General features: G+C 43.2%; 2 long non-coding RNA genes across 2 annotated transcripts in view; both read left to right on the top strand.

Annotated features, from left to right (window-relative positions):
• Positions 1–1,563, top strand: part of LOC138667319 (uncharacterized) — a 5,226-nt gene extending 3,663 nt beyond the window's left edge. Inside the window, exons 3-4 of the long non-coding RNA XR_011318710.1 lie at positions 1–517; positions 933–1,563. The exon at positions 1–517 is cut by the window's left edge and continues 136 nt beyond it. This is a non-coding gene — a long non-coding RNA (uncharacterized lncRNA). The remainder of the gene's footprint in view (positions 518–932) is intronic.
• Positions 1,564–33,807: 32,244 nt separating this feature from the next.
• Positions 33,808–70,189, top strand: LOC138662758 (uncharacterized). The gene is made up of 3 exons (XR_011318066.1): positions 33,808–33,922; positions 62,589–62,665; positions 70,055–70,189. It is a non-coding gene; the product is annotated as an uncharacterized lncRNA (long non-coding RNA).
• The last annotated feature ends 559 nt before the right edge of the window (positions 70,190–70,748 follow it).

Raw genomic sequence — 70,748 nt, 5'->3', positions numbered from 1 at the left:
CAGCAAAAGAACCATCAAAAGAGGCTATCGGAGAGCTGAAAAAATAACGAGAGATCAACTTCTGTATCGTACCCCTATGACCACAAAAAGGGACAACAGCAATCAAGTACGCTTCATGTCGACATTCAACAAAGAATGGAGAGGTTTAAAGGATATTGTTCATAAACACTGGGAAGTATTACTAGTGGACCCCGTCCTACATTGTGTATTACCAACACAACCATCATTCGTAGCCAGAAGATCTGCCAATCTAAAAGATTTATTGGTCCATAGTCATTATGAATTCATTAGAACTGTAACCAGCCATGCTATTCAGAGTGGATTGCCAGGTTTCTTTCCCTGTGGCCTATGTAAAGGGTGTTATAACCACACTAAGACTACTACCTTTACGAATTGGAATGGATCTCGTTGTTATAACATTCGAAAACATCTCACATGTGCGTCAGTCGGAGTGATCTACCATGCCACCTGTCCCTGTGGAAAAGTCTACATTGGCCTGACCACAAGGGAATTAAAGGTAAGAACTCGCAAACACATTAGGGATATCGAAAAAGCTAAATCCAGTGAAGAGGATTCTTCTTTAAAAAGTTTCCCCAGGCATTTTAAATATTATCATGAATGCAATGCGAGGGGACTAATCATAAAAGCCATTGACCAAGTTACACTTGGACCTCCTGGTGGGGACCTATCTAAGGTTTTAGCCCAAGTAAAAAGTAAATGGATTTACCGGTTGGGTACTATGAGCCCGGGTGGTCTGAATGAGAGCTTGGGTTTTGCAACATTTTTATAGTTATGCTGGTCCTTACAGTATTAATCTGAGACATATTTTTTAGGGATGGGTTTTTGGTTTTTATTGGTTTTAGCTGATAAACTCTAAATTTCATATGTGTATATATGTGTTCTAATTTTCATCTCTTTGCTTTATTTTTAAGATTACTTACCTCCTGTGATCTTGCGGTCCTAGAATGGGTGGCTCCATCGGTTTTCTTGAAGAGGCTCCTGCTCATATGTGAACCCCCTTTTTTTTTTTTTAAAGAGCTCTAAGGATCTGTACTATTTAATATATGGACTATTTGGGTGCTTATAATCATAGCCTCAGATGGGTTGGCAGGATTGTTTGTGTTTTGGGTATGTATTGGGGTCCGGGATTACACCCATCTTCTAAGCACTCTAGCATTCCATAAGATTAGCAATATATGTTATGTCATATTCATATTTATGCTTGACACATTGTCATTTTAATAATGTTGAACTGTATTTATTATATTTAATACATGTTTTTATTATGCGGATTGCGTATTGCTCACCTTCATTGTTTAATTATTGTCTTTTTAGATAATAGATATACTAGGATGCACTCCCCTCTTTGGGTCATCACGTACTTCACTTTGCCCATGCACTATAGGGGATTAGCATATCCCATTAATAATATCGTAATTTTATTAAGTGGCACACTCTTTTCTTTTTCATCATTATTTAATAAATTATTTTATTTTCATCAGAGCACTTTTTCTTGTTTTGCACGTTCTCATCCGTTCGCACCTAATATTTTGCACTTTTACTGCAAACATCTTCCACAATAGTTAAGATTTTCTGCATTTCACTTCTCGGCATTCCAGTATCTTCTTTCCAGCACTCGTCTCAGGCACCCGAGAAATAGAGCGCATGCGCAGATTATCTGGTCACCATGCATTTCCTAAGGTGCTCCATACTGGGCCTGCGCACAATATTGTGCATGGTCCGGGGAGCGCTGGCTTGGAAATGCTTTTCAATGGATGATGACGATGACCGCATGCGCCGTAGATTCTGCTCGTGGCATGCCGAGGTAGACAAGCCCTTCATGCACAGTTTAAGCACAGTGGGTGTAGAAAGCGTGCGCTTCAGTTGCTGGTCACTGATGTCATCTCCCCCCACTGGCAGCTAGGGCACAGCACATCCAATAGGAAACAATCTACGGTACAGGCCTTTCTTGTCCTCACATATTCATTGGTTGCCACTCATTTAAAAGACCGCACCTTTCATCCCCTGGGCACGCCTCCGGAAGAAGCCAAGGGTGAAACGCGCGTCGGGGCGACAGGGGAGCACGGAATCACCCGATACCTTGTGATTTACTGCCCTAACAAATCTACGTGTCACAGTTGTGAGGTAATATACGTTTTAGGATCTGTGCCTTCATATGAGTATGATCTACGATGTATGCCCGGTCAGGGCACTGTTGAATGACTAATTTTTACCTCATGCATTTGGTCGATCTGGTAGTGCTTTAGTGGTTAATAGCACTTGCTAACCCTAATAAGCATTCCCCTCTTGTGCTGTGCTTTGTGGCATATAATTATGTAATATGATTAAGGGTGTTATTCTGGTCCCCTGGGTATTTTTTGTATTCCATGTACCATACCTGTTCTTTTTTAATCTTTGGTAATAAAGTAAGATATTTTATTGGTATTCTTTGGTTCTCTTCTTTGGGCTCAGGGTTAATTCGCACTGAGTTTCCCATATGTTGATTAACCTGTTTTGAAGTGCCAAATAGTATTTTGGGACATTTTGTTGAATAATCTCTGATAAACAATGCCTGGGTCGGGGGTCGACTCTCAGGGGTTCCTCACCCGGTGGCAGTCCATCTCCACAAACCAATGGGTTCTCTGTACCATACAGGATGGATTGAAACTAGAATTCAAGAGTCTCCCCCCCCCCCAAATGCCTGAGAGTTACCTCTGCAGTCTCCATACCTTCAGAAGTCCTTGCTATTACATCTCCAGGGTCTACTTAAATTAGAGGTGATCTCTCGGGTACCACAACAGGAGGTGGGCAAAGGCCACTATTCTCGCCTGTTTCTGATAAAGAAACCCTCAGGGAAACAGTTATCATAAATCTGAAGCCTCTGAACCTAGTAATCAAGTACAGACGATTCAAGATGGAGTCGACCAAATCAGCAATCCCGCTCATCGGACAGAATTGAGTGATGGCTACAATAGATCTGAAGGATTGTTATTATTATTATTTATTGTTATAGCGCCATTTATTCCATGGCGCTTTACATGTAAGGAGGAGTATACATAATAAAAACAAGTACAATAATCTTAAACAATACAAGTCATAACTGGTACAGGAGGAGAGAGGACCCTGCCCGCGAAGGCTCACAATCTACAAGGGATGGGTGAGAATACAGTAGGTGAGGATAGAGCTGGTCATGCAGCGGTTTGGTCGATCGGTGGTTACTGCAGGTTGTAGGCTTGTCGGAAGAGGTGGGTCTTGAGGCTCTTTTTGAAGGTTTCGATGGTAGGTGAAAGTCTGATATGTTGTGGTAGAGGTTTCCTGAGTAGGGGTGATGCGCGAGAGAAATCTTGTATGCGATTGTGGGAAGAGGAGATAAGAGGGGAATAGAGAAGGAGATCTTGTGAGGATCGGTGGTTGCGTGCAGGAAAGTACCGGGATGCCTATTATCATGTGCAAGTGCCTCCAGACCACAGGAAGTTCCTCAGATTTGCAGTTTCACATGGTCACCAGGTCAGCCATTAACAGTTCAGTGTCCTACCGTTCGGCATATCACCAGCGCCGCGGGTATTTACCAAGATTATGGCAGAAGCAGTAATCTTCATCTGACGTCAGGGGGTTTGCATCATCCCATACCTAGACGATTTTCTCATTATTGCTCAGTCCATCTATCTTCTGAATCTAGATGTGGCGAGAACCCTGGAAATCCTGGAATCCCTGGGCTGGATTCCGAATTTGGAGAAATCGGATCTTCACCCTTAAGGAAGAAATTCCTGGGAATTCTGTTGGATTCAGTGCAGAGAACATCATCCTTGCCCAAGGATCGTCAGCTCAATCTGGTTCAGAGCATCTCCTGGTTCAGAAACCAGAGGGCTCTTATCCCGAGGGACTCAGTGTCTTTCCTGGGATCACTGACGTCATGCATCCAGGCAGACTCCTGGGTTCAAGCCCATACACGAGTCCTTCAGTCCCATGTTCTGTTGTCCACGAGAAAGCACCAAAAAGCGCTGACCAAAAGTTTTATGCCCTTAAATCAGAGTGCTATGTCATACGAAATAGTCAATAAATAACAGTTCCCACATGTCTACTTTACATCAGCACAATTTTGGAGACAAAATTTTTTTGTTAGGAAGTTATAAGAGTTAAAACTTGACCAGTGATTTCTAATTTTTACAGCAAAATTTACAAAACCATTTTTTTTTAAGGACCACATCACATATGAAGTCACTTTGAGGGGTGTACATGACAGAAAATACCCAAAAGTGACACCATTCTAAAAACGACACACCTCAAGGTACTCAAAACCACATTCAAGAAAGTAATTAACCCTTTACGTGCTTCACAGGAACTGAAGCAATGTGGAAGGAAAAAAATGAACATTTAACTTTTTTTCACAAACATTTTACTTCAGAATTTTTTTTTTATTTTCACAAATGTAAAAAGAGAAATTAACCACAAAATTTCTTGCGCAATTTCTCCTGAATATGCCGATACACCACTGTTTGGGAGCATGGCAGTGCTCGGAAGGGAAGGAGCACAGTTTGAATTTTCAATGCAGAATTGGCTACTATTGAGATCGGACGCCATGTCGCATATGGAGAGCCCCTGATGTGCCTAAACAGTGGAATCCCCCCACACGTGACCCCATTTTGGAAACTAGACCACCCAAGGAATTTATCTAGATGTTTGGTGAGCACTTTGAACCCCCAAGTTTTTCACTAAAGTTTATAATGTAGAGCCTTGAAAATAAAACGTTTTTTATTCGGACTCCCATGACAGCACACGAGAGAGGGGATCCGCCCTTAAGGAACAGGAAACCTACAGATACAAAAGGGCGGCACCTCTCCCCATGCATCAGTTGGTTTCCTGTTCCTGAAGGGACTGGATGCCTATAGAATCTACAGGAGTCCAGGCCGGCCGGACCGATTCTGGTGGCGAGGGGGTCTCCCACTTCGGCCGGTGCGGGTACCTGATGTAGTCACGGTGGCCCTGGCAGGGCGGCACGGCGGTGACTAGGCAGCGAGGAGCGGTCGCCAGGGGGTGTCCGGTCTCCGGGGCCAGCGTCTGGTAAGTCGCCCTTCCCGTGGGCTGTGGGTCTCTCTGGACAGGGGGGGGCGCGGCGGCATCTAGGGGGCGCCGATCGGATCGTAGCTGGCCGGCCTCGGCGTTCCACAAGGGCTGCAGCGCTGACAGGAAGCGCTGAAAGCTGTGGTGACGTCAGGGGGCGGAGCCGGCGACGTCTTCCGGATCGGTGAGCTCCTGCGCATGCGCGGGGGCTCCAAGATGGCGGCGCCCACCGGAGATCATGCCGCAATCCCTCCGGAGTAACGATTGATTCCCCACAGCTGCGGGAGGGCGGGAAAATTAAACAAGCAAGCTGGGCAGGATGCGCTGACCGAAGGAGGGGCTTTATAAGGCGGCTCCAGCAGCATGTTCCCGGGTTCTGGCTCCAATTTACTGAAAATGGATTCAGATCAGGATCAGCAGGTTGTGCTGCTGGAACAAGCATCCCAGAAACCCAAGGAGAAGGAACATGAAAAGAGGAGCGATGGTTCGGGCCGCAGAAGCTCCTCCAGACAGGGGTCTGGAGGGTCAGCCAAAAAGGATCCCCCTCGTGCTTCGGTATTTCTGGGTGTGAGCAGCCACTGGTAAGTGATCTTCGAGAAAGTTCACTTAGTGACTAGTCTCCCCTCATGTGTTTTTATGTAGGGAAGGAAAAACGTCAGTAAGGCGAAGCATAGGGAATGTGCCATCTGCGGGGTTCCCTTGCCTGACTCACACCCTAAAAAACTATGTGACCCCTGTATCCAGCAGACGGTGAGGTTCTGGAAGGAGGGGAGGGGGTATAGCATGTAGATCTTACACTCTAGTCTACCTTACTTATCCCCGTAGGTAGCCGAAGAATCCTCCTCTATTACGGCCAGTCTCAAGGAGATGATTAGAATGGAGGTTAAAGAGTCCTTTAAAAACCTTTCACAGTCAGGAGGTTCTAGGCAGAGAACTGAATCTGATTCGTCTATGGAAAAGGACAAGTCCGAAGAATCAGACAATTCAGCAGCATCATCCTCCTCTTCGGAAGAAGACGCTGCTCGGTTTTGCCTACCCCTAGAAAGGATAGACAAATTGGTAAAGGCGGTCAGAGGCACAATGGGAATATCGGAACCCAAGCCTCAACTATCCAAAGAACAAATGATGTTCAGTGGATTGGAGCAAAAGAGGCGCAGAGTGTTTCCTTTAAATGAGAAAATACAAGATCTTATTAATAGGGAGTGGAGAAAACCGGAGAGAAAAGGCTCCTTACCACCTGCGCAAAAACGTCGATACCCTTTTGATGACCCAGCAGTAGGTAACTGGGAGAAAGCACCAAAGCTGGATGCAGCAATTGCCAAGGTAGCTAAACGATCTTCTCTCCCATTTGAAGATATGGGAACACTTAAAGACCCCCTGGATAGGAAAGTGGATACCTTCCTGAAGGGAACCTGGGAGATGGCAGCTGGCTCCTTAAGACCTGCGGTAGCTTCAACCTGCACGGCAAGGTCAATGATGGTCTGGCTGGACCAGTTGGAGACCCAATTAAAACAAGGGGCCTCTAGAGATTCCATTCTCTCAGCATTACCTGTAATCCAGGAGGGGGCGGCTTTTTTATCAGACGCCTCTATTGACTCCGTAAAGTTGGCAGCTAGAGCAGCAGGACTTTCTAATGCTGCAAGGAGAGCCCTATGGCTGAAATGCTGGCCGGGGGATATGCAGGCAAAAGCGAAGCTCTGCGCTATCCCTTGTAAAGGCGAGTATTTATTTGGGCCTACCCTGGATGAACTCCTGGAGAAAGCAGGAGATGATAAGAAAAAGTTTCCCAACCTGTTCAATCCATACCGTCGTCCCTTCAACAAAAGAAGGTTCAACCGGGGAGGAAAGCGAGCCTTTTCACCAGGGAGAGATCGTCCCAGATGGGAGGATAGGCGAAAGCGAGGTACAGGTCTCATGTTTCGCCGTAACCAGACGGAAAATAAAAAACAAGACCAATGACTGGCAATTCCAGTGGGAGGGAGACTATTGCGTTTCTCGGCAGAGTGGTCGAAAATCACAAACAGCGTTTGGATAAAAGACACTGTTTCCCATGGTCTCAAGCTGGAATTTGTTCATATTCCACAGGACAAATTTAGTTTAACACCCTGGCGCTCATCTCCCACTGAACAATTCGCCCTAGAAGAGGAAGTGAGGACTCTTTGTTCCAAAAATGTTTTGGTAGAAGTGCCGTATTCTCAGGCAGGGAAAGGGTTTTACTCTCCCCTGTTCCTAATCCAGAAGCCTGATAAATCTTACAGGACCATTATAAATCTTAAGGGTCTCAATAAGTTTTTGGTGAAACACACTTTCAAAATGGAGTCCATCAATTCGGCAATAAAGATGCTTTTCAACAACTGTTTCATGGTAGTAGTGGATTTGAAAGATGCCTACTATCATGTACCCATTCATGCTGATTTCCAACGGTACCTGAGGGTAGCGATACTAATGGGGGGTAGGATTCAACATTTTCAATTCAGAGCACTCCCCTTTGGGATCACCTCGGCACCTAGGGTGTTTACTAAAATAATTGCGGAAGTCATGGCGCATTTAAGAGAGTCAAATATCCTTATAGTCCCCTACTTAGACGATTTCCTCATTGTAGGTAACTTGGTAGATCATTGTCTGTCACAATGGGAGATTGCTAAAACCAAACTAGAACGGTTGGGTTGGATCATAAACTTTGAAAAATCAAAATTACAGCCCCTAAATGTTCAAAAATTCCTGGGGTTAATGTTGAATTCAGTGACACAGCAGTGTCTCCTCCCTATGGAGAAAATGGACCAAATTCAGAGTTTTGTATTAAGAGCAATCAATACACCTTCCATGACACTTAGACAAGCAATGTCTCTACTTGGGTCACTCACATCTTGCATCCCAGCAGTTAAGTGGGCTCAGTTCCACACCAGGTCCCTACAAAAAGAAGTCCTGTTCCATGACAGAGCCTTAGGAGGCGCATTGAATGGGAAATTGACATTGAGGCCGATAACATTGAATTCCCTTAGATGGTGGCTAGATAAACAAAATTTATCAGCAGGGGTTCCCTGGATGGTAGATGTCACCCACGTGATAACCACGGATGCCAGCTCTTCAGGGTGGGGAGCCTATATGGGGGACATGGTGGTCCAGGGACAGTGGGAACCCTTCACAACATTTTCATCAAATCAAAGAGAGTTGTTGGCGGTTGAACTGGCTGTTAAAAAATTCCTCGTATATCTGCAGGGCCAGCACGTCAGAATTCTGTCGGACAACAGAGTGGCGGTCGCTTACATAAACCGGCAAGGGGGAACTCGTTCCGAAACTTTAATGCAGATCACGGATCGGTTGTTCCAGGTGGCAGAGCTCAATTTTCTATCTTTGACAGCTCTTCACATCAAGGGAAAAGAAAATGTGGCAGCAGATTTCCTCAGCCGAAATGTGTTAAAACGGAGAGTGGTCTCTCAACGAGGACATTTTCAATCTCGTCGTCCGCAGATGGGGTCAACCAGTGGTGGATCTATTCGCCACCAGAAACAACAGAAAAGTAAAACTTTTTTGCTCCCTAAATCCCAGGGAGAATCCCCTGGCGGTAGACGCGTTTCTCATAAAATGGGATTTTCCACTGGCCTATGCTTTCCCACCACTGAACCTGATACCTCTAGTGGTGAGGAAAATCAGGGAGGATCGAGCGAAAGTCATCCTTATCGCCCCCTTTTGGCCCAGAAGAACCTGGTTTGCCTGGCTCAAGACAATGTCTGTAGCGGTCCCCTGGGTACTGCCAGAGATCCCGGACTTGCTTTCTCAGGGACCGATCTCCCATCCACAAGTGGCGGGGCTCCATTTGACGGCATGGAGTTTGAACGGTCACTATTAGTGGGGAAAGGCTTCTCTTCAAACTTGGTGGAGACGCTCCTAAAGAGTAGAAAGCAAATAACTACGAGAATCTAGTCTAGGACTTGGAGAAAGTTCTTGTCTTGTTCAAAGTTTAATGTCCAAGACGGGGTGCCAGTACAACAAATCCTAGAGTTCCTACAGAAGGGGTTCGAGTTAAAACTCTCTCCTAGTACCCTTAGGGTACAGGTCTCAGCTTTAGGTGCCCTATTTTCCTGTAATATAGCGAATAACTACTGGATAGCGAGGTTTATGAAGGCAGTTAGTAGATCTACACCACTGCATAAAGACAGAACAGTTCCATGGGATTTAAATTTAGTTCTGTCCTCTCTAACTAAACCCCCCTTTGAACCTCTGCAGGAGGCCTCGATCAAAATGTTGACACTTAAGACAGCCTTCCTGATCGCCATAACCTCAGCTCGCAGGATAGGGGATATACAGGCACTTTCCAGAGCTCCTCCATACACTGAAATCTTGTCAGACAGAGTAGTCCTTAGACCAGACCCAGCATATCTGCCAAAGGTGGCGACACGGTTCCATAGATCACAGGAGATAGTTTTGCCGTCCTTTATTCCTAATCCCTCTAATCCTAAAGAGCAGGAGCTTCATACGTTAGACGTCAGGAGATCTCTTCTTCAGTATATTTCAGCTACTGATAATTGGAAGAAAGATGGAGCACTGCTTCTTTCCTTCCAAGGTCCAAGGAAAGGGTTTAGAGTATCGAAATATTTACTGGCTAAATGGATTAGGGAAACTATCTCTCTAGCTTATACAGCAGGTGGGGGGCCAGCTCCGCAGAACCTAAAGGCACATTCCACCCGGGCCATGGCGTCGTCCTGGGCAGAAAGATCTGGAGTGTCAGTGGAGCAGATATGTAAGGCGGCCACATGGTCATCCCCTTCCACTTTCTTTAAACACTATCGGTTGGATTTGGGGTCCTCCTCTGATCTTTCCTTTGGGTTAAGGGTGCTACAATCTATAGTCCCTCCCTAAGGTAGCTTACATCTCTGTAAATCTCTCGTGTGCTGTCATGGGAGTCCGAATAAAGCATTAAGCTACTTACTGGTAGCGGCATTTTTCGGAGGCCCATGACAGCACCCTTAGTTCCCTCCCTATTCACGTGGGGGTAGCACTTCCTGATATGTATATAGCGTAATATGTAAATCTCACGTATGGTGTCTTATTACAATAATGGGTTATTTTGTTTCAAATGTATATAATGTATATAATGTATATTTGTGTACCACTAACCGCGGCAGTCCTCTCAGGCTCTGAAATACAACTGATGCATGGGGAGAGGTGCCGCCCTTTTGTATCTGTAGGTTTCCTGTTCCTTAAGGGCGGATCCCCTCTCTCGTGTGCTGTCATGGGCCTCCGAAAAATGCCGCTACCAGTAAGTAGCTTAATGCTTTCCACAAAAATCATCTTTTAGCCCCCAATTTTTTATTTTCCCAAGGGTATCTGGAGAAATTAGACCCCAAAAGTTATTGTGCAACTTGTCCTCAGCACGCTTTCACCGATTTCAGGGGGGGAACCACTGTTTTGGCGCATGGCAGGGCTCGGAAGGGAAGGAGCGCCATTTCGGAATGCAGACTTTGATGGAATAGTCTGTGGGCATCATGTTGCATTTGCAGAGCCCCTGATGTGCCTAAACAGTAGAAGCCCACCACAAGTGACCCCATTTTGCAAACTAGACCCCTCCAAGGAACCTTTCTAGATGTGTTGTGGGAACTTTGAAAACCCAAGTGTTTCACTAAAGTTTATTACGCAGAACCACAAAAAATTTTCCACAAAAAATGATTTTTTTTAGCCTCCAATTTTTTATTTTCACAAGGGTAACAGGACAAATTGCACAACAACTTTTGGTGTCCAATTTCTCCTGAGTATGCTGATATCCCATATATGGGGGTAAACCACTGCTTTGGACGCATGGCAGAGCTCGGAAGGGAAGGAGGACCGTTTGACTTTTTCAATGCAGAATTGGCTGGAATTGAGATTATATGCCATGTCACGTTTGGAGAGCCCCTGATGTGCCCAAACAGTGGAAACCCCCCAATTCTAACTCAAAATAAACCCCAACACACCCCTAACCCTAGTCCCAACCCTAACCACAAACCTAACCCTAAAACACCCTAATCCCAACCGTAATCCTAACCCCAACTCTAGCCCCAATCCGAACGTTAGCCCACCTCTAACCCTAATGGGAAAATGGAAATACATTTTTTTAATTTTATTATTTTTCCCTAACTAAGGGAGTGATTAAAGGGGGGTCTGTGATAGACCCTATCACAGTGATCAAAATGAGCCAATAGGAAAAATCTATTGTTGCCAGGTGCCGGCCAGTATATCTCTACGGGAGCACTGCACATGTGTCCGCCATTTTCTTACCGGAAGAAGATGATGGCTGCTGTGGGGGCAAGCAGGAGGATCCAGGGACACCGGGGGATTTGGGAACTCTATTTCTCTCTCCTCTGATGTGCGATCACATCAGAGGAGAGAGAAATTTACTTGGGAAATCTGACTTTTTTTTTTTTTGCGGTCGCCGTTATACCATTAACAGCATTCGCAACCCTGAAATCAGTAAAAACTGACCCGGCAGCTGAGACCCCAGAGAAAATCCGACTCTGGGGGTGTTATAACCTTAAACATCAGCGCTGTTAAAAAGCAGCACTGTGGTTTAACTACCTTTAAATGCCACTTTGAAAAGGCATATTGGCGGTCGTTAAGGGGTAAAAAAGCCAAAATAGCTAACCGGTCTAGTACAGTTATTCTGAATAGGTCCACAGATGCCACCATGGGGGTGACCAGCCACCGTTCCCATATATTTTTAAACTTTTTTGAGTTCCTTTTAATGTAAGTACCTCTCTCCAGGCATATGGTATTATTCATTTTGGCTTTCAATTCCTCCAATGTTGGGGGATTATGGTCTAACCAGTGCAATGTTAACAATTTCCTGGTCAGAAACAGGATTCTCAAAATGGCGGTATTCACAGGGGACCTTAAATCTACCCCCACCCCCAGAAGGCCTAGTATGCACACCCTAGGATCAAGTTGTATGTGTATGCCGAATACTTGTTTTATCAGAGAGGTCATTCCCACCCAGTAGTGGCCTATAACAACACATTCCCATAGCATATGCATCAGATGGGCCCCATTCGTACCGCATCTCGGACATGAGTCTTCAGTCCAAGCCTGTTGTGAATTCTGCTTTTGGGTTCCCTCCAGTGGTTGTAGGTGGTAATGCAGTTATCCCTGAGTGGCAGTCATGGTCAGGTGTATCTGCTGATTGCAGTTCTGACTGGGGTATTTAGGTGTGCAGAATTCATTAGTCCTTGCCAGTTGTCCATGGTTCAGGGAGGTTTTGGATCTTTGTCTGGTTCCTCCTGCCTTGCTGCCAATTCAGCAAAGATAAGTGTTTGTTTGTTTTTTTCTGTGGCACACTTGCTGTGTGATTAATAATTTTGTGCTATTCATTTGTTTTCTCTTGTCCAGCTTAGATTGTGTCAGTGTTTTTCTCAGTCTTGTTGGATTCTCAGGAGTTGCAGATATACACTCCACATCTTTAGTTAGATGGTGGAATTTTTTGTATCATCTGCTGTGGATATTTTTTGGAAGGGTTTTAATACTGACCGCTTAGTGTTCTGTCCTATCCTTTCCTATTTAGCTAGAAGTGGCCTCTTTTGCTAAATCCTGTTTCCTGCCTGCATGTGTCTTTCTTCTACTACTCACAGTCAATATTTGTGGGGGGCTTCCTATTCTTTGTGGTTCTGCTCTGAGGCAAGGTAGAATTCCTACTTCCATCTATAGGGGTATTTAGTCCTCCGGCTGTGTCGAGGTGTCTAGGATTTGTTAGGCACACCCCACAGCTACTTCTAGTTGCGGTGTTAAGTTCAGGATTTGCGGTCAGTACAGTTTCCACCAACTCCAGAGAAAGTTCCATGTGGTTCCAAGGCCACCAGATCATAACAGTAAAACTGGCCCATAATGAGTTAAATGCATCTCAGAAGGGAAGAATGGTGTTGAGCCATTTTTTTTCTGCACTCTGCTTTGTCTTCTCTTCCCCCTTTTTCTCTGGGTGGCTGAAGAGTCTTGTGCAAGCATGGATGTTCAGGAATTAGCTTCTCGTGTGGACCAGCTTGCTGCTAGGGTACAGGGTATTTCTGATTATATTGTTCAGACTCCTGTTTTAGAGCCGAAGATTCCTACTCCTGATTTGTTTTTTGGTGACGGGTCCAATTTTTTGAGTTTTAAAAACAACCATAAACTGTTTTTTGCTCTGAGACCTAGATCCTCCGGTGATTCCATTCAGCAGGTTAAAATCGTCATCTCCCTGCTGTGTGGCGATCCACAGGATTGGGCATTTTCCCTGAAATCTGGGAATCCGGCTTTGCTTAATGTAGACTCCTTTTTTCAGGATTTAGGATTATTATATGATGAACCTAATTCTGTGGATCAAGCGGAGAAGACCTTGTTGGCCCTGTCTCAGGGTCAAGGGGCGGCAGAATTGAATTGTCAGAAATTTAGAAAATGGTCTGTGTTGACTAAATGGAATGATGATGCTTTGGCGGCAATTTTCAGAAAGGGTCTTTCTGAATCCGTTAAAGATGTTATGGTGGGGTTTCCCACGCCTTTCGGTCTGAGTGATTCTATGTCTCTGGCTATTCAGATTGACCGGTGCTTGCGGGAGCGCAGAACTGTGCGCGCTGTGGCGTTGTCCTCAGAGCAAATTCCTGAGTCAATGCAGTGTGATAGGATTCTGTCTAGAACGGAACGACAAGGTTTCAGACGTCAGAATAGGTTGTGTTATTATTGTGGCGACGCTTCTCATGTCATTTCTGTCTGCCCTAAGCGGACAAAGAGGATCGCCAGTTCATTTACCATCAGTACTGTACAACCTAAATTTCTGTTATCTGTGTCCTTGATCTGCTCATTGTCATCATTTTCTGTCATGGTGTTTGTGGATTCAGGCGCCGCCTTGAACTTAATGGACTTTGAGTTTGCCAGGCGTTGTGGTTTTCCCTTGCAGCCTTTGCAGAACCCTATTCCTTTAAGGGGCATTGATGCTACACCTTTGGCTAAAAATAAGCCCCAGTTTTGGACACAGGTGACCATGCGCATGGCGCCAGCCCATCAGGAAGATTGTCGATTTCTGGGGTTGCATAATTTGCATGATGCTATCGTGCTGGGTTTTCCGTGGTTGCAGGTACATAATCCTGTGTTGGACTGGAAGTCTATGTCTGTGACTAGTTGGGGTTGTCAGGGGATTCATAATTATGTTCCTTTGATGTCAATCTCCCCTTCTGAAATTCCTAAGTTTTTGTCTGATTTTCAGGATGTATTCGATGAGCCCAAGTCCAGTTCCCTTCCACCGCACAGGGACTGTGATTGTGCTATTGACTTGATTCCAGGCTGTAAGTTTCCTAAGGGCTGACTTTTCAACCTGTCTGTGCCTGAACATACCGCCATGCGGAATTATATTAAGGAGTCTTTGGTGAAAGGGCATATTCGGCCATCTTCTTCACCACTGGGAGCGGGATTTTTTTTTGTTGCTAAGAAGGATGGCTCCTTGAGACCCTGTATTGATTATCGCCTCTTGAATAAGATCACGGTCAAGTTTCAATACCCTTTACCTTTGCTTTCTGATTTGTTTACTAGGATTAAGGGGGCTAGTTGGTTTACTAAGATTGACCTTCGGGGGGCATATAATCTTGTTCGTATTAAGCAGGGTGATGAATGGAAAACTGCGTTTAATACGCCCGAAGGTCATTTTGAATATCTTGTGATGCCATTCGGGCTCACTAATGCTCCATCTGTTTTTCAGTCCTTCATGCATGATATCTTCCGGACTTATCTTGATAAATTCTTGATTGTATATTTGGACGATATTTTGATTTTTTCCAATGATTGGGAGTCTCATGTGGAACAGATCAGGATGGTATTTCAGATCCTTCGTGACAATGCTTTGTTTGTGAAGGGGTCTAAGTGTCTCTTTGGGCTGCAGAAGGTTTCTTTTTTGGGCTTCATTTTTTCTCCCTCATCTATAGAGATGAATCCGGTTAAGGTTCAGGCCATTCATGATTGGATTCAACCCACATCTGTGAAGAGCCTTCAGAAATTTTTGGGTTTTGCAAATTTTTATCGCCGTTTCATTGCTAACTTCTCTAGCGTGGTTAAACCCTTGACCGATTTGACGAAGAAAGGCGCTGATGTGGCGAATTGGTCCTCTGCGGCTGTCTCTGCCTTTCAGGAGCTTAAATGCCGATTTACTTCTGCTCCGGTGTTGCGCCAACCGGATGTTTCTCTTCCGTTTCAGGTTGAGATTGACGCTTCTGAGATTGGGGCAGGGGCTGTTTTGTCTCAGAGGGATTCTATTGGTTCCTTGATGAAACCGTGTGCCTTCTTTTCCCGTAAGTTTTCGCCTGCTGAACGCAATTATGATGTCGGCAATCGGGAGTTATTGGCTATGAAGTGGGCGTTTGAGGAGTGGCGACATTGGCTTGAGGGAGCTAAGCACCGTATTGTGGTCTTGACCGATCTTAAGAATCTGATTTACCTTGAGTCTGCCAAACGGCTGAATCCTAGACAGGCTCGATGGTCCTTGTTTTTTTCCTGTTTTGATTTCGTGGTTTCATACCTTCCGGGTTCTAAGAATATTAAGGTTGATGCCCTCTCTAGGAGTTTTTTGCCTGATTCTCCTGAGGTCCTGGAACCGGTCGGCATTCTGAAAGAAGGGGTGGTCCTTTCTGCCATTTCCCCTGATTTACGACAGGTTCTTCAGGAATTTCAGGCTGACAGACCTGACCACTGTCCAGTGGGGAAACTGTTTGTTCCTGACAGATGGACTAGTAGAGTGATTTCTGAGGTTCACTGTTCTGTGTTGGCTGGTCATCCTGGTATTTTTGGTACCAGAGATTTGGTTGGTAGGTCCTTTTGGTGGCCTTCTTTGTCACGTGATGTGCGTTCTTTTGTGTAGTCCTGTGGGACTTGTGCGTGGGCCAAGCCTTGTTGTTCCCGTGCTAGTGGGTTGCTTTTGCCATTGCCAGTCCCTGAGAGGCCCTGGACGCATATTTCTATGGATTTTATTTCTGATCTTACGGTTTCCCAGAAGATGTCTGTTATCTGGGTTGTTTGTGACCGGTTCTCTAAGATGGTTCATTTGGTGCCTTTGCCTAAATTGCCTTCCTCTTCAGATTTGGTTCCGTTGTTGTTTCAGCATGTGGTTCGTTTGCATGGTATTCCGGAGAATATTGTGTCCGACAGAGGTTCCCAGTTTGTTTCTAGGTTTTGGCGGGCCTTTTGTGCTAGGCTGGGCATTGATTTGTCTTTTTCTTCTGCATTTCATCCTCAGACAAATGGCCAGACCAAGCGAACTAATCAGACTTTGGAGACTTATTTGAGATGCTTTGTGTCTGCTGATCAGGATGATTGGGTGGCCTTCTTGCCATTGGCCGAGTTTGCCCTTAATAATCGGGCTAGTTCGGCTACTTTGGTTTCGCCTTTCTTTTGTAATTTTGGTTTTCATCCTCGTTTTTCTTCTGGGCAGGTTGAGCCTTCTGACTGTCCTGGTGTGGATTCTGTGGTTGACAGGTTGCAGCAGATTTGGGCTCGTGTGGTGGACAATTTGGTGTTGTCTCAGGAGGAGGCTCAACGTTTTGCTAACCATCGTCGGTGTGTTGGTTCCCGTCTTCGGGTTGGGGATCTGGTCTGGTTGTCTTCCCGTCATGTTCCTATGAAGGTTTCTTCCCCTAAGTTTAAGCCTCGGTTTATTGGTCCTTATAGGATTTCTGAGATTATTAATCCGGTGTCTTTTCGATTGGCGCTTCCGGCCTCTTTTGCTATCCATAATGTCTTCCATAGATCTTTATTGCGGAAATATGTGGTGCCCGTTGTTCCCTCTGTTGATCCTCCGGCCCCTGTGTTAGTTGATGGAGAGTTGGAGTATGTGGTTGAGAAAATTTGGGATTCTCGTTTTTCAAGGCGGAGGCGTCAGTACCTTGTCAAATGGAAGGGTTATGGCCCGGAGGATAATTCTTGGGTTTTTGCCTCTGATGTCCATGCTGCTGATTTGGTCCGTGCCTTTCATCTGGCTCGTCCTGATCGTCCTGGAGGCTCTGGTGAGGGTTCAGTGACCCCTCCTCAAGGGGGGGGTACTGTTGTGAATTCTGCTTTTGGGTTCCCTCCGGTGGTTGTAGGTGGTAATGCAGTTGTCCCTGGGTTGCAGTCCTGGTCAGGTGTATCTGCTGATTGCAGTTCTGGGGTATTTAGGTGTGCAGGATTCATTAGTCCTTGCCAGTTGTCCATGGTTCTGGGAGGTTTTGGATCTCTGTCTGGTTCCTCCTGCCTTGCTGCCAAATCAGCAAAGATAAGTGTTTGTTTTTTGTTTCTGTGGCACACATGCTGTGTGCTTAATAATTCTGTGCTATTCATTTGTTTTCTCTTGTCCAGCTTAGATTGTGTCAGTGTTTTCTCAGCCTTGTTGGATTCTCAGGAGTTGCAGATATACGCTCCATGTCTTTAGTTAGATGGTGGAATTTTTTGTATTATCTGCTGTGCATATTTTTTGGAAGGGTTTTAATACTGACCGCTTAGTATTCTGTCCTATCCTTTCCTTTTTAGCTAGAGTGGCCTCTTTTGCTAAATCCTGTTTCCTGCCTGCGTGTGTCTTTCCTCTACTACTCACAGTCAATATTTGTGGGGGGCTGCCTATCCTTTGGGGTTCTGCTCTGAGGCAAGGTAGCATTCCTATTTCCATCTATAGGGGTATTTAGTCCTCCGGCTGTGTCGAGGTGTCTAGGATTTGTTAGGCACACCCCACGGCTACTTCTAGTTGCAGTGTTAAGTTCAGGATTTGCGGTCAGTACAGTTTCCACCAACTCCAGAGAAAGTTTCATGCGGCTCCAAGGTCACCGGATCATAACAGCAGCACCCTCAGTACTGTATGAGGTACTTTACACAGGTCACTAGACCAGACTGTGTACTGGAGTATAACAAAAACATGGAAGGATACAAAAGGATAGGAACACACCGGCGCTCCCAGGGAAATACAATGGAAAGCTGCTGGTGCCTAGACAGCTACTGTGCTAAATCTGTCATATGTCAAGAAAAGAAATATATGTAAATTAGGACACCGTGCTAACCAGATGTAGAAAATTCCAATGGGTGAGTTTAACCAAGGAGTGAATAACCATATAAATGGACAAAACCTGCTGGTAGATAATCACCAACAGTGGTGGCAGCCGGTGTACAAATGGCTGCAACCACCAATAGCAATAATAATAATAATAATAATAATAATGGACCGATGTCAGGATGGGATATCAGAATGCCAAACAGCCACTACTCGCAATCACCAGCCACAGTAGGTAAATGTATAAGAGGAAAATCCAATTAAAAAAATATAAATGTATAACACATATATATTATGAGTAAGGTAACTGCACACTTACTGGCTATAGCATGACTGCAGTGAAGGTGCTGGCGCTGTCCTGAAGTGTATTGGAGCAGGGTCACCAGTGGCCTGTGTATCCGGAGCTGAGGGGTCTAGACGGCGGTGTGAGGCGGCAGAGACACCCACTAGTTTGGGGAGCGTCCTTCCTTGTTAGTGCTCAGCCACCACGCGCCTGAAAACGCCGTTGGCCGGCACACGTGGGCTGCAAGAACGCCGCTAGAGAGAGCGGTGAAAAAAGGGGGGCGTGGTCTGGGTGTCGTCACCTAGATTGAAAAGCAAAGAGCAAAGGACAGGTGCCGAACAGGACCAAAATGCCTACGCGTTTCGAAGGTCTCCGGACCTTCTTCGTCAGGGCGGCTGAGCACTAACAAGGGAGGACGCGCCCCAAACTAGTGGGTGTCTCTGCCGCCTCACACCGCCACCTAGACCCCTCAACTCCGGATACACAGGCCGCTGGTGACCCTGCTCCAATACACTTCAGGACAGCGCCAGCACCTTCAACGCAGTCATGCTATAACCAGTAAGTGTGCGGTTACCTTACTCATAATATATATGTGTTATACATTTATATCTTTTTAATTGGATTTTCCTCTTATACATTTACCTACTGTGGCAATGGGATATAGTGTTGCTGGTGACTGGCAGTAGTGGCTGTTTGGCATTCTGATATCCCATCCTGACATCGGTTCATTATTATTATTATTATTATTATTGCTATTGGTGGTTGCAGCCATTTGTACACCGGCTGCCACCACTGTTGGTGATTATCTACCAGCAGGTTATGTCCAGTTATATGGTTATTCACTCCTTGGTTAAACTTACACATTGGAATTTTCTACATCTGGTTAGCGTGGTGTCCTAAAAACATGGAGGGCTTTGATCTCTCTGATCAAGTCCTCCCGCTGTATAGTGCTTTGAGAAAGGCCAAAATGTAGTACAAGAAGCTGGCTGTGCACATCATACAGATGGCAATGCACAACGCTTTCCTGCTGTCCCGATGTGCAGGCCAGACCACTACATTGTACCTTTAGTTCTAGGAGGTAGTGATTAAGGCCCTGATATTTAGCAGTCAGGAAGGAGAAGGCCCCAGTACTTCCAGAACTGAAGGTGCTCGTATCGTACCAGGTCAACATTTCCCGGGGGAGGTCCTACACAGTGGAAAAAAAAGATTTATCAAAAAAGAGGTGCCAAGTGTGTTACAGAAGAGGAATACTCAAGGACACCATTTATCAATGCGACACCTGGCCCAATAAACCTGGCCTGTGTATGAAAGATTGCTTCAGACTGTACCACACCTCCATGCACTACTAAATTCATTTGACTTACACATCTGACGTATGACAACCTGACGAACATTACACAACTGATGTATAACAACCTGACGAACATTACACAACTGATGTATGACCACTTAAACATCTACACAACTCACATATGCCACTACATTATAAAATTTGCATACCAGGAAACAGTAGATCAGTTGCAAAAAGGGGGCACTTGTTGGGCATTGCTACTGTTTAGGCACATCTAGATAAATTTGTTAAGGGGTCTAGTTTCCAAAATGGGGTCACTTGTGGGGGTTTCTACTGTTTAGGTACATCAGGGGCTCTGCAAATGCGACATGACGCCCGCAGACCATTCCATCAAAGTTTGCATTCCAAACACCACTACTTCCCTTCTGAGCCCCAACGTGTGCCCAAACAGTTGTTTTCCTCTTCGCCACAACAGCACCCACTGAGGGGATCCGCCCCTAGGAACAGGAAACCTACAGAGAGATAAAAGGGGCGGCCCCCTCCTCGCTCTTCAGTTGGTTTCCTGTTCCTAGACGGGAGACCTACAGAGAGAGTTCTCTGAAATTGGGTTCTATGAAGAGGAATGCCTGCCTGTTAGCCGCCTGTGCAGTTTCTGGTAGAGTGGCAGGGGCTCCAGAGCGGGTGACAGGGTTGGGGGAAGGTTCCTACATGGCTCCCCCCTCCTCTGTATAGGATGACAGGAGTCATCCCTTCACTTACGCAACAGGGACTCTGCTGGGGCACTGGTTGTGGATACATCTGGTCACATGCCGAGGAGGAAGTAACATAGTTAGTAAGGCCGAAAAAAGACATTTGTCCATCCAGTTCAGCCTATATTCCATCATAATAAATCCCCAGATCTACATCCTTCTACAGAACCATAGTAACATAGTTAGTAGAAAAGTATCTACAGGGGCCACTCAGAGTTGAACCAAGGACCTCTTGATCTGCAGTCCAATGCTCTACCACTAAGCTATACCCCCTACATTTTTGAGGCTGAACATCTACCTGTATTGCCGGTCGGCATGGGCACTGGGGGTGAGTGATTAATAATATTTCTAGGAACTAAAGGAATGCCTATTTTCTTGTTTTTTATATTAATAGGCTAGAAAAAGTGGAAAAAAACAAACACAAACCGTGTGCTTTGTGCTCTGAACCCCTTCCAGATTGTTATGTTAAAAAGTTGTGCTAATTTTGTATCGCTTCTACCCTCCAGGAAGAGGGTTTGGTTAAAATGGAGGATATTCGTTTAATGATCCGTGAAGAGCTTCAATCGTTAGGACATTCTAGTAGTAACATAGAGAAGAATTCCAGTAGGAGAATGGCCTCTCCTAGAGCAGAAACCTCTTCCGAAAGTGGTGAAATTAACTCAGATAATTCACAGGGGTCCATATCCTCGGAGGAGGAATATTTATGTTTCCCTACTGATGGTATCGGCAATCTAGTTAAGTGAGAGACACAATGGGCCTATCTCAATCTAAAGAACCCCAGACTCCTAAAGAGATCATGTTTGGGGGTCTTTCCCAAAAGAAGGGAAGAGGTTTTCCAGTAATTCAAACAAAGATCTGGTAAAAAAAAAAAGAGTGGAGCAAACAGGGGCAAAAAGGGTTTGTGCCCGTAACATCAAAAAGATGATACCCATTTGATGATGACGATTTAACCTCCTGGGCTAAAGTACCCAAGGTTGATGCAGCTGTGGCTTCCACCTCGCATCGATCCTCTTTGCCGGTAGAGGATGCTGGATCTCTATCCGATCCGATGGACCGTAAATCAGGCGCACTGTTAAAAAGATCTTGGGAATCTTGCATAACTGCATTCAAACCAGCAATTTCAGCCACTTGCACAGGAAGATCGATGATAGTTTGGCTGGACCAGCTAGACCAAAATATAAAAAAAATGGCATGTCGATTGACAGGTTACGTTCCTCCATTTCCTCAATTAAAGGAGCAGCAGCATTTTTATCTGACGCTTCTATAGACACTCTTCGTCTGGTGGCTAGAACGGCAGCTTAAGCAATACAGCTTGCAGAGCTCTATCGTTAAAAAATTGGAAAGGTGATGCCCAATCCAGGGCTAAACTCTGCTCTATACCCTGTGAGGGTGAGTACTTATTTGGGAAAGTGTTAGATGATATTCTAACTAATGCAGGAGAAAGGAAAAAAGGGTTACCTAATCCATTCATTCCTTCCTACAGAAGAGCATTCAGGAAGCCGACATTTAGCAGGAGGCGGGACTATAAGGATCAATGGAACAATAAAGATTTCAGGCAGAAGGGAAACCTATTTAACCCCTTAGTGACAGAGCCAATTTGGTACTTAATGACCGAGCCAATTTTTGCAATTCTGACCACTGTCACTTTATGAGGTTATAACTCTGGAACGCTTCAACGGATCCCGCTGATTCTGAGATTGTTTTTTCGTGACATATTGTACTTCATGTTAGTGGTAACATTTCTTCGATATTACTTGCGATTATTTATGAAAAAAATGGAAATATGGCGAAAACTTTTAAAATTTTGCAATTTTCAAACTTTGTATTTTTATGCCCTTAAATCAGAGAGATATGTCACGAAAAATAGTTAATAAATAACATTTCCCACATGTCTACTTTACATCAGCACAATTTTGGAAACAAAATTTTTTCTTGTTAGGGAGTTATAAGGGTTAAAAGTTGACCAGCAATTTCTCATTTTTACAACACCATTTTTTTTTTAGGGACCACATCACATTTGAAGTCATTTTGAGGGGTCTATATGATAGAAAATAATGAAGTGTGACACCATTCTAAAAACTACACCCCTCAAGGTTCTCAAAACCACATTCAAGAAGTTTATTAACCCTTTACGTGCTTCACAGGAACTGAAACAACGTGGAAGGAAAAAATGAACATTTAACTTTTTTTTGCAAACATCTTAATTCAGAACCAAATAAAATTTTAAATATAACATTTTATTAGATTTATGAATATGTTAACCAGTAATTGGGAACGTTTTTTAGAATGCATCATACATGGGCGTTTTTAGTTATATTTTAACATATACATAATATTTGTATGTATTTTTAGGTCATTTTGTATGGTTTTAGGTATATTTAATAAAAGTGAAGTTTTATGTAAGCAGGCATTTCAATTTTAATTTTTGTTGGGAATGTCGCATATAGTATAGTGTAGAGGGCGATATATTCCAAGCATTTGTCATATAAGCATGTGCATATGTAGCATTATCTCATAATGCGAGATGTAGGTTTGGCAACTATATAGATTGTCCCCCTGTCATAGGGTTAACTCACTAACAATGCCCCCTCTCTCCCTCTCTTCTCCCCCCCCCCTCCCCTTTGTTTGCCGTTATTATCAGCGATGTGGGTGGAATTTCATCTAAGGCGGGCAGTGATGTGGAGCCTATATATAGCTAGTATTGTATGCTGGGCGGTAACCCTGACGAAGGAGTGCGGCACACTCCGAAACGCGTTGGTTATACTGACCCTGCTAGGGCTCCATAGGCCAGTGACGTCACACGCTGCGCAGCAGCGTCGGCCATTTTTTGTTTCCCGTGCATCCAGAGACGCCTCCGGCCGGGACGTCTCTGGCGCTGCACGGAGCTCCAGTTATCCCCCGCCTAACACTTGCGATCGCAGGCACCGGGGCACGCTCGCTCTCCCTCAGCTGGAGGGAGCACCGTTCCAGGGGAGCATATCATCGGCACCCTGCATTACGATCAGCCGCCGGACGTCTCTTTCATACCTCCCCAAGCTGGGCAGGTAAGTGTATCTGCCATCTAGCAGTTACCATTCACTATTGCGGCATTAGTCCTAGTCTGATTAGTCACCATTTTACCAGACTTTTGTAGGCAGACTCTAGGTCTGTATATCCCGCACTGGTTACTCTGGGTATGTGTATCGACCTCATGCTTTTAGGATACTAGGTTGGCAGCACGACCCCATCTATCCATACTTATTCTTTCAGTTAGGTTTTTGGCCACTTGTAGCGCGGTATTTCTTACTGTTTTATGGTTAATTCAGAACCATTTTTTTTATTTTCACAAGTGTAAAAACAGAAATGTAACCATAAATTTTGTTATGCAATTTCTCCTGAATACGCCAATACCCCATATGTGGGGGTAAACCACTTTTTGGGCACACCGCAGAACTTAGAAGTGAAGGAGCGCCGTTTGACTTTTTCAATGCAGAATTGGCTGGAATTGAGATCGGACGCCATGTCACGTTTAGAGAGCCCCTGATGTGCCTAAACAGTGGAAATCCCCCACAAGTGACACCATTTTGGAAACTAGACCCCTTAAGGAACTTATCTAGATGTGTGGTGAGCACTTTGAACCCCCAAGTGCTTCACAGAAGTTTATAACGTAGAGCCGTGAAAATAAAAAATCGCTTTTGTTTACACAAAAATGATCTTTTCGCCCACAAATTCTTATTTTCACAAGGGTAACAGGAGAAATTAGACCACAAAAGTTGTTGTGCGATTTCTCCTGAATACGTCGATACCCCATATGTGAGGGTAAACCACTGTTTGGGCGCACCGCAGAGCTTGGAAGTGAAGGAGCGCCGTTTTACTTTTTCAATGTAGAATTGGCTGGAATTGAGATTGGACGCCATGTCGCGTTTGGAGAGCCCCTGATGTGCCTAAACAGTGGAAACCCCCACAAGTGACCCCATTTTGGAAACTAGACCCCTTAAGGAACTTATCTAGATGTGTGGTGAGCACTTTGAACCCCCATGTGCTTCACAGAAGTTTATAATGTAGAGCCGTGAAAAAAAAAAAAAAAAAAAAAAAAAAAAAAAAAATCGCATTTTTTCTACAAAAATGATCTTTTTGCCCACAAATTTTTATTTTCACAAGGGTAACAGGAGAAATTAGACCACAAAAGTTGTTGTGCAATTTCTCCTGAGTACGCCGATACCCAATATGTGGGGGTAAACCACTGTTAGGGCACACCGCAGAGCTTGGAAGACAAAGAGTGGCGTTTTACTTTTTCAATGTAGAATTGGCTGGAAATGAGATCGGACGCCATGTCGCGTTTGGAGAGCCCCTGATGTGCCTAAACAGTGGAAATCCCCCACAAGTGACCCCATTTTGGAAACTAGACCCCCCATGGAACTTATCTAGATGTGTGGTGAGAACTTTGAATGCCCAAGTGCTTCACAGAAGTTTAGAATGCAGAGTCGTGAAATTAAAAAATATTTTTTTTTTCCACAAAAAAGATTTTTTAGCCCCAAAGTTTTTATTTTCACAAGGGTAACAAGAGAAATTGGACCCCAAAAGTTGTTGTCCAATTTGTCCTGAGTATGCTGGTACCCCATATGTGGGGGTAAACCACTGTTTGGGCGCACGGCAGAGCTCGGAAGGAAGGAGCGCCGTTTTGGAATGCAGACTTTGATAGAATGGTCTGCGAGCATTATGTTGCGTTTGCAGAGCCCCTGATGTACCTAACCAGTAGAAACCCTCCACAAGTGACCCCATTTTGGAAACTAGACCTCCTAAGGAACTTATCTAGATGTGTGGTGAGAACTTTGAATGCCCAAGTGCTTTACAGAAGTTTAGAATGCAGAGTCATAAAAAAATATATATATATTTTTCCACAAAAAAGATTTTGTAGCCCCCAAGTTTTTATTTTCACAAGGGTAACAAGAGAAATTGGACCCCAGAAGTTGTTGTCCAATTTATCCCGAGTACGCTCATGCCCCATATGTGGGGGTAACCCACTGTTTGGGCGCACGGCAGAGCTCAGAAGGGAGGGAGCACTATTTGACTTTTTGAGCGCAAAATTGGCTGTCGTGTTTGGAGACCCCCTGATGTACCTAAACAGTGGAAACCCCCCAATTCTAACTCCAACCCGATCCATAATCCTAATCACAACCCTAACGATAATCACAACCCTAACCCCAAAACAACCCTAATGTCAACCCTAACCCTAATCAAAACCCTAAATCCAACACACCCCTAATCCTAATCTCAACCCTAACCTCAAACCTAACCCTAATCCCAATACACCCCTAATCACAACCCTAACCTTAACCCTAATCCCAAACCTAACCCTAATCCCAAGCGTAACCCTAATGCCAACCCTAACCCTAAAACCAACCCTAATCCAAACCCTAACCCTAATCCCAACTCTAACCATAACTTTAGCCGCAACCCTAGCCCTAACTTTAGCCCCAACCCTAACCCTAAGGCTACTTTCACACTTGCATCGTTTGGCATCCGTCACAATCCGTCATTTTGGACAAGAAACGGATCCTGCAAATGTGCTCGCAGGATGCGTTTTTTGCCCATAGACTTGTATTGCCAACGGATCGTGACGGATGGCCACACGTCGCGTCCGTCGTGCACTGGATCAGTTGTGTTTTGGCGGACCATCGGCACAAAAAAACGTTCAATGAAACGTTTTTTTGTACGTCGCATCCGCCATTTCTGACCGCACATGCGTGGCCGTAACTCCGCCCCCTCCTCCCCAGGACATAGATTGGGCAGCGGATGCGTTGAAAAACTACAGCCGCTGCCCACATTGTGCACAATTTTCACAACGTGCGTCGGTATGTCGGGCCGATGCATTGCGACGGCCCCGTACCGACGTAAGTGTGAAAGAAGCCTAACCCTAAATTTAGCCCCAACCCTAACCCTAAATTTAGCCCCAACCCTAACCCTAAATTTAGCCCCAACCCTAGCCCTAACCCTAATTTTAGCCCCAACTGCTGTTCTCCTGCCGGCCAGCAGATGGAGACAGATGGCGGGCGCACTGCGCATGCGCCCGCCATTTTCTTTTGCCGGCGGCCAGGAGGAGCAGAAGGAGGATCCAGGGACACAGGTGAGTATGATAGGGTCCCCGAATCCCCCTATTTCTCTGTCCTCTGATGTGCGATCACATCAGAGGACAGAGAATTACACTTTACTTTTTTTTTTTTTGCGGTCGCCGGTAAACAGTTAATTACCAGCGATCGCAAAACAGGGGTCGGTAAAACCGACCCCGATCATGTTCTTTGGGGTCTCGGCTACCCCCGGCAGCCGAGACCCCAAAGAATCTCGCGGGGCCGGCCGGCGGGCGCACTGCGCATGCGCCCGCCATTTTGAAGATGGCGGCGCCCACCGGGAGCCACGAGGAGCATCGGGGGAGATATGTATCGGGGGGCTATCTGGGACCCCCTTTCTCTGTCCTCTGATGTGCGATCACATCGGAGGACAGAGAAATTAAAAAGAGATCGCATTTTTTTTTTTTTGCGATCGCCGGTAAACAGTTAATTACCAGCGATCGCAAATGCGGGGTGGGTAAAAAAAACCCCGAATCATGTTCTCTGGGGTCTCGGCTACCCCCGGCAGCCGAGACCCCGGAGAAAATCCGACTCTGGGGGACGCTATTTACTTTTTCCACAGCGCTGTTAATTAACGGCGCTGTAGTTTAAGTACCCTTAGCGGCCGCCGTTAAAAGGCGTATCTGTGGTCACTAAGGGGTTAAACAGACGTCCCTTCAAGCCGGCGGATAGGTTCTGCTTTACCTGTAGGAGGCAGATTGCTTAGTTTCAGTCATCAGTGGAGAAAGATAACTTTTAACTCTTGGGCCATTAACATCATAACATCAGGCCTATCTTTAGACTTTGTCTGGATACCTCCAGACTTTTTTCTATTGACTTCCTTAAAATCTCAAATGAGACAGGAAGCGTTGGAGATGGAAATTAAGACCCTTTTATCTAAACAGGTGTTAGTTGAAGTCCCGGCAGACCAAAAGGGGAGAGGGTTTTACTCTCCCTTATTTCTAATTCCCAAACCTGATGGGTCATTTCAAACCATAATTAATTTAAAAAAATTAAATTCCTTCCTAAGATCTAAGACCTTTAAGATGGAATCTGTACATTCAGCCATAAAAATATTTGTTGTTATATGGCGGTATTACATCTTAAAGATGCGTACCATCATCTGCCCATACATAAATCGCATCAACAATTTCTCCGGGTAGCAGTCACAATGGGAGGTCACATACAGTTAAGTCCATATATATTTGGACAGAGACAACATTTTTCTAATTTTGGTTATAGACATTACCACATTGAATTTTAAACAAAACAATTCAGATGCAGTTGAAGTTCAGACTTTCAGCTTTCATTTGAGGGTATCCATATTAAAACTGGATGAAGGTTTGAAGGTTTTAATAATAATAATCTTTATTTATATAGCGCCAACATATTCCGCAGCGCTTTACAGTTTAACAGCTTCAGTCACAACAATCATAAGTAACAATGTTAACAATACAATAATTGGATAATAAACAAGAAAAGGAAAGCCACTATAATGTACGCACACCACCAAAAGTTATAATAAGTCAAACAAGCTTTATTGGTAACATATAAAAACAATTAAAACCATACATACAAAACTCCCTCCATATACGTGTGCCCAACACTGCCCAATACACAATACTTCCATATAGTAGTGGAAAACATGCTTCAAATATGGCAGATAGTCAGATAGTATACACATATAATTACTGGCAAAAATCCGCCCTGTCCTGATCAGCAAAAGATATATCTGTCGATAGCAAAACCCTGTCAGGCTGCAGCTTACCCACAGCAAATAGTCCTCCTGATATATAATGAGTAGGGCACAAGCAAATACGGCCAAATAATTAGCCCAAATAGGAAGGAGCACGGCTGTCACCCGTCCTGAGCATAAGAGGGGAACATGCTGCGGCAGCTATAAGGTGATCCAGACAGAAGGCTCACAAAATATAGAGACAATATAGCAAAGACTGGGCAGCCAGCAAGGGAAGGGCAACGGAGGGAGAGCCCTACGCGTATCGCTGTTCAAGACAGCTTCGTCACTTCCCCTGATGAAGCTGTCTTGAATAGCGATACGCGTAGGGCTCTCCCTCCGTTGCCCTTCACTTGCTGGCTGCCCAGTCTTTGCTATATTATCTCTATATTTTGTGAGCCTTCTGTCTGGATCACCTTATAGCTGCCGCAGCATGTTCCCCTCTTATGCTCAGGACGGGTGACAGCCGTGCTCCTTTTTCCTATTTGGGGTAATTATTTGGCCGTATTTGCATGTGCCCTACTCATTATATATCAGGAGGACTATTTGCTGTGGGTAAGCTGCAGCCTGACAGGGTTTTGCTATCGACAGATATATCTTTTGCTGATCAGGACAGGGCGGATTTTTGCCAGTAATTATTTATATGTGTATACTATATGATTATCTGCCATATTTGAAGCATGTTTTCCACTACTATATGGAAGTATTGTGTATTGGGCAGTGTTGGGCACACGTACAGTTAGGGCCAGAAATATTTGGACAGTGACACAATTTTCGCGAGTTGGGCTCTGCATGCCACCACATTGGATTTGAAATGAAACCTCTACAACAGAATTCAAGTGCAGATTGTAACGTTTAATTTGAAGGGTTGAACAAAAATATCTGATAGAAAATGTAGGAATTGTACACATTTCTTTACAAACACTCCACATTTTAGGAGGTCAAAAGTAATTGGACAAATAAACATAACCCAAACAAAATATTTTTATTTTCAATATTTTGTTGCAAATCCTTTGGAGGCAATCACTGCCTTAAGTCTGGAACCCATGGACATCACCAAACGCTGGGTTTCCTCCTTAATGCTTTGCCAGGCCTTTACAGCCGCAGCCTTCAGGTCTTGCTTGTTTGTGGGTCTTTCCGTCTTAAGTCTGGATTTGAGCAAGTGAAATGCATGCTCAATTGGGTTTAGATCTGGAGATTGACTTGGCCATTGCAGAATGTTCCACTTTTTGGCACTCATGAACTCCTGGGTAGCTTTGGCTGTATGCTTGGGGTCATTGTCCATCTGTACTATGAAGCGCCGTCCAATCAACTTTGCAGCATTTGGCTGAATCTGGGCTGAAAGTATATCCCGGTACACTTCAGAATTCATCCGGCTACTCTTGTCTGCTCTTATGTCATCAATAAACACAAGTGACCCAGTGCCATTGAAAGCCATGCATGCCCGTGCCATCACGTTGCCTCCACCATGTTTTACAGAGGATGTGGTGTGCCTTGGATCATGTGCCGTTCCCTTTCTTCTCCAAACTTTTTTCTTCCCATCATTCTGGTACAGGTTGATCTTTGTCTCATCTGTCCATAGAATACTTTTCCAGAACTGAGCTGGCTTCTTGAGGTGTTTTTCTGCAAATTTAACTCTGGCCTGTCTATTTTTGGTATTGATGAATGGTTTGCATCTAGATGTGAACCCTTTGTATTTACTGTCATGGAGTCTTCTCTTTACTGTTGACTTAGAGACAGATACACCTACTTCACTGAGAGTGTTCTGGACTTCAGTTGATGTTTTGAATGGGTTCTTCTTCACCAAATTAAGTATGCGGCGATCATCCACCACTGTTGTCATCCGTGGACGCCCAGGCCTTTTTGAGTTCCCAAGCTCACCAGTCAATTCCTTTTTTCTCAGAATGTACCCAACTGTTGATTTTGCTACTCCAAGCATGTCTGCTATCTCTCTGATGGATTTTTTCTTTTTTTTTTCAGCCTCAGGATGTTCTGCTTCACCTCAATTGAGAGTTCCTTTGACCACATGTTGTCTGCTCACAGCAACAGCTTCCAAATGCAAAACCACACACCTGGAATCCACCCCTGACCTTTTAACTACTTCATTGATTACAGGTTAACGAGGGAGACGCCTTCAGAGTTAATTGCAGCCCTTAGAGTCCATTGTCCAATTACTTTTGGTCCCTTGAAAAAGAGGACGCTATGCATTACAGAGCTATGATTCCTAAACCCTTTCTCCGATTTGGATGTGGAAACTATCATATTGCAGCTGGGAGTGTGCACTTTCAGCCCATATTACATATATAATTGTATTTCTGAACATGTTTTTGTAAACAGCTAAAATAACAAAACTTGTGTCACTGTCCAAATATTTCTGGCCCTAACTGTATATGGAGGGAGTTTTGTATGTATGGTTTTAATTGTTTTTATATGTTACCAATAAAGCTTGTTTGACTTATTATAACTTTTGGTGGTGTGCATACATTATAGTGGCTTTCCTTTTCTTGTTTATTATCTGCTCTGCGTATTAGCCATTGTTTTGCACCCCCAATATATATTTATTTGATATCATTGTGGTGCGCCAACTAATTTTTCTATGAAACAATACAATAATTAAAGCAACACAAGACGACCTTGCTCGTGAGAGCTTACAATCTACAATGAGGTGGGGAGATACAAAGTACAGGTGTGTATTTACAATGATGTATTTACAATGATGGTTTTAGGAGTTTCAGCTCCTTAACATGTACCACCCTGTTTTTAAGGGGACAAAAAGTAATTGGACAGATTAAATAATTTTAAATAAAATGTTCATTTCTAGTACTTGGTTGAAAACCCTTTGTTGGCAATGACTGCCTGAAGTCTTGAACTCATGGACATCACAAGACGCTGTGTTTCCTCCTTTTTGATGCTCTGCCAGGCCTTCACTCTGCTGGTTTTCAGTTGCTGTTTGTTTGTGGGCCTTTCTGTCTGAAGTTTAGTCTTTAACAAGTGAAATGCTGCTCAATTGGGTTGAGATCAGGTGACTGACTTGGCCATTCAAGAATATTCCACTTCTTTGCTTTAATAAACTCCTGGGTTGCTTTGGCTTTATGTTTTGGGTCATTATCCATCTGTAGTATGAAACGACGACCAATCAGTTTGGCTGCATTTGGCTGGATCTGAGCACACAGTATGGCGGCTCTGAATACCTCAGAATTCATTCGGCTGCTTCTGTCCTGTGTCACATCATCAATAAACTCTAGTGACCCAGTGTCACTGGCAGCCATGCATGCCCAAGCCATCACACTGCCTCCGCCGTGTTTTACAGATGATGTGGTAGGCTTTGGATCATGAGCTGTACCACGCCTTCACCATACTTTTCTCTTTCCATCATTCTGGTAGAGGTTGATCTTGGTTTCATCTGTCCAAAGAATGTTCTTCCAGAACTGTGCTGGCTTTTTAGATGTTTTTTAGCAAAGTGCAGTCTAGCCTTTTTATTCTTGATGCTTATGAGTGGCTTGCACCGTGCAGTGAACTCTCTGTATTTACTTTCACGCAGTCTTCTCTTTATGGTAGATTTGGACATTGATACGCCGACCTCCTGGAGAGTATTGTTCACTTGGTTGGCTGTGGTGAAGGGGTTTCTCTTGACCATGGAGATTATTCTGCGATCATCCACCACTGTTGTCTTCCGTGGGCGCTCAAGTCTTTTTGCATTGATGAGTTCACCAGTACTTTCTTTCTTAGGATGTTCCAAACTGTAGATTTTGCCACTCCTAATATTGTAGCAATTTCTTGGATGCATTTTTTCTGTTTTCGCAGCTTAAAGGGACTCTGTCACCTGAAGTTGAAGGGAACAATCTTCAGCCATATGGGGCGGGGTTTTCGGGTGTTTGATTCACCCTTTCCTTACCCGCTGGCTGCAATATTGGATTGAAGTTCATTCTCTGTCCTCCATAGTACACGCCTGCACAAGGTGCAATCTTGCCTTGCGCAGGAGTGTACTATGGAGGACAGAGAATGAACTTCAATCCAATATTGCAGCCAGCATGAAGCCAGCGGGTAAGGAAAGGGTGAATCAAACACCTGAAAACCCCGCCCCTATGGCTGAAGATTGTTCCCTCCAAATTCAGGTGACAGAGTCCCTTTAAGGATGGCTGATTTCACCTGCATGGAGAGCTCCTTTGACCACATGTATACTTCACAGCAAACCTTCCAAATGCAAGCACCACACCTCAAATCAACTCCAGGCCTTTTATCTGCTTAATTGAGAATGACATAAGGAAGCTATTGCCCACACCTGTGCATGAAATAGGCTTGGAGTCAATTGTCCAATTACTTTTGGTCCCTTTAAAAACAGGGTGGCACATGTTAAGGAGCTGAAACTCCTAAACCCTTCATCCAATTTTAATGTGGATACCCTCAAATGAAAGCTGAAAGTTTGAACTTCAACTGCATGTGAATTGTTTTGTTTAAAAGTCATTGTGGTAATGTCTATAAACAAAATTAGAAAAATGTTGTCTCTGTCCAAATATATATGGACTTAACTGGACGTCCTCTGCAGTTCAAAGCTTTGCCCTTTGGTTTATCTATGGCACCCCACGTATTTACTAAATTAATGTCGGAAGTAATGTCGTTTTTACGGGTAAAGGATACCTTAATTATTCCATACTTAGATGACCTCTTAATAGTGGGCAATTCTTCCCTTCAATGTGAACAAAGACTCTGGGGGTTATAGTATCTTCCTTGCAGGAGCTCGGCTGGTTGATTAATTGGGAGAAATCTAGATTATGGCCTGTCACCTGCCAGATGTTTCTAGGTCTTCATCTGGACTCAGTCAGAAATGTCTCCTCCCTGATGCAAAAAAGTCATCTATAATTGATAAAGTAGACCAAACGATCAGTAATCGTAATGTCTTTAAGGAAAGGCATGTCTTTATTGAGTTCATTAGCCTCTTGTATTCCTGCAGTGCAGTGGGCTCAACTGCATACTAGAAAATTACAGAATTTTATATTACAGGAATATAGTAGGCTACAGGGGCAACTGGATCGTTCTATATTTCTGCCAGCAGAGGTAATCCAATCCCTTAGATGGTGGTTAAATCCGAAGAATATCTCAGACTGGGTTCCTTGGGTGGTGGTTCCCTCAAACATAGTCACCACAGACGCTTGTCCATTTGGCTGGGGCGCACATTTTAGGGATGAAGTAGTCCAAGGTCGATGGCCTAGAGCAGAGGCTAATGACTCTTCTAATGTGAAGGAGTTGAAGGCGATATATCATGCTGTGTTTAACTTTCTTCCGCAGCTACAAGGCTCTCATACAAGGATACAGTCAGACAACACAACCTCAGTAGCCTACATAAACCATCAAGGATGTACGCGATCAAACACCCTCATGGCCATTACAGCAGATATTATGATTCTAGCTGAGAAACATCTCTTATCTCTTTCAGCAGTACATGCCAGGGGCATAGAAAACACCCAAGCAGATGTTCTCAGGAGTCACACCCTGCATCAGGGGGAGTGGGTGCTCAACAAATGAATCTTCAGGATGATAACTGTCAAATAGACTTGTTTGCAACAAGACAAAACCGGCAACTCAAAACATTTGCATCATTGTACAGGCAGGACAATCCAGACATAGTCGATGCCCTGCAGATACCATGAACATTCCATCTGGCCTATGCCTTTCCTCCATGGAATCTTCTACCAATAGTCATCAGGAAGATAAGAGAGGAAGGGGTAAGGGTACTTTTAATAGCTCTGTTTTGGCCCAAGAGGCCATGGTTTTCGTGGCTAAAAGCAATGTCAGTGTCTGACCCTTGGATTCTTCCAGAAACCAGAGATCTACTCTCTCAAGGCTCCTTCTTCCACCCTCAGGTCAAAGGCCTTAACCTGACGGCATGGAATTTGAGAGGCAATTATTAAAACTTAGAGGTTTGTCTGAAGGGTTAATACCCTCTTAAAAGGTAGGAAGCCATCCACAACAAAAATCTACACTAAAATGTAGAAGAAATTTTTACTCTTTTATACTTCAGATACAGCTACTGAAGTTCCTATATATCCCATATTAGAGTTCCTACAAAAAGGATGTGAGTTAAGCCTCTCGGTAAACACCCTAAAAGTTCAAATTTCAGCTCTAGGGGGCCCTTCATAATCATGATGTTGCAAGTAATAGATGGGTATCAATCTCGTTTTATATCTGCTTGCCAGCGTTCAGACCCTGTCCATGTACCACAGGTCCCACCATGGGATTTAAATTTAGTTTTGGATGCGATAACCGAAAGCCCGTTTGAGCCTCTACCTTTAGCCTCAATAAAACTTGTCACTTTAAAAACTATATTATTAGTGGCTTTAGTGTCCAGTAGGAGAGTGAGCGATCTTCAAGCCTTATCAATTGAGCCTCCTTTTTTGACAATATTTCCTGACAGTCTTAAAAATAGACCCATCATATCTCCCCAAAATGGCTACTAAATTTCATAGGTCACAAGAAATCTTCCTGCCTACATTTTATGAAAATCCTTTGACACCAGAGGAACATAGACTTCATACCCTGGATGTAAAGAGAGCTGTTCTGGCCTACTTGGATAGGACTAAGGCCTGGAGGCATAGCAGGGCTCTTCGTGTCATTTCAGGGATATAAGAAAGGGACCAAGGTCACGAAAAATACGTTGTCTCGCTGGATTAGAGATGCCATAATGTTGGCCTATAAGGCCAGAGGAAGAGATTCACCAGATAATGTGGGAGCACACTACGCAAGGGCCATATCTGCTTCCTGGGCCGAAAGGGCAGACGTTCCAATAGATCTCATATGTAAGGCCGCAACCTGGTCATCACCTTCTACCTTTTATAGGCACTATAGGCTAGACAAAACATCTTCATCTGATTTAGCTTTTGGAGTATCAGTTCTTGACACGGTGGTCCCTCCCAGGTGATTGTCTCTGTAAATCTCTCAGTGGGTGCAGTCGTGGCGAAGAGAAAAAAAAACGGATGACTTACCGGTAATGCTCTTTTATAGAGACCACTACAGCACCCACTCACATTCCTCCCTTTTTATAGTGGCATGTGGTAATTCTGTTGTGGAAGGTCAATTATATATAGTAAACTGTATAATGTAAAATTGTAGATATGTATATCATTTTATGGAGCATATTAACTAAAACTTGGTGGCGGTTCCTCCTATTTCTCTGTAATACAACTAAGGAGCGAGGAGGGGGCCACCCCTTTTAGCTCTCTGTAGGTTTCCTGTTCCTAGGTGTGGATCCCCTCTCAGTGGGTGCTGTCGTAGGCTCTATATAAAAGAGCATTACCGGTAAGTAATCTGGTTTTTCTCCCACATATGGGGTATCAGCGTACTCAGGACACATTGGACACTATTGTGGTCCAATTTCTCCTGTTACCCTTGTGAAAATAAAAATTGGGGGTAAAAAGATCATGTTTGTGGAAATAATATTTTTTATTTTCATGGCTCTAATGTTATAAACTTCTGTGGAGCACTTGGGGGTTCAAAGTGCTCACCAAACATCTAGATAAGTTCCTTCAGGGTTTAGATTCCAAAATGTGGTCACTTGTGGGGGTTTCTACTGTTTAGGCACACCAGGGGCTCCTGGTGTAATGGTGCTTTGTGCATTTCTTTCATTCCCTGAAGAGTCCTGTACAGGAGGTGGTGCTGGGCCTGTGTGACTCTGGGACAAGAGGGGAAGCGGTGTAGGCAAAGTTACAGGGGGTGTTGTAATGACTGGATTGTAGTCCAGCACAAGACATGATGGGAAATATCATCAGAATGGAGCAGAGGAATCTGAAGAGGAAGCGATCACTATGACAACAGAGCTAGTACCTGGCAGTAAAGGTATATGGGGTTCTTTAGCGGCATTACCCATAAGGCCGGCGTCACACTAGCGTATTGCATCCGATGCGAGATCATCGGATGCGATATGCTAATGACACTCGGCTCCTGCTCGCAGCAGAGCAGGAGCCGAGTGTCATGCGTCTGTGCTCCGATTCTCTCGCACAGGGAGGATCGGAGCACAGCTGCGGAGGCGGAGAAATTAATTTCTCCATCTCCTCCATTGCTGGGGTCCGCTTATAGCGCACATCACTCGGATGTTATCCGAGTGGTGTGTGCTGTCTCACTCGCACCCATGGGCTTATATGGGTGCGTGTGAGCCGAGATTTTTCCTCGGTCCGAGACAATCGTAGCATGCTGCAATTGTCTCGGACCAAGGAAAACGGCCGACAAAAAGTCGGCTGCTGGGAGCGGCCCCATATGTTAACATTGGTCCGAGTGCAATGCGATTTTTTATCGCATTGCACTCGGCCGTTTTAAACGCCAGTGTGACGCCGGCCTAAGTATTTTTCTCAAAACTAGTAATTGCATTAGGGTGGTGGACAAACTCTTTAACTGTACAGAGGTAATATTTTAAATTTGTGCTGCCTTAAAGCAAGTCTGTCAACAGGTTTCTGCTATGTAACCTTAGAACAGCGTGATTTAAGGACAGAGTCCCTGAGTCCAGCAATGTGTCACTTAGGTTACTGGGTGCAGCAGTTGTGATACAATCAGTTTTCTCTGTTGCAGATTTAGCAGTGTTCAGTTGCTGTAACTCTGCCCATACCACTGATTGGCAGTCTTCTGTGTATAACCCTGCCCACACCACTGATTTCCAGCCTCCTGTGTATAACCCCACCCTTACCACTGATTAGCAGTTTTCTGCTAACGTACACTGAAAGCTGCCAATCAGTAGTTGGTTGTGGTTGGACTAGGAGGCATGAGAGCAACTTGTCCTGCAGTAATATTCTTCTGCTGATTAGAAACTGATTGTATTGAAACAGCAACTAAGTGCCATATCGCTGCAATCAGTGTCTCTGCCCCATACATCGTGCTGCTGTCAGATTACATAGCACAAACCTGCTGATAGATTCCCTTTAACTTTCACTTATGGGGGTTTCCTGTTGTTCTAACACCTCATGGGCTCTATAAACACAACAATTTATTCATGACAAAAACAAATTTGTTTTTGCAAAAGTCAAGATTGGGCTTTTTTTTCTAAACCATGTTTGAACAAACAGTTGTTTGTGACCACATAAAGTATAGAGTATCATTGCATCCAGAGGAAAGTGGGTAATACGTTATATCTGACCACATGTATTATTGGGTATTGTCTCCTTTCGGAAAAATTGCATAAAACATTGTAGGGTCCATTTTCTAGCATCCCCCTGTGAAAATGAAAAACTTGGGTCTAAAGAATTAATATAGTGGGAAAATATGTCATTTTGAATTTCTCCATTTTACTTTTAGATTTAAAAAAAATCCTGTGAACCACTTGAAGGGTTTAATTTTTTTTTCCAGAAACCATTTTTACACACTTTGAAGTATCACTTTTGGGGTCAACTTCTAACCTGTCAAACATCCTAACAAAATATCTTTTAAAAACCGATGTTGAACTTGATTGTGCGGTAAAAATGGCCTGGTATTAACCACATCACTACAATTATAGCGATACTAAACTTACACCATTTTCATTTTAGTGGTGAAAAAAAACAGTTGAAAAATGTGTGAAAATTTTTGTTTGCATCGCCATGTTCCTGGGCCCGTAACTTTTACATTCTCCTATGGAGCTAGGTGACAGCTTATTTTTGCAGGGCGAAAGACGTTTTTATTGATAACATTTTTCAGATATTATTTTGTGGTGTTTACAGATTGGGTTCATTAATTTTATATATTAATAGATTGGACTTGTATGGACGCAGCAATACCACATAAATGTTTCATTTATTAAATATCATTTATAATTGGGGAAGAGGTGGCTGATTAAATTGTTTTATTTTTCTTTTTTTACTTTAGTTTATTTTTTACTCTCCTTAAACAAAGTCAATATTGGCTTTCAAATGATGAACACCCGATATGGTTAGATTTGGAACATGCTTTGAACAAAAATAAACCCCCCAAAGAAATGATTTTTAATTATATTCTAAACAAATCTCCCAATAACAATTGCAAATATCATATTTTCTCGGCGTTTCTGTATGGCTAGGAGCTTTAAAAAAAGAAAAGGTTTACGAATAGGAAAAAATAGCTATTAAATATTCCATTCGAACTTATGACAACTCAAAATTTTAAATCATTTCCTCTATGGCAAAAAAAAGGAATACAAAAAATAAGTGATATATATGACGGGGAAAATGTTATTTTCAGTATCCTGAAAAGTAAATTTAATATCCCTTCTTCAGCATTTCCTTAAATGTTAACAAAAAGTTGTATTGCATGTATTGTATTATAATTGAACCTGTTAAGGACGGAAAGTCCTCTCTGTTTGTACCCCAAAACCCCCGATATCCCCTCCGGCTATCCTTTGTAACCCTCCCTCCTTTTCGCCTTTCCTCTCTATAAACCTGAGTCCTATATTAAAAATCAATCAAATTATTTTAAAAAAGATATAATGCACGCATAAAACAGAAGAATGCGAATACCGTCTGGACCCCACTTACATGGCTCACTGCCGGAGCCCACATCAAAAGAGAAGACCCGACATGCATCATACTAGTACAGTGCATTTCGGAAAAGGGTTAAAATTGAAAAATGTTGGCCTACTGAAATGTATGTTCAGTAAATGCACTCAATACTTGGTCGAGGTTCCTTTTGCATCAATTACTGCATCAATGCGGCGTGGCATGGAGGCGATCAGTCTGTGGCGCTGCTGAGGTGTTATGGAAGCCCATGTTGCTTTGATAGCAGCTTTCAGCTCTTCTGCATTGTTGGGTCTGGTGTATCTCATCTTCCTCTAGACAGTACTCCATAGATTCTCAATAGGGTTAAGGTCAGGCGAGTTCGCTGGCCAATCAAGCACAGTGATACTGTTGCTTTTAAACCAAGAATCGGTTCTTTTGGCAGTGTGGACAGGCGCCAAGTCCTGGTGGAGAATTAAATTTCCATTTCCAAAAAGCTTGTTGGCAGAGGGAAGCATGAAGTGCTCTCAAATTTCCCGGTAGATGGCTGCGCTGACTTTAGTCTTGATAAAACACAGTGAACCTACACCAGCAGATGACATGGCTCCCGAAACCATCATTGATTGTGGAGACTTAGGCCAAACATTTCGGATTTTAAAATCATTTTTTCAAGCAGGTGTTATAAAGTATTCTAATTTTCTGAGATAATGACTTTTGGGTTTTCATTGGCTGCAAGCCATAATCATCAACATTAACAGAAATACACTTGAAATAGATCACTGTTTGTAATGACTCTATATAATATAGAGTTTCACTATTGAAGAACTGAAGTAAATTAACTTTGATATTCTAATTTTGTGAGAAGCACCTGTATATGTATATAATCTCTATAATATAATATAATAATATATAAACACTATATTTGCACTGCCATTTTTATATCTGACTAGATGGTGGCCCGATTCTAAAGCATCGGGTATTCTAGAATATGCATGTCCACGTAGTATATTGCCCAGCCACGTAGTATATTGCGCAGCCACTTAGTATATTGCCCAGCCACGTAGTATATTGCCCAGTGACATAGTATATTGGCCAGCCACGTAGTATATTGGCCAGCCACGTAGTATATTGCCCAGCCACGTATATTGCGCAGCCACGTAGTATATTGCGCAGCCACGTAGCATATTGCCCAGCCACGTAGTATATTGGCCAGCCACGTAGTATATTGGCCAGCCACGTAGTATATTGCCCAGCCACGTAGTATATTGCCCAGTGACGTAGTATATTGGCCAGCCACGTAGTATATTGGCCAGCCACGTAGTATATTGCCCAGCCACGTAGTATATTGCCCAGCCACGTAGTATATTGGCCAGCTACGTAGTATATTGCCCAGTGACGTAGTATATTGCACAGCGACGTAGTATACAGCACAGAGCCACGTAGTATATTGCCCAGCAACGTAGTATATTGCCCAGTCACGTAGTATATTGCCCAGCAACGTAGTATATTGCCCAGCAACGTAGTATATTGCCCAGCCACATAGTATATTGCCCAGCTACGTAGTATATTGCCCAGTGACGTAGTATATTGCACAGCCGCGTAGTATATTGCCCAGTGATGTAGTATATTGCCCAGCCACGTAGTATATTGCCCAGTGACGTAGTATATTGGCCAGCCACATAGTATATTGCCCAGCTACGTAGTATATTGCCCAGTGACGTAGTAAATTGCACAGCGACATAGTATATTGCACAGCGACATAGTATACAGCACAAAGCCACGTAGCATATTGCCCAGCCATGTAGTATATTGCCCAGCTACGTAGTATATTGCCCAGTGACGTAGTAAATTGCACAGCGACATAGTATATTGCACAGCGACATAGTATACAGCACAAAGCCACGTAGCATATTGCCCAGCCATGTAGTATATTGCCGTGACGTAGTATATTGCCCAGTGACGTAGTATATTGCCCAGCCACGTAGTATATTGCCCAGCTACATAGTATATTGCACAGCGACATAGCATACAGCACAGAGCCACGTTGTATATTGCACAGCGACGTATTATATTGCACAGTGACGTAGTATAATGCCCAGCCACGTAGTATATTGCCCAGTCACGTATGTCAAAGGTTAAAAAATAAAAAATAAACATACTCACCTTCGGATCCGAGGGCCCCTTTTAGTTCTAACATACTCACTTTCGGATATGGCGCAGGCGATGAGTGTGCGGCTGCCGCCATCTTCCGTTCCCAGGATGCATTGCGAAATTACCCAGATGACTTAGTGGTCTCGCGAGGTCGCTAAGTCTTCTGGGTAATTTCGCAATGCATCGCCGGGAACGGAAGATGGCGGCCGGCTTTGCGGACAACGGCGGGTGAGTATAGCAGGTTTTTTGTTTTTTTATTATTTTTAACATTACATTTTTTACTATTGATGCCGCATAGGCCGCATCAATAGTAAAAAGTTGAGGACACACAGGGTTCATAGCAGCAGTCACGGAGTGCGTTACCCGCGGCATAACGCGGTCCGTTACCACCGGCATTAACCCTGTGTTAGCAGTGGCTGGAGGGGAGTATGCGGGCGCCGGGCAGTGACTGCGGGGAGTAAGGAGTGGCCATTTTCTTCCGGACTGTGCCCGTCGCTGATTGGTCGTGGCTTTTTTTCCACGACCAATCAGCGACTTGGATTTCCTTGACAGACAGAGGCTGCGACCAATGAATATCCGTGACAGACAGGACAGAAAGATGGAAGTGACCCTTAGACAATTATATAGTAGATGAAGGGGATGTTCCCAAAACGCGTTATTTTTAGGAAATATTTTACTTGTAACTTGTTACTAAGTGAAGTGTGAATTAATGTTGAGAAGACCCCAATAAAGGTATATTTACAATCATCGTCCTAAGATGGGTGTATCTCCTACACCAGACTCCTGTGCCATGTGTTTTCTGCTTGCTACGTGGCTGAGCTTCCAGCGAAGACACATTTCTGTGATTCCGAACATTACATGCAGAAGATTTAGGTTATGGCATTTTTCATACGGACACAAGTGTCTGCCCTCGCTGTTGGTGATGCAATCTCTGGCCGCTGCCTTGTAGCTTGGTGGAATCGGGGCACATGGGCTCCATGTCCTGGTGATTTGTGGGGTCCCAGTTGCCGGAGCTACATTGTCACATGGATCAGTGATCTGTTTACACCAGAATATTCCATCTGAATCCTTCAGCTACTTGTGTAGATTATAGCCGGCCTCCCATGATCTCCCGCGTGGCCTCGGATAACTGGTTGTGGCCAGGCTTCATTGTTCTCTTGTCTGTGATATATTACAGTGGAAATGTTCAGCTTCTGCCCTGGAGTGAAAATTAAGCGGTTTGATGCTCATTTCTTCTTTTCGAGGAGCCATAATAACAATATATAAATAAGTGATTTTCATTTTCTGTCATTGATATTGATTGTTAAAATAAAACTTTTATATTGAGGATTTTCTTGAATTTTACATTTTTAACAAATATGTTTATATCATGTTTTCTATCAATATATTGTACAAAATGATGAACAACCAACGGAGATGTCTGATAAGGGGACTGTCGGTGCAAACTGTATGGTTGTTACTATGTCATAATAAGATGGCAGCCATGGGGCCATCACAACCCATCAGTGCCCGCCACTGAGGTTACATGGGGAGTAAATGTATGGGGAAGTCTGGAGCGGGTGTATGGAGCAGGTTCCCAGGTTGAGCCCGCATTCAGCAGATTATGGCTGGATCTGAAGTATTGCTATATGTACAGTATAAGGTATCGGATCATCGGAGGTTCAATTCTCTTAGTAAGGTTTGTTAAATAATATGTAGATATGTTAGGTAGGCCTATTCCTCCTTATGCTTTGCATTTGTACATGTTATTGGTAGATGTTCTAGCCTTTTTCTTATTCCATATGAACAGGTTAATTGTCGTTTGGAGGCTTGTAAGAATGGAGGTGTTAATTTTAAGAGGAAGAGTTCCCAATATATATATAAAATTTTAGGGAGAATAAATGATTTAAGGATTAGTATTCTTCCCCACCAAGACAGGTCTTTTGTTCCAAAAAAGAAGAGGTCTCTATTTATTGTTTCTAATTGTATTTTGAGATTCTTTGTCATTATTAGGTTTAGGTCTTTTGTAATGTGGTGCCCAAGTATTCTATTTCTTCTTCTGACCAACTCAATGCTGATATACTATTAATATTTTTTTATTTCAGATTCACTTAGATAAAAGGGAAGTATTTTCGATTTTGTTTCATTGATCTTGAAAAAAAGAGATTCCAGTGAAGGTTTTAAGGGTATATTTTAATTCTTTGATTGACTCAAAAGGATTTGTTAAGCTTAGTATCAGGTCGTCAGCAAAAACACCTATCTTAAATTGACGTGTATGTGGCCTAATTCCTTTTATGCTTTTATTTTGTCTAATGGATTGCGCAAGCGTTTCCATTGCTAAAATAAAAAGAAGTGGTGATAGGGGGGCAACCCTGTCTTGTTCCGTTTGAAATCTCGAATGGTTTTGATAAGTCATTGTTTGAATAAATTCTAGCTTTTGGCTTAGAATATAATGCGATAACACTTTTAATGAAATTCTCGTTAAAGCCACATTTACTAAGTACTGATTTTAGGTATAGCCAATTTAGGCAATCAAAGGCTTTTTCCGCATCTCAAGGTACCTTCACACTAGGCGACGATGCAGCGATACCGACAACGATGTCGATCGCTGCAGCGTCGCTGTTTGGTCGCTGGAGAGCTGTCACACAGACAGCTCTCCAGCGACCAACGATGCCGAGGTCCCCGGTAACCAGGGTAAACATCGGGTTACTAAGCGCAGGGCCGCGCTTAGTAACCCGATGTTTACCCTGGTTACCATCGTAAAAGTTAAAAAAACAAACACTACATACTTACCTTCAGCTGTCTGTCCCCGGCGCTGTGTTTTCCTGCACTGACTGAGCACAGCGGCCGGAAAGCAGAGCGGTCACGTCACCGCTCTGCTTTCCGGCTGACCGGCGCTGACACAGGATGCAGGAGGAGTGCAGAGAAGCAGAGCGCCGGGGACAGACAGCGGAAGGTAAGTATGTAGTGTTTGTTTTTTTTACTTTTACGATGGTAACCAGGGTAAACATCGGGTTACTAAGCGCGGCCCTGCGCTTAGTAACCCGATGTTTACCCTGGTTACCAGTGAAGACATCGCTGAATCGGTGTCACACACGCCAATTCAGCGATGTCTGCAGGGAGTCCAGCGACGAAATAAAGTTCTGGCCTTCTAGCTCCGACCAACGACATCACAGTAGGATCCTGATCGCTGCTGCGTGTCAAACTGAACGATATCGCTATCCAGGACGCTGCAACGTCACGGATCGCTATCGTTGTGAAGTTGTTTAGTGTGAAGGTACCTTTAGGTGATGATAGCTGTGGGCAATTTTGAAGAATGGATCAATCTGATAGTGTTTATTAATCTTCTAGTCCCATCCGTTACGTGACCTTTAATGAAGCCAATTTGGTCCCCATCTATTAATGAGGGTAAGTAGGTTTTGAGTCTATTTGCAAGTAATTTAGAGTAGATTTTCAAATCTGAATTTATCAGGGAAATTGGTCTATAGTTATTGACTAGGGTTAAATCCGAATTGGGCTTGGGAATTAGAACTATAGTAGTCTCCAACATTTCTTCTGGGAATGTGAAAGAGGAACGTGCGGAGTTGAATATTTGGGACAAATGTGGGGAAAGTAATTTATTAAATATTTTATAATATTCATTTCCGTAACCATCAGGGCCTGGTGATTTGAATAATTTGAGTTGTTGGATGGATTTTTCAATTTCTTCCTGGGTGAGAGGAGAATTTAAGAATTCTAAATTTTCCTGATTTATGATAGGTAGATCTATAGATGCCTTGAATTTTCCTATATCCGATGTATTAGGTTGAGGAAGTGAAGGTTGCATTTTAAATTATGTAATTTATTGTAGAATTCTACAAACGAATTTGCTATATCCTGAGGATGGGATACTAATGAACTGTCATGACTTTTAATTGTATTAATTCTATTTATTTGCCTCATTTTTTGATTCTGTTCATCATGTAGCGGGTCGGTTTATTCAGTGATGAATATTGTTTAAATTTGGAGTTTTTAGCATTGAATCGTAGGAAGAAAAAATTAAGGATTTGAGTTCTTGCCTTCGTTTCAATATTTTGGTTTTAATAGGCATTGACGGATTAGTTTTATTTGTTCATTTTCTTAATTTTTTATTTTGTTTTGAAGTTCTGTAATTTGGGATCGATTCAGTTTTTTCTTTTTGAAAGAGATTTGAATCGTAATACCTCTTATTAACGCCTTATGGGTGCACCAGTTGGTGAATGGATTTGTATCTTCTGGGGAATTTTCTTTGAAGTAATTTATTTCTATAATCTGTTTGTATTCAGAATAGTGGAGGATGTTGGAGTCACATTTCCACATTTTTTATTGAATGTCCCAATTGTATCTCCGCTATGACCGGTGAGTGGTCCGAAAAGGTTTCCTTATCTATGATTTTTTTAAATTTGGGTAGGGTAAATATGTCCGATAATATTAAGTCTATTCGTGAAGCAGACTGGAGTGAGTCGGAGAAGTGAGTAAATTCAATTGGAGTTTAAGCACCTGTGTCAAACATTTCATTTTGGGATATCCAATTGTCCAAGGTATTTGTTCTATTTCTATGTGTTGTAGAAGAGTCCATTAGTGTATTTGGGACCATATTAAAGTCCCATAGCCAAAACAGGGCTCCCTTCTTCACCGATTCTACCTTTCTTTTTAGCTTATTTAGAAAGTTCACTTGGCCACTGTTTGGGGCATGGGTATTAATTTTTGTACACATTTGATTGTTCAGAGTGCAAATTAGTATATGATATCTTCCTTTCATATCCATGAACTCCTCTAATAGTTCAAAGGACAGGCTGTTTTTAACTATCGTTATGACCCCAGCCTTTTTCTTTAGGTTATGTTCACACATAGCTTCCTGTCCCTGCAGGTTCTCCCGCAGCGGATTTGATAAATCTGCAGGGCAAACCCGCTGCGGTTATCCCTGCAGAGTTATCGCGGTTTGTCCTGCGGGTTCCACTGCGGGATTTTACCCCTACTATTGATGCTGCATATGCAGCAATATGCACCATCAATAGTAATGTTAAAAATAATAAAAATAATGATATGCTCACCCTCTGACGTCCCTATCTCCTCGGCGCTACAGGCGGCGGTCCGGTTCCAAAGATGCTGTGCGGAAATATGGTTCCCGGAGCCTGGAGGAGAGTCTCCTCTCCTCCACCCCGAGTACCATCCGCACATTATCCGCTTACTTCCCGCATGGTGGGAAGCGGATCAATGCATTTCTATGGGTGCAGAATCGCTGCGATTCTGCACAAAGTGACATGCTGCGGGTTGTAAACCGCTGTGTTCCCGCGTGGTTTTTCCCGCAGCATGTGCACAGCGGTTTGCGGATTCCATAGGGTTTACATGTTACTGCAAACGCTATGGAAACTGCTGCGGACCCGCAGCTGCAAAATCGCCGTGGTTCCGCAGCAAAATCCGCAAAGTGTGAACTTAGCCTTAAATTCTCAGATTTAAATATATACTAGCTGAAGAGCCCGGCGTTGCCTGGGCATAGTAAATATCCGTGAACCCTAAATATTGTTGTCCAATTTGTCCTGAGTACGCTGATACCCGATATGTGGGGGGGAACCACCGTTTGAGCGCATGGCAGAGCTCGGAAGGGAAGGAGCATCATTTAGAATGCAGACTTAGATGGATTGGACTGCAGGCGTCACATTGCGTTTGCAGAGCCCCATATGTACCTAAACAGTAGAAACCTCCCACAAGTGACCCCGTATTGGAAACTAGACCCCCCCCAAGGAACTTATCTAGATGTGTTGTGAGATCTTTGAACCCCCAAGTGTTTCACTACAGTTTATATCGCAGAGCCGTTAAAATAAAAAATCCATTTTTTTCCCACAAAAATTTTTTAGCCCCCAGTTTTGTATTTTCCCAAGGGTAACAGGACAAATTGGACCCCAAAAGTTGTTGTCCAATTTGTCCTGAGTACGCCGATACTCCATATGTTGGGGTAAACCCCTGTTTGGGCACACGGGAGAGCTCGGAAGGGAAGGAGCACTGATTTACTTTTTCAACGCAGAATTGGCTGGAATTGAGATCGGACGCCATGTCGCGTTTGGAGAGCCCCTGATGTGCCTAAACAGTGGAAACCCCCCAATTATAACTGAAACCCTAATCCAAACACACCCCTAACCCTAATCCCAACGGTAACCCTAACCACACCTCTAACCCTAATCCCAACCGTAAATGTAATCCAAACCCTAACTTTAGCCCCAACCCTAGCCTTAATGGGAGAATGGAAATAAATACATTTTTTAATTTTTTTAATTTTTCCCTAAGGGGGTTTGATTTACTTTTATAGCGGGTTTTTTAGCAGATTTTTATGATTGGCAGCCGTCACACACTAAAAGACGCTTTTTATTGCAAAAAATATTTTTTGCGTTACCACATTTTGAGAGCTATAATTTTTCCATATTTTGGTCCACAGAGTCATGTGAGGTCTTGTTTTTTGCGGGACGAGTTGACGTTTTTATTGGTAACATGTTAGGGCACGTGACATTGTTTGATCGCTTTTTATTCCGATTTTTGTGAGGCAGAATGACCAAAAACCAGCTATTCATGAATTTCTTTTGGGGGAGGCATTTTTACCGTTCCGCGTTTGGTAAAATGGTTAAAGCAGTTTTATTCTTCGAGTCAGTACGATTACAGCTATACCTCATTTATATCATTTTTTTATGTTTTGGCGCTTTTATACGATAAAAACTATTTGATAGAAAAAATAATTATTTTTGCATCGTTTTATTCTCATATAATATCTTTATAACTTTTTTATTTTTTTGCTGATGATGCTGTATGGCGGCTCGTTTTTTGCGGGACAAGATGACGCTTTCAGCGGTACCATGGTTATTTATATGTCTTTTTGATCGCGTGTTATTCCACTTTTTGTTCGGCGGTATGATAATAAAGCGTTGTTTTTTGCCTCGTTTTTTTTTTTCTTATGGTGTTTACTGAAGGGGTTAACTAGTGATATAGTTTTATAGGTCGGGTCGTTACGGACGCGGCGCTACTAAATATGTGTACTTTTATTGTTTGTTTTTTTTATTTAGATAAAGAAATGAATTTATGGGAATATTACATATATTTTTTTCATTATTTAGGAATTTTTTTTTTAATTTTTTTATTTTTTACACGTGTGGAAATTTTTTTTTAAACTTTTTTACTTTGTCCCAGGTGGGGACATCACAGATTGGTGATCTGACAGTTTGCACAGCACTCTGTCAGATCACCGATCTGATTTGCAGCACTGCAGGCTTCACAGTGCCTGCTCTGGGCAGGCTCTGTGAAGCCACCTCCCTCCCTGCAGGACCCAGATGCTGCGGCCATCTTGGATCCGGGTCTGGAGCAGGGAGGGAGGTGAGGAGACCCTCGCAGCAACGCGATCACATCGCGTTGCTGCGGGGGTCTTAGGGAAGCCCGCAGGGAGCCCCCTCCCTGCGCGATGCTTCCCTGTACCGCCGGCACACCGCGATCTAGTTTGATCGCGGTGTGCCGGGGGTTAATGTGCCGGGAGCGGTCCGTGACATAGTGCCGGATGTCAGCTGCAATAGGCTGGACGTACTATTCCGTCCTTGGGAAGTAGGGCCCACCTCACATGGACGGAATAGTACGTCCATTGTCAGAAAGGGGTTAAACCAAGAATCGGTTCTTTTGGCAGTGTGGACAGGCGCCAAGTCCTGGTGGAGAATTAAATTTCCATTTCCAAAAAGCTTGTTGGCAGAGGGAAGCATGAAGTGCTCTAAAACTTCCTGGTAGACTGCTGCGCTGACTTTAGTCTTGATAAAACACAGTGAACCTACACCAGCAGATGACATGGCTCCCGAAACCATCATTGATTGTGGATACTTAGGCCAAACATTTCGGATTTTAAAATCATTTTTTCAAGCAGGTGTTATAAAGTATTCTAATTTTCTGAGATAATGACTTTTGGGTTTTCATTGGCTGCAAGCCATAATCATCAACATTAACAGAAATACACTTGAAATAGATCACTGTTTGTAATGACTCTATATAATATAGTTTCACTATTGAAGAACTGAAGTAAATTAACTTTGATATTCTAATTTTGTGAGAAGCACCTGTATATGTATATAATCTCTATAATATAATATATAATAATATATAATTATATAATAATATATAAACACTATGTTTGCACTGCCATTTTTATATCTGACTAGATGGTGGCCTGATTCTAACGCATCGGGTATTCTAGAATATGCATGTCCACGTAGTATATTGCCCAGCCACGTAGTATATTGCGCAGCCACGTAGTATATTGCCCAGCGACGTAGTATATTGGCCAGCCACGTAGTATATTGCCCAGTGACGTAGTATATTGGCCAGCCACGTAGTATATTGCCCAGCCACGTAGTATATTGCCCAGTGACGTAGTATATTGCACAGCCACATAGTACATTGCACAGCCACGTAGTATATTGCCCAGCCACGTAGTATATTGCCCAGCCACGTAGTATATTGCCCAGCAACATAATATATTGCCCAGTGACGTAGTATATTGGCCAGCCACATAGTATATTGCCCAGCTACATAGTATATTGCCCAGTGACGTAGTATATTGCACGACGTATACAGCACAGAGCCATGTAGCATATTGCCAAGCCATATAGTATATTGCCCAGTGACGTAGTATATTGCTCAGCCACGTAGTATATTGCCCAGCTACATAGTATATTGCACAGCGACATAGTATACAGCACAGAGCCACATTGTATATTGCACAGCCACGTAGTATATTGCACAGTGACGTATTATATTGCACAGTGACGTAGTATAATTCCCAGCCACGTAGTATATTGCCCAGCCACGTATGTCACAGGTTAAAAAATAAAAAATAAACATACTCACCTTCGGAGCCGAGGGCCCCTTTTAGTTCTAACATACTCACTTTCGGATATGGCGCAGGCGATGAGAGCGCGGCTGCCGCCATCTTCCATTCCCAGGATGCATTGCGAAATTACCCAGATGACTTAGTGGTCTTGCGAGGTCGCTAAGTCTTCTGGGTAATTTCGCAATGCATCGCCGGGAACGGAAGATGGCGGCCGGCTCTACGGACAACGGATGGTGAGTATAGCAGGTATTTTGTTTTTTTATTACTTTTAACATTACATTTTTTACTATTGATGCCGCATAGGCCGCATCAATAGTAAAAAGTTGAGGACACACAGGGTTCATAGCAGCAGTGACGGAGTGCGTTACCCGCCGCATAACACGGTCCGTTACCACCGGCATTAACCCTGTGTTAGCGGTGGCTGGAGGAGAGTATGCGGGCGCCGGGCAGTGACTGCGGGGAGTAAGGAGTGGCCATTTTCTTCCGGACTGTGCCCGTCGCTGATTGGTCGTGGCTTTTTTCCCACGACCAATCAGCGACTTGGATTTCCTTGACAGACAGAGGCCGCGACCAATGAATATCTGTGACAGACAGACAGAAGGACAGAAAGATGGAAGTGACCCTTAGACAATTATATAGTAGATGAAGGGGATGTTCCCAAAACGTGTTATTTTTAGGAAATATTTTACTTGTAACTTGTTGCTAAGTGAAGTGTGAATTAATGTTGAGAAGACCCCAATAAAGGTATATTTACAATCATCGTCCTAAGATGGGTGTATCTCCTACACCAGACTCCTGTGCCATGTGTTTTCTGCTTGCTACGTGGCTGAGCTTCCAGCGAAGACACATTTCTGTGATTCCGAACATTACATGCAGAAGATTTAGGTTATGGCATTTTTCATACGGACACAAGTGTCTGCCCTCGCTGTTGGTGATGCAATCTCTGGCCGCTGCCTTGTAGCTTGGTGGAATCGGGGCACATGGGCTCCATGTCCTGGTGATTTGTGGGGTCCCAGTTGCCGGAGCTACATTGTCACATGGATCAGTGATCTGTTTACACCAGAATATTCCATCTGAATCCTTCAGCTACTTGTGTAGATTATAGCCGGCCTCCCATGATCTCCCGCGTGGCCGCGGATAACTGGTTGTGGCCAGGCTTCATTGTTCTCTTGTCTCAGTGATATATTACAGTGGAAATGTTCAGCTTCTGCCCTGGAGTGAAAATTAAGCGGTTTGATGCTCATTTCTTCTTTTCGAGGAGCCATAATAACAATATATGAATAAGTGATTTTCATTTTCTGTCATTGATATTGATTGTTAAAATAAAACTTTTATATTGAGGATTTTCTTGAATTTTACATTTTTAACAAATATGTTTATATCATGTTTTCTATCAATATATTGTACAAAATGATGAACAACCAACGGAGATGTCTGATAAGGGGACTGTCGGTGCAAACTGTATGGTTGTTACTATGTCATAATAAGATGGCAGCCATGGGGCCATCACAACCCATCAGTGCCCGCCACTGAGGTTACATGGGGAGTAAATGTATGGGGAAGTCTGGAGCGGGTGTATGGAGCAGGTTCCCAGGTTGAGCCCGCATTCAGCAGATTATGGCTGGATCTGAAGTATTGCTATATGTACAGTATAAGGTATCGGATCATCGGAGGTTCAATTCTCTTAGTAAGGTTTGTTAAATAATATGTAGATATGTTAGGTAGGCCTATTCCTCCTTATGCTTTGCATTTGTACATGTTATTGGTAGATGTTCTAGCCTTTTTCTTATTCCATATGAACAGGTTAATTGTCGTTTGGAGGCTTGTAAGAATGGAGGTGTTAATTTTAAGAGGAAGAGTTCCCAATATATATATAAAATTTTAGGGAGAATAAATGATTTAAGGATTAGTATTCTTCCCCACCAAGACAGGTCTTTTGTTCCAAAAAAGAAGAGGTCTCTATTTATTGTTTCTAATTGTATTTTGAGATTCTTTGTCATTATTAGGTTTAGGTCTTTTGTAATGTGGTGCCCAAGTATTCTATTTCTTCTTCTGACCAACTCAATGCTGATATACTATTAATATTTTTTTATTTCAGATTCACTTAGATAAAAGGGAAGTATTTTCGATTTTGTTTCATTGATCTTGAAAAAAAGAGATTCCAGTGAAGGTTTTAAGGGTATATTTTAATTCTTTGATTGACTCAAAAGGATTTGTTAAGCTTAGTATCAGGTCGTCAGCAAAAACACCTATCTTAAATTGACGTGTATGTGGCCTAATTCCTTTTATGCTTTTATTTTGTCTAATGGATTGCGCAAGCGTTTCCATTGCTAAAATAAAAAGAAGTGGTGATAGGGGGGCAACCCTGTCTTGTTCCGTTTGAAATCTCGAATGGTTTTGATAAGTCATTGTTTGAATAAATTCTAGCTTTTGGCTTAGAATATAATGCGATAACACTTTTAATGAAATTCTCGTTAAAGCCACATTTACTAAGTACTGATTTTAGGTATAGCCAATTTAGGCAATCAAAGGCTTTTTCCGCATCTCAAGGTACCTTCACACTAGGCGACGATGCAGCGATACCGACAACGATGTCGATCGCTGCAGCGTCGCTGTTTGGTCGCTGGAGAGCTGTCACACAGACAGCTCTCCAGCGACCAACGATGCCGAGGTCCCCGGTAACCAGGGTAAACATCGGGTTACTAAGCGCAGGGCCGCGCTTAGTAACCCGATGTTTACCCTGGTTACCATCGTAAAAGTTAAAAAAACAAACACTACATACTTACCTTCAGCTGTCTGTCCCCGGCGCTGTGTTTTCCTGCACTGACTGAGCACAGCGGCCGGAAAGCAGAGCGGTCACGTCACCGCTCTGCTTTCCGGCTGACCGGCGCTGACACAGGATGCAGGAGGAGTGCAGAGAAGCAGAGCGCCGGGGACAGACAGCGGAAGGTAAGTATGTAGTGTTTGTTTTTTTTACTTTTACGATGGTAACCAGGGTAAACATCGGGTTACTAAGCGCGGCCCTGCGCTTAGTAACCCGATGTTTACCCTGGTTACCAGTGAAGACATCGCTGAATCGGTGTCACACACGCCAATTCAGCGATGTCTGCAGGGAGTCCAGCGACGAAATAAAGTTCTGGCCTTCTAGCTCCGACCAACGACATCACAGTAGGATCCTGATCGCTGCTGCGTGTCAAACTGAACGATATCGCTATCCAGGACGCTGCAACGTCACGGATCGCTATCGTTGTGAAGTTGTTTAGTGTGAAGGTACCTTTAGGTGATGATAGCTGTGGGCAATTTTGAAGAATGGATCAATCTGATAGTGTTTATTAATCTTCTAGTCCCATCCGTTACGTGACCTTTAATGAAGCCAATTTGGTCCCCATCTATTAATGAGGGTAAGTAGGTTTTGAGTCTATTTGCAAGTAATTTAGAGTAGATTTTCAAATCTGAATTTATCAGGGAAATTGGTCTATAGTTATTGACTAGGGTTAAATCCGAATTGGGCTTGGGAATTAGAACTATAGTAGTCTCCAACATTTCTTCTGGGAATGTGAAAGAGGAACGTGCGGAGTTGAATATTTGGGACAAATGTGGGGAAAGTAATTTATTAAATATTTTATAATATTCATTTCCGTAACCATCAGGGCCTGGTGATTTGAATAATTTGAGTTGTTGGATGGATTTTTCAATTTCTTCCTGGGTGAGAGGAGAATTTAAGAATTCTAAATTTTCCTGATTTATGATAGGTAGATCTATAGATGCCTTGAATTTTCCTATATCCGATGTATTAGGTTGAGGAAGTGAAGGTTGCATTTTAAATTATGTAATTTATTGTAGAATTCTACAAACGAATTTGCTATATCCTGAGGATGGGATACTAATGAACTGTCATGACTTTTAATTGTATTAATTCTATTTATTTGCCTCATTTTTTGATTCTGTTCATCATGTAGCGGGTCGGTTTATTCAGTGATGAATATTGTTTAAATTTGGAGTTTTTAGCATTGAATCGTAGGAAGAAAAAATTAAGGATTTGAGTTCTTGCCTTCGTTTCAATATTTTGGTTTTAATAGGCATTGACGGATTAGTTTTATTTGTTCATTTTCTTAATTTTTTATTTTGTTTTGAAGTTCTGTAATTTGGGATCGATTCAGTTTTTTCTTTTTGAAAGAGATTTGAATCGTAATACCTCTTATTAACGCCTTATGGGTGCACCAGTTGGTGAATGGATTTGTATCTTCTGGGGAATTTTCTTTGAAGTAATTTATTTCTATAATCTGTTTGTATTCAGAATAGTGGAGGATGTTGGAGTCACATTTCCACATTTTTTATTGAATGTCCCAATTGTATCTCCGCTATGACCGGTGAGTGGTCCGAAAAGGTTTCCTTATCTATGATTTTTTTAAATTTGGGTAGGGTAAATATGTCCGATAATATTAAGTCTATTCGTGAAGCAGACTGGAGTGAGTCGGAGAAGTGAGTAAATTCAATTGGAGTTTAAGCACCTGTGTCAAACATTTCATTTTGGGATATCCAATTGTCCAAGGTATTTGTTCTATTTCTATGTGTTGTAGAAGAGTCCATTAGTGTATTTGGGACCATATTAAAGTCCCATAGCCAAAACAGGGCTCCCTTCTTCACCGATTCTACCTTTCTTTTTAGCTTATTTAGAAAGTTCACTTGGCCACTGTTTGGGGCATGGGTATTAATTTTTGTACACATTTGATTGTTCAGAGTGCAAATTAGTATATGATATCTTCCTTTCATATCCATGAACTCCTCTAATAGTTCAAAGGACAGGCTGTTTTTAACTATCGTTATGACCCCAGCCTTTTTCTTTAGGTTATGTTCACACATAGCTTCCTGTCCCTGCAGGTTCTCCCGCAGCGGATTTGATAAATCTGCAGGGCAAACCCGCTGCGGTTATCCCTGCAGAGTTATCGCGGTTTGTCCTGCGGGTTCCACTGCGGGATTTTACCCCTACTATTGATGCTGCATATGCAGCAATATGCACCATCAATAGTAATGTTAAAAATAATAAAAATAATGATATGCTCACCCTCTGACGTCCCTATCTCCTCGGCGCTACAGGCGGCGGTCCGGTTCCAAAGATGCTGTGCGGAAATATGGTTCCCGGAGCCTGGAGGAGAGTCTCCTCTCCTCCACCCCGAGTACCATCCGCACATTATCCGCTTACTTCCCGCATGGTGGGAAGCGGATCAATGCATTTCTATGGGTGCAGAATCGCTGCGATTCTGCACAAAGTGACATGCTGCGGGTTGTAAACCGCTGTGTTCCCGCGTGGTTTTTCCCGCAGCATGTGCACAGCGGTTTGCGGATTCCATAGGGTTTACATGTTACTGCAAACGCTATGGAAACTGCTGCGGACCCGCAGCTGCAAAATCGCCGTGGTTCCGCAGCAAAATCCGCAAAGTGTGAACTTAGCCTTAAATTCTCAGATTTAAATATATACTAGCTGAAGAGCCCGGCGTTGCCTGGGCATAGTAAATATCCGTGAACCCTAAATATTGTTGTCCAATTTGTCCTGAGTACGCTGATACCCGATATGTGGGGGGGAACCACCGTTTGAGCGCATGGCAGAGCTCGGAAGGGAAGGAGCATCATTTAGAATGCAGACTTAAATGGATTGGACTGCAGGCGTCACATTGCGTTTGCAGAGCCCCATATGTACCTAAACAGTAGAAACCTCCCACAAGTGACCCCGTATTGGAAACTAGACCCCCCCCAAGGAACTTATCTAGATGTGTTGTGAGATCTTTGAACCCCCAAGTGTTTCACTACAGTTTATATCGCAGAGCCGTTAAAATAAAAAATCCATTTTTTTCCCACAAAAATTTTTTAGCCCCCAGTTTTGTATTTTCCCAAGGGTAACAGGACAAATTGGACCCCAAAAGTTGTTGTCCAATTTGTCCTGAGTACGCCGATACTCCATATGTTGGGGTAAACCCCTGTTTGGGCACACGGGAGAGCTCGGAAGGGAAGGAGCACTGATTTACTTTTTCAACGCAGAATTGGCTGGAATTGAGATCGGACGCCATGTCGCGTTTGGAGAGCCCCTGATGTGCCTAAACAGTGGAAACCCCCCAATTATAACTGAAACCCTAATCCAAACACACCCCTAACCCTAATCCCAACGGTAACCCTAACCACACCTCTAACCCTAATCCCAACCCTATTCCCAACCGTAAATGTAATCCAAACCCTAACTTTAGCCCCAACCCTAGCCTTAATGGGAGAATGGAAATAAATACATTTTTTAATTTTTTTAATTTTTCCCTAAGGGGGTTTGATTTACTTTTATAGCGGGTTTTTTAGCAGATTTTTATGATTGGCAGCCGTCACACACTAAAAGACGCTTTTTATTGCAAAAAATATTTTTTGCGTTACCACATTTTGAGAGCTATAATTTTTCCATATTTTGGTCCACAGAGTCATGTGAGGTCTTGTTTTTTGCGGGACGAGTTGACGTTTTTATTGGTAACATGTTAGGGCACGTGACATTGTTTGATCGCTTTTTATTCCGATTTTTGTGAGGCAGAATGACCAAAAACCAGCTATTCATGAATTTCTTTTGGGGGAGGCATTTTTACCGTTCCGCGTTTGGTAAAATGGTTAAAGCAGTTTTATTCTTCGAGTCAGTACGATTACAGCTATACCTCATTTATATCATTTTTTTATGTTTTGGCGCTTTTATACGATAAAAACTATTTGATAGAAAAAATAATTATTTTTGCATCGTTTTATTCTCATATAATATCTTTATAACTTTTTTATTTTTTTGCTGATGATGCTGTATGGCGGCTCGTTTTTTGCGGGACAAGATGACGCTTTCAGCGGTACCATGGTTATTTATATGTCTTTTTGATCGCGTGTTATTCCACTTTTTGTTCGGCGGTATGATAATAAAGCGTTGTTTTTTGCCTCGTTTTTTTTTTTCTTATGGTGTTTACTGAAGGGGTTAACTAGTGATATAGTTTTATAGGTCGGGTCGTTACGGACGCGGCGCTACTAAATATGTGTACTTTTATTGTTTGTTTTTTTTATTTAGATAAAGAAATGAATTTATGGGAATATTACATATATTTTTTTCATTATTTAGGAATTTTTTTTTTAATTTTTTTATTTTTTACACGTGTGGAAATTTTTTTTTAAACTTTTTTACTTTGTCCCAGGTGGGGACATCACAGATTGGTGATCTGACAGTTTGCACAGCACTCTGTCAGATCACCGATCTGATTTGCAGCACTGCAGGCTTCACAGTGCCTGCTCTGGGCAGGCTCTGTGAAGCCACCTCCCTCCCTGCAGGACCCAGATGCTGCGGCCATCTTGGATCCGGGTCTGGAGCAGGGAGGGAGGTGAGGAGACCCTCGCAGCAACGCGATCACATCGCGTTGCTGCGGGGGTCTTAGGGAAGCCCGCAGGGAGCCCCCTCCCTGCGCGATGCTTCCCTGTACCGCCGGCACACCGCGATCTAGTTTGATCGCGGTGTGCCGGGGGTTAATGTGCCGGGAGCGGTCCGTGACATAGTGCCGGATGTCAGCTGCAATAGGCTGGACGTACTATTCCGTCCTTGGGAAGTAGGGCCCACCTCACATGGACGGAATAGTACGTCCATTGTCAGAAAGGGGTTAAACCAAGAATCAGTTCTTTTGGCAGTGTGGACAGGCGCCAAGTCCTGGTGGAGAATTAAATTTCCATTTCCAAAAAGCTTGTTGGCAGAGGGAAGCATGAAGTGCTCTAAAACTTCCTGGTAGACTGCTGCGCTGACTTTAGTCTTGATAAAACACAGTGAACCTACACCAGCAGATGACATGGCTCCCGAAACCATCATTGATTGTGGATACTTAGGCCAAACATTTCGGATTTTAAAATCATTTTTTCAAGCAGGTGTTATAAAGTATTCTAATTTTCTGAGATAATGACTTTTGGGTTTTCATTGGCTGCAAGCCATAATCATCAACATTAACAGAAATACACTTGAAATAGATCACTGTTTGTAATGACTCTATATAATATAGTTTCACTATTGAAGAACTGAAGTAAATTAACTTTGATATTCTAATTTTGTGAGAAGCACCTGTATATGTATATAATCTCTATAATATAATATATAATAATATATAATTATATAATAATATATAAACACTATGTTTGCACTGCCATTTTTATATCTGACTAGATGGTGGCCTGATTCTAACGCATCGGGTATTCTAGAATATGCATGTCCACGTAGTATATTGCCCAGCCACGTAGTATATTGCCCAGCCACGTAGTATATTGCGCAGCCACGTAGTATATTGCCCAGCGACGTAGTATATTGGCCAGCCACGTAGTATATTGCCCAGTGACGTAGTATATTGGCCAGCCACGTAGTATATTGCCCAGCCACGTAGTATATTGCCCAGCCACGTAGTATATTGCCCAGTGACGTAGTATATTGGCCAGCCACGTAGTATATTGCCCAGTGACGTAGTATATTGCACAGCGACGTAGCATACAGCAGAGGTGTCAAACTGCATTCCTCGAGGGCTGCAAACAGGTCATGTTTTCAGGATTTCCTTAGTATTGGACAGGTGATGGAATCATTCTGTGCAGGTGATTAAATTATCACCTGTGCAACACAAGGAAATCCTGAAAATATGACCTGTTTGCAGCCCTCGAGGAATGCAGTTTGACACCTCTGGTATACAGCACAGAGCCACGTAGTATATTGCCCAGTCACGTAGTATATTGCCCAGTGACGTAGTATATTGGCCAGCCATGTAGTATATTGCACAGCCACGTAGTATATTGCCCAGCCACGTAGTATATTGCCCAGCCACGTAGTATATTGCCCAGTGACGTAGTATATTGGCCAGCCACGTAGTATATTGGCCAGCCACGTAGTATATTGCCCAGTGACGTAGTATATTGCACAGCCACATAGTACATTGCACAGCCACGTAGTATATTGCCCAGCCACGTAGTATATTGCCCAGCCACGTAGTATATTGCCCAGCAACATAATATATTGCCCAGTGACGTAGTATATTGGCCAGCCACATAGTATATTGCCCAGCTACATAGTATATTGCCCAGTGACGTAGTATATTGCACAACGACGTATACAGCACAGAGCCATGTAGCATATTGCCAAGCCATATAGTATATTGCCCAGTGACGTAGTATATTGCTCAGCCACGTAGTATATTGCCCAGCTACATAGTATATTGCACAGCGACATAGTATACAGCACAGAGCCACATTGTATATTGCACAGCCACGTAGTATATTGCACAGTGACGTATTATATTGCACAGTGACGTAGTATAATTCCCAGCCACGTAGTATATTGCCCAGCCACGTATGTCACAGGTTAAAAAATAAAAAATAAACATACTCACCTTCGGAGCCGAGGGCCCCTTTTAGTTCTAACATACTCACTTTCGGATATGGCGCAGGCGATGAGAGCGCGGCTGCCGCCATCTTCCATTCCCAGGATGCATTGCGAAATTACCCAGATGACTTAGTGGTCTTGCGAGGTCGCTAAGTCTTCTGGGTAATTTCGCAATGCATCGCCGGGAACGGAAGATGGCGGCCGGCTCTACAGACAACGGATGGTGAGTATAGCAGGTATTTTGTTTTTTTATTATTTTTAACATTACATTTTTTACTATTGATGCCGCATAGGCCGCATCAATAGTAAAAAGTTGAGGACACACAGGGTTCATAGCAGCAGTGACGGAGTGCGTTACCCGCCGCATAACACGGTCCGTTACCACCGGCATTAACCCTGTGTTAGCGGTGGCTGGAGGAGAGTATGCGGGCGCCGGGCAGTGACTGCGGGGAGTAAGGAGTGGCCATTTTCTTCCGGACTGTGCCCGTCGCTGATTGGTCGTGGCTTTTTTCCCACGACCAATCAGCGACTTGGATTTCCTTGACAGACAGAGGCCGCGACCAATGAATATCTGTGACAGACAGACAGAAGGACAGAAAGATGGAAGTGACCCTTAGACAATTATATAGTAGATGAAGGGGATGTTCCCAAAACGTGTTATTTTTAGGAAATATTTTACTTGTAACTTGTTGCTAAGTGAAGTGTGAATTAATGTTGAGAAGACCCCAATAAAGGTATATTTACAATCATCGTCCTAAGATGGGTGTATCTCCTACACCAGACTCCTGTGCCATGTGTTTTCTGCTTGCTACGTGGCTGAGCTTCCAGCGAAGACACATTTCTGTGATTCCGAACATTACATGCAGAAGATTTAGGTTATGGCATTTTTCATACGGACACAAGTGTCTGCCCTCGCTGTTGGTGATGCAATCTCTGGCCGCTGCCTTGTAGCTTGGTGGAATCGGGGCACATGGGCTCCATGTCCTGGTGATTTGTGGGGTCCCAGTTGCCGGAGCTACATTGTCACATGGATCAGTGATCTGTTTACACCAGAATATTCCATCTGAATCCTTCAGCTACTTGTATAGATTATAGCCGGCCTCCCATGATCTCCCGCGTGGCCTCGGATAACTGGTTGTGGCCAGGCTTCATTGTTCTCTTGTCTCAGTGATATATTACAGTGGAAATGTTCAGCTTCTGCCCTGGAGTGAAAATTAAGCGGTTTGATGCTCATTTCTTCTTTTCGAGGAGCCATAATAACAATATATGAATAAGTGATTTTCATTTTCTGTCATTGATATTGATTGTTAAAATAAAACTTTTATATTGAGGATTTTCTTGAATTTTACATTTTTAACAAATATGTTTATATCATGTTTTCTATCAATATATTGTACAAAATGATGAACAACCAACGGAGATGTCTGATAAGGGGACTGTCGGTGCAAACTGTATGGTTGTTACTATGTCATAATAAGATGGCAGCCATGGGGCCATCACAACCCATCAGTGCCCGCCACTGAGGTTACATGGGGAGTAAATGTATGGGGAAGTCTGGAGCGGGTGTATGGAGCAGGTTCCCAGGTTGAGCCCGCATTCAGCAGATTATGGCTGGATCTGAAGTATTGCTATATGTACAGTATAAGGTATCGGATCATCGGAGGTTCAATTCTCTTAGTAAGGTTTGTTAAATAATATGTAGATATGTTAGGTAGGCCTATTCCTCCTTATGCTTTGCATTTGTACATGTTATTGGTAGATGTTCTAGCCTTTTTCTTATTCCATATGAACAGGTTAATTGTCGTTTGGAGGCTTGTAAGAATGGAGGTGTTAATTTTAAGAGGAAGAGTTCCCAATATATATATAAAATTTTAGGGAGAATAAATGATTTAAGGATTAGTATTCTTCCCCACCAAGACAGGTCTTTTGTTCCAAAAAAGAAGAGGTCTCTATTTATTGTTTCTAATTGTATTTTGAGATTCTTTGTCATTATTAGGTTTAGGTCTTTTGTAATGTGGTGCCCAAGTATTCTATTTCTTCTTCTGACCAACTCAATGCTGATATACTATTAATATTTTTTTATTTCAGATTCACTTAGATAAAAGGGAAGTATTTTCGATTTTGTTTCATTGATCTTGAAAAAAAGAGATTCCAGTGAAGGTTTTAAGGGTATATTTTAATTCTTTGATTGACTCAAAAGGATTTGTTAAGCTTAGTATCAGGTCGTCAGCAAAAACACCTATCTTAAATTGACGTGTATGTGGCCTAATTCCTTTTATGCTTTTATTTTGTCTAATGGATTGCGCAAGCGTTTCCATTGCTAAAATAAAAAGAAGTGGTGATAGGGGGGCAACCCTGTCTTGTTCCGTTTGAAATCTCGAATGGTTTTGATAAGTCATTGTTTGAATAAATTCTAGCTTTTGGCTTAGAATATAATGCGATAACACTTTTAATGAAATCCTCGTTAAAGCCACATTTACTAAGTACTGATTTTAGGTATAGCCAATTTAGGCAATCAAAGGCTTTTTCCGCATCTAAGGTGATGATAGCTGTGGGCAATTTCGAAGAATGGATCAATCTGATAGTGTTTATTAATCTTCTAGTCCCATCCGTTACGTGACCTTTAATGAAGCCAATTTGGTCCCAATTAATAATCTATTAATGAGGGTAAGTAGGTTTTGAGTCTATTTGCAAGTAATTTAGAGTAGATTTTCAAATCTGAATTTATCAGGGAAATTGGTCTATAGTTATTGTCTAGGGTTAAATCCGAATTGGGCTTGGGAATTAGAACTATAGTAGTCTCCAACATTTCTTCTGGGAATGTGCCAGAGGAACGTGCTGAGTTGAATATTTGGGACAAATGTGGGGAAAGTAATTTATTAAACATTTTATAATATTCATTTCCATAACCATCAGGGCCTGGTGATTTGAATAATTTGAGTTGTTGGATGGATTTTTCAATTTCTTCCTGGGTGAGAGGAGAATTTAAGAATTCTAAATTTTCCTGATTTATGATAGGTAGATCTATAGATGCCTTGAATTTTCCTATATCCGATGTATTAGGTTGAGGAAGTGAAGGTTGCATTTTAAATTATGTAATTTATTGTAGAATTCTACAAACGAATTTGCTATATCCTGAGGATGGGATACTAATGAACTGTCATGACTTTTAATTGTATTAATTCTATTTATTTGCCTCATTTTTTGATTCTGTTCATCATGTAGCGGGTCGGTTTATTCAGTGATGAATATTGTTTAAATTTGGAGTTTTTAGCATTGAATCGTAGGAAGAAAAAATTAAGGATTTGAGTTCTTGCCTTCGTTTCAATATTTTGGTTTTAATTGGCATTGACGGATTAGTTTTATTTGTTCATTTTCTTTATTTATTTTGTTTTGAAGTTCTGTAATTTAGGATCGATTCAGTTTTTTCTTTTTGAAAGAGATTTTAATCGTAATACCTCTTATTAACGCCTTATGGGTGCACCAGTTGGTGAATGGATTTGTATCTTCTGGGGAATTTTCTTTGAAGTAATTTATTTCTATAATCTGTTTGTTTTCAGAATAGTGGAGGATGTTGGAGTCACGTTTCCACATTTGTTTTTTATTGAATGTCCCAATTGTATCTCCGCTATGACCGGTGAGTGGTCCGAAAAGGTTTTCTTATCTATGATTTTTTTAAATTTGGGTAGGGTAAATATGTCCGATAATATTAAGTCTATTCGCGAAGCAGACTGGTGTGAGTCGGAGAAGTAAGTAAATTCAATTGAAGTGGAGTTTAAGCACCTGTGTCAAACATTTCATTTTGGGATATTCAATTGTCCAAGGTATTTGTTCTATTTCTATGTGTTGTAGAAGAGTCCATTAGTGTATTTGGGACCATATTAAAGTCCCCTAGCCAAAACAGGGCTCCCTTCTTCACCGATTCTACCTTTCTTTTTAGCTTATTTAGAAAGTTCACTTGGCCACTGTTTGGGGCATGGGTATTAATTTTTGTACACATTTGATTGTTCAGAGTACAAATTAGTATATGATATCTTCCTTTTATATCCATGAACTCCTCTAATAGTTCAAAGGACAGGGTGTTTTTAACTATCGTTATGACCCCAGCCTTTTTCTTTAGGCTATGTTCACACATAGCGTCCTGTCCCTGCGGGTTCTCCCGCAGCGGATTTGATAAATCTGCAGGGCAAACACGCTGCGGTTATCCCTGCAGATTTATCGAGGTTTGTCCTGCGGGTTCCGCTGCGGGATTTTACCCCTACTATTGATGCTGCATATGCAGCAATATGCAGCATCAATAGTAATGTTAAAAATAATAAAAATAATGATATACTCACCCTCTGACGTCCCTATCTCCTCGGCGCTGCAGGCGGCGGTCCGGTTCAAAAGATGCTGTGCGAGAAGGACCTTTGTGACGTCACGGTCATGTGACCGTGACGTCATGGTCATGTGACCGCAACGTCACCACAGGTCCTGGTCGCATAGCAAACCTGAGACCGGACGGCCGCGTGCAGCGCTGAGACTTCAGAGGTGAGTGTATCATTATTTTTTATTTTAATTTTTTTTTTTTTAACTCAAATATGGTTCCCGGGCCTGGAGGAGAGTCTCCTCTCCTCCACCCCGGGTACCACCCGCACATTATCCGCTTACTTCCCGCATGGTGGGCACAGCCCCATGCGGAAAGTAAGCGGATCAATGCATTTCTATGGGTGCAGAATCGCTGCGATTCTGCACAAAGAAGTGACATGCTGCGGGTTGTAAACTGCTGCGTTCCCGCGTGGTTTTTCCCGCAGCATGTGCACAGCGGTTTGCGGTTTCCATAGGGTTTACATTTTACTGTGAAAGCTATGGAAACTGCTGCGGACCCGCAGCTGCAAAATCGCCGCGGTTCCGCAGCAAAATCCGCAAAGTGTGAACTTAGCCTTAAATTCTCAGATTTATTTTTTTGGGGGCTATCATTTACCTTGAATTTCGACTCTTGGATGCAAATTATATCATTTTTTAATGATTTCTTTCCATAGGGAAAATCTTTTCTGAGAGCTATTTAACCCCCTTACGTTATAGGTTAGTATTTTAATACTCATAGTAGGGGTAGGTTAACCAGTGTGATAAAAGATTTTTAATATAAGACATATTTTCAGTTGTTTCACACTTTTTTGTTAAGTATATAATTCCACATGTGTTAATTCATAGTTTTGATGCCATCAGTGTGAATGTACAATTTTCATAGTCATGAAAATACAGAAACATCTTTAACCCCTTCATGACCCAGCCTATTTTGACCTTAAAGACCTTGCCGTTTTTTGCAATTCTGACCAGTGTCCCTTTATGAGGTAATAACTCAGGAACGCTTCAACGGATCCTAGCGGTTCTGAGATTGTTTTTTCGTGACATATTGGGCTTCATGTTAGTGGTAAATTTAGGTCAATAAATTCTGCGTTTATTTGTGATATAAACGGAAATTTGGCGAAAATTTTGAAAATTTCGCAATTTTCACATTTTGAATTTTTATTCTGTTAAACCAGAGAGATATGTGACACAAAATAGTTAATAAATAACATTTCCCACATGTTTACTTTACATCAGCACAATTTTGGAAACAAAATTTTTTTTTGTTAGGAAGTTATAAGGGTTAAAATTTGACCAGCGATTTGTCATTTTTACAACGAAATTTACAAAACCATTTTTTTTAGGGACCACCTCACATTTGAAGTCAGTTTGAGGGGTCTATATGGCTGAAAATACCCAAAAGTGACACCATTCTAAAAACTGCACCCCTCAAGGTACTCAAAACCACATTCAAGAAGTTTATTAACCCTTCAGGTGCTTCACAGCAGCAGAAGCAACATGGAAGGAAAAAATGAACATTTAACTTTTTAGTCACAAAAATTATCTTTTAGCAACAATTTTTTTATTTTCCCAATGGTAAAAGGAGAAACTGAACCACGAAAGTTGTTGTCCAATTTGTCCTGAGTACGCTGATACCTCATATGTGGGGGTAAACCACTGTTTGGGCGCACGGCAGGGCTTGGAAGGGAAGGAGCGCCATTTGACTTTTTGAATCAAAAATTGGCTCCACTCTTTAGCGGACACCATGTCACGTTTGGAGAGCCCCCGTGTGCCTAAAAATTGGAGCTCCCCCACAAGTGACCCCATTTTGGAAACTAGACGCCCCAAGGAACTTATCTAGATGCATAGTGAGCACTTTGAACCCCCAGGTGCTTCACAAATTAATCCGTAAAAATGAAAAAGTACTTTTTTTTCACAAAAAAATTCTTTTAGCCTCAATTTTTTCATTTTCACATGGGCAACAGGATAAAATGGATCCTAAAATGTGTTGGGCAATTTCTCCTGAGTACACCAATACCTCACATGTGGGGGTCAACCACTGTTTGGGCACATGGTAAGGCTCGGAAGGGAAGGAGCGCCATTTGACTTTTTGAATGAAAAATTATTTCCATCGTTAGCGGACACCATGTCGCGTTTGGAGAGCTCCTGTGTGCCTAAACATTGGCGCTCCCCCACAAGTGACCCCATTTTGGAAACTAGACCCCCCAAGGAACTTATTTAGATGCCTAGTGAGCACTTTAAACCCTCAGGTGCTTCACAAATTGATCTGTAAAAATGAAAAAGTACTTTTTTTTCACAAAAAAATTCTTTTCGCCTCAATTTTTTCATTTTCACATGGGCAGTAGGGTAAAATGGATCATAAAGTTTGTTGGGCAATTTCTCCCGAGTACGTCGATACCTCATATGTGGGGGTAAACCACTGTTTGGGCACTCGGCAGGGCTCGGAAGGGAAGGCGCGCCATTTGACTTTTTGAATGGAAAATTAGCTCCAATTGTTAGCGGACACCATGTCGCGTTTGGAGAGCCCCTGTGTGCCTAAACATTGGAGCTCCCCCACAAGTGACCCCATTTTGGAAACTAGACCCCCCAAGGAACTTATCTAGATGCATATTGAGCACTTTAAACCCCCAGGTGCTTCACAGAAGTTTATAACGCAGAGCCATGAAAATAAAAAATAATTTTTCTTTCCTCAAAAATGATTTTTTAGCCTGGAATTTCCTATTTTGCCAAGGATAATAGGAGAAATTGGACCCCAAATATTGTTGTCCTGTTTGTCCTGAGTACGCAGATACCCAATATGTGGGGGTAAACCACTGTTTGGGCGCACGGCAGGGCTCGGAAGGGATGGCACGCCATTTGGCTTTTTAAATGGAAAATTAGCTCCAATCATTAGCGGACACCATGTCACGTTTGGAGAGCCCCTGTGTGCCTAAACATTGGAGATCCCCCAGAAATGACACCATTTTGGAAACTAGACCCTCAAAGGAACTAATCTAGATGTGTGGTGAGGACTTTGAACCCCCAAGTGCTTCACAGAAGTTTATAACGCAGAGCCATGAAAAAAAAAAAAAAAAATTATTTTCTCAAAAATGATCTTTTAGCCTGCAATTTTTTATTTTCCCAAGGGTAACAGGAGAAATTTGACCCCAAAAGTTGTTGTCCAGTTTCTCCTGAGTACGCTGATACCCCATATGTGGGGGTAAATCACTGTTTGGGCACATGCCGGGGCTCGGAAGTGAAGTAGTGACGTTTTGAAATGCAGACTTTGATGGAATGCTCTGTGGGCGTCACGTTGCGTTTGCAGAGCCCCTGATGTGGCTTAACAGTAGAAACCCCCCACAAGTGACCCCATTTTGGAAACTAGACCCCCAAAGGAACTTATCTAGATGTGTGGTGAGCACTTTGAACCCCCAAGTGCTTCATAGAAGTTTATAATGCAGAGCCGTGAAAATAATAAATACATTTTCTTTCCTCAAAAATAATTATTTAGCCCAGAATTTTTTATTTTCCCAAGGGTTACAGAAGAAATTTGACCCCAATATTTGTTGTCCAGTTTCTCCTGAGTATGGTGATACCCCATATGTGGGGGTAAACTACTGTTTGGGCACATGCCGGGGCTTGGAATTGAAGTAGTGACGTTTTGAAATGCAGACTTTGATGGAATGCTCTGCGGGCGTCACGTTGCGTTTGCAGAGCCCCTGATGTGCCTAAACAGCAGAAACCCCCCACAAGTGACCCCATTTTGGAAACTAGACCCCGAAAGGAACTTATCTAGATGTGTGGTGAGCACTTTGAACCCCCAAGTGCTTCATAGAAGTTTATAATGCAGAGCCGTGAAAATAATAAATACGTTTTCTTTCCTCAAAAATAATTATTTAGCCCAGAATTTTTAATTTTTCCCAAGGGTTACAGGAGAAATTGGACCCCAAAAGTTGTTGTCCAGTTTCTCCTGAGTACGCTGATACCCCATGAGTGGGGGTAAACCACTGTTTGGGCACACGTCGGGGCTCAGAAGGGAAGTAGTGACTTTTGAAATGCAGACTTTGATGGAATGGTCTGCGGGTGTCACGTTGCGTTTGCAGAGCCCCTGGTGTGCCTAAACAGTAGAAACCCCCACAAGTGACCCCATTTTAGAAATTAGACCCCCCAAGGAACTTATCTAGATATGTGGTGAGCACTTTGAACCCCCAAGTGCTTCACAGACGTTTACAACGCAGAGCCGTGAAAATAAAAAATCATTTTTCTTTCCTCAAAAATTATGTTTTAGCAAGCATTTTTTTTTATTCACAAGGGTAACAGGAGAAATTGGACCCCAGTAATTGTTGCGCAGTTTGTCCTGAGTATGCTGGTACCCCATATGTGGGGGTAAACCACTGTTTGGGCACACGTCAGGGCTCGGAAGTGAGGGAGCACCATTTGACTTTTTGAATACGAGATTGGCTGGAATCAATGGTGGCGCCATGTTGCGTTTGGAGACCCCTGATGTGCCTAAACAGTGGTAACCCCTCAATTCTACCTCCAACACTAACCCCAACACACCCCTAACCCTAATCCCAACTGTAGCCATAACCCTAAACACAACCCTAACCGCAACACACCCCTAACCACAACCCTAACCCCAACACACCCCTAACCATAACCACAACCCTAATTCCAACCCTAACCCTAAGGCTATGTGCCCACGTTGCGGATTCGTGTGAGATATTTTCGCACCATTTTTGAAAAATCCGCGGGTAAAAGGCACTGCGTTTTACCTGCGGATTTTCCGCGGATTTCCAGTGTTTTTTGTGCGGATTTCACCTGCGGATTCCTATTGAGGAACAGGTGTAAAACGCTGCGGAATCCGCACAAAGAATTGACATGCTGCGGAAAATACAACGCAGCGTTTCCGCGTGGTATTTTCCGCACCATGGGCACAGCGGATTTGGTTTTCCATATGTTTACATGGTACTGTAAACCTGATGGAACACTGCTGCGAATCCGCAGCCAAATCCGCACCGTGTGCACATAGCCTAATTCTAAAGGTATGTGCACACGCTGCGGAAAACGCTGCGGATCCGCAGCAGTTTCCCATGAGTTTACAGTTCAATGTAAACCTACGGGAAACAAAAATCGCTGTGCCCATGCTGCGGAAAAACTGCACGGAAACGCAGCGGTTTACATTCCGCAGCATGTCACTTCTTTGTGCGGATTCCGCAGCGGTTTTACAACTGCTCAAATAGAAAATCGCAGTTGTAAAACCGCAGTGAAATGCGCAGAAAAACCGCGGTAAATCCGCCATAAATCCGCAGCGGTTTAGCACTGCGGATTTATCAAATCCGCAGCGGAAAAATCTGCAGAGGACCAGAATACGTGTGCACATACCGAAACCCTAACCCTAGCCCTAACCCTAACCCTACCCCTACCCCTAGCCCTACCCCTACCCCTAACCCTACCCCTAACCCTATTCTAACATTAGTGGAAAAAAAAAAATTTCTTTATTTTTTTATTGTCCCTACCTATGGGGGTGACAAAGGGGGGGGGGGTCATTTATTATTTTTTTTATTTTGATCACTGAGATATAATCTATCTCAGTGATCAAAATGCACTTTGGAACGAATCTGCCGGCCGGCAGATTCGGCGGGCGCACTGCGCATGCGCCCGCCATTTTGGAAGATGGCGGCGCCCGGGAGAAGACGGACGGGACCACGGCTGGATCGGTAAGTATGATAGGGTGGGGGGGACCACGGGGGGGGGATCGGAGCACGGGGGGGGAATCGGAGCGCGGGAGGGGTGGAACGGAGCGCGGGGGGCGTGGAACGGAGCACGGGGGGGCTGGAATGGAGCACGGGGGGTGGAACGGAGCACGGGGGGGTGGATCGGAGTGCAGGGGGGGTGATTGGAGCACGGGGGGGTGATTGGAGCACGGGGGGAGCGGACACGAGCACGGGGGGGAGCGGAGCACAGGACGGAGGGGAGCCGGAGCAGTGTACCGGCCAGATCGGGGGGGTGGGGGGCGATCGGAGGGGTGGGGTGTGGGCACACTAGTATTTCCAGCCATGGCCGATGATATTTCAGCATCGGCCATGGCTGGATTGTAATATTTCACCCGTTATAATGGGTGAAATATTACAAATCGCTCTGATTGGCAGTTTCACTTTCAACAGCCAATCAGAGCGATCGTAGCCACGAGGGGGTGAAGCCACCCCCCCTGGGCTAAACTACCACTCCCCCTGTCCCTGCAGATCGGGTGAAATGGGAGTTAACCCTTTCACCCGATCTGCAGGGACGCGATCTTTCCATGACGCCGCATAGGCGTCATGGGTCGGAATGGCACCGACTTTCATGACGCCTACGTGGCGTCAAAGGTCGGGAAGGGGTTAAATGAGGTGTGTCCAAACTTTTGGTCTGTACTGTGCTTTGGTCTGATGAGTCCAAATTTGAGATCTTTGGTTCCAACCACTGTGTCTTTGTGCAGCGCAGAAAAGGTGAACGGACGGACTCTACATGTCTGTTTCCCACCGTGAAGCATAGAGGAGGTGGTGTGATGGTGTGGGGGTGCTTTGCTGGTGACACTGTTGGGGATTTATTCAAAATTGAAGGCATACTGAACCAGCACGGCTACCACAGCATGTTGCAGTGGCATGCTATTCCATCCGGTTTGTGTTTAGTTGGCCCATCATTTATTTTTCAACAGGATAATGACCCCAAACACACCTCCAGGCTGTGTAAGGACTAATTGACCAAGAAGGAGAGTGATGGGGTGCTACGCCAGATGACCTGGCCTCCGCAGTCACCAGATTTGAGCCCAATCGAGATGGTTTGGGGTGAGCTGCACCGCCTGCAGTCTGAAGGCAAAAGGGCCAACAAGTGCTAAGCATCTCTGGGAACTCCTTCAAGATTGTTGGAAGACCATTCCTGGCGACTACCTCTTGAAACTCATCAAGAGAATGCCAAGAGTGTGCAAAGCAGTCATCAAAGCAAAAGGTGGCTACTCTGAAGAACCTAGAATATTAGACATAATTTCAGTTGTTTCGCACTTTTTTGTTAAGTACATAATTCCACATGTGTTAATTCATAGTTTTGATGCCTTCAGTGTGAATGTACAATTTTCATAGTCATGGAAATACAGAAAAATCTTTAAATGAGAAGGTGTGTCCAAACTTTTGGTCTGTACTGTATGACTGTTAACCTGTTTGGTTAGTGTTATAGGAACCTGTAAAACCTGTAAAAAAAATCTGTAAAGAGAAACTTATTAATAAAACTTATCTCTAAACTTATCTAATCAAAACAACAGAACTTATATTAAAAACTTAAAAGTCCTCTTGAAGGAATCCTTAAAAAAGATTCTACTTCACCTGTGGGGAAAAGTCTGTGGAAATAAAGTTCTT

Source organism: Ranitomeya imitator, chromosome 2, assembly GCF_032444005.1.
Source record: "Ranitomeya imitator isolate aRanImi1 chromosome 2, aRanImi1.pri, whole genome shotgun sequence".
In the NCBI taxonomy this organism is placed as follows: domain Eukaryota; kingdom Metazoa; phylum Chordata; class Amphibia; order Anura; family Dendrobatidae; genus Ranitomeya; species Ranitomeya imitator.
This window is presented reverse-complemented; position numbering and strand designations above follow the sequence as displayed.